Source organism: Cephus cinctus, unplaced genomic scaffold, assembly GCF_000341935.2.
Source record: "Cephus cinctus unplaced genomic scaffold, Ccin1 Ccin1_scaffold1320, whole genome shotgun sequence".
NCBI lineage: Eukaryota > Metazoa > Arthropoda > Insecta > Hymenoptera > Cephidae > Cephus > Cephus cinctus.
Window position 1 is genome coordinate 2,461 of NW_014333743.1, and position 64,717 is coordinate 67,177.

At 37.0% G+C, this 64,717-nt stretch overlaps 5 protein-coding genes across 9 annotated transcripts; 3 read left to right on the top strand and 2 right to left on the bottom strand.

Moving 5' to 3' along the window:
- Positions 1–446: 446 nt before the first annotated feature.
- LOC107272931 (60S ribosomal protein L5) lies at positions 447–4,211 on the top strand. Its single transcript, XM_015750616.2, has 6 exons — positions 447–566; positions 1,259–1,444; positions 1,566–1,700; positions 2,971–3,173; positions 3,423–3,600; positions 3,869–4,211. The coding sequence occupies exons 1-6, from the start codon at positions 564–566 to the stop codon at positions 4,055–4,057; spliced, it is 894 nt and encodes a 297-aa protein (XP_015606102.1). The 5' UTR covers positions 447–563; the 3' UTR covers positions 4,058–4,211.
- Positions 4,212–6,031: 1,820 nt separating this feature from the next.
- LOC107272930 lies at positions 6,032–7,572 on the top strand. The gene is made up of 4 exons (XM_015750615.2): positions 6,032–6,231; positions 6,395–6,762; positions 6,839–6,924; positions 6,997–7,572. Coding segments are annotated over exons 1-4 (762 nt in total). The 5' UTR covers positions 6,032–6,230; the 3' UTR covers positions 7,304–7,572.
- Positions 7,573–7,827: 255 nt separating this feature from the next.
- LOC107272929 (protein will die slowly) lies at positions 7,828–11,572 on the top strand. The gene is made up of 9 exons (XM_025090234.1): positions 7,828–8,046; positions 8,187–8,381; positions 8,490–8,586; positions 8,858–9,021; positions 9,328–9,417; positions 9,505–9,644; positions 9,874–10,105; positions 11,083–11,170; positions 11,256–11,572. Exons 2-9 carry the CDS (start codon positions 8,289–8,291, stop codon positions 11,354–11,356), a joined length of 1,005 nt encoding a protein of 334 aa, XP_024946002.1. The 5' UTR covers positions 7,828–8,046; positions 8,187–8,288; the 3' UTR covers positions 11,357–11,572.
- A 126-nt stretch (positions 11,573–11,698) lies between these two features.
- On the bottom strand, positions 11,699–13,391 carry LOC112495126. The gene is made up of 2 exons (XM_025090235.1): positions 12,441–13,391; positions 11,699–12,343 (listed from the first exon to the last, which is right to left on the bottom strand). The coding sequence occupies exons 1-2, from the start codon at positions 12,656–12,658 to the stop codon at positions 12,238–12,240; spliced, it is 324 nt and encodes a 107-aa protein (XP_024946003.1). The 5' UTR covers positions 12,659–13,391; the 3' UTR covers positions 11,699–12,237.
- A 12,053-nt stretch (positions 13,392–25,444) lies between these two features.
- LOC107272927 (E3 ubiquitin-protein ligase UBR4) lies at positions 25,445–52,145 on the bottom strand. Of its 5 annotated transcripts, none has more exons than XM_025090238.1 (47): positions 52,016–52,145; positions 51,764–51,861; positions 50,646–51,100; positions 49,885–50,409; positions 49,638–49,801; positions 49,300–49,534; positions 48,659–48,776; positions 48,169–48,323; positions 47,839–48,007; positions 47,527–47,750; positions 47,321–47,444; positions 47,019–47,245; positions 46,446–46,655; positions 46,188–46,372; positions 45,958–46,099; positions 45,592–45,869; positions 45,213–45,519; positions 44,971–45,128; positions 41,459–44,903; positions 41,227–41,384; positions 40,832–40,987; positions 40,037–40,238; positions 39,566–39,755; positions 39,086–39,469; positions 37,105–37,514; positions 36,892–37,005; positions 36,292–36,501; positions 35,612–35,788; positions 35,331–35,505; positions 35,084–35,234; positions 34,771–34,999; positions 34,526–34,675; positions 34,061–34,354; positions 33,722–33,948; positions 31,879–33,649; positions 30,620–30,781; positions 29,915–30,539; positions 29,638–29,828; positions 29,382–29,558; positions 28,893–29,309; positions 28,189–28,584; positions 27,943–28,077; positions 27,224–27,565; positions 26,658–27,112; positions 26,256–26,580; positions 26,009–26,168; positions 25,445–25,881 (listed from the first exon to the last, which is right to left on the bottom strand). In XM_025090238.1, the coding sequence occupies exons 1-47, from the start codon at positions 52,135–52,137 to the stop codon at positions 25,817–25,819; spliced, it is 15,789 nt and encodes a 5,262-aa protein (XP_024946006.1). In that variant the 5' UTR covers positions 52,138–52,145; the 3' UTR covers positions 25,445–25,816. The 5 variants fall into 5 exon arrangements, with proteins under 5 accessions (XP_024946006.1, XP_015606099.1, XP_015606097.1 ...); XM_015750613.1 differs by having other exon boundaries at positions 34,526–34,678; XM_015750611.1 differs by having other exon boundaries at positions 48,169–48,344.
- Between the last annotated feature and the right edge of the window lie 12,572 nt (positions 52,146–64,717).

Sequence of the window (64,717 nt, forward strand, 5' to 3'; positions counted from 1 at the left end):
TTCTATGCATTTTTTATAACTTTGAAATTTATTTGAATATACACATTTGTTTGCGCATTACGTCCATACAAATGTTTAAGGTTCGGTTGGATGGAAGACCTTGCTGCCCCGCCTGTTTGTCAAGAACGGTTTTTGAGGGGCGGCAACTTTTTCCCCACCACCGAGCAATCCATTAATTTCGCTGACTGCAATATCGGCTGGAACGATGATCATGACCCGCGCGCCTACGCGAAATCTGTAACATCGACAGAGGCGATGATCACGAAATCCTACTCCCGGACTCGCCGCTACGATTTAGTGCCATGCTTTTGGTATCGCCTAAAACCGGAGCGTTGTGCATCTCCCCACTCATCTCTGACTCTAGAAACCTTGCAACAATAGTGTCATCTGCAAACGAAGTACAGAACTACTGAGACTATACCGGATGCCTGCATTACAAGATGTAAACCGGAAGGTTTGTAAATACATGGCGCTTGCGTTTGCGCAATAACTGGTTCTCTTTTCTACTAGGGCCGTTTGTTGAAACGGGTTCCTGTAGCGGCGTTTTCTCATTTTCTTCAAAAATGGTGAGTAAACACATTTAAAAAATATACATATAGCCCTTATCGAAATAGCGCTTTCTATTTTAAAGACTATATAATATTTTGGTACAATTGGAGATGCATTTTTGGGAAATAGATTCGTGAAGCATTATAAGACACGTTATGGCGTTCGCGAGCACATGAATTCTTACAGTGTTCGTTCACCATATGTCTGAAAGTTTTAAACGTAGGATACTTATTTTATGAAGATGTTATTTTAATATTACTCTTGTCTTGCAAATTCTTATATATGACTGCTAAATGTTCGTATATGCAATTACTTAATAGAAGTTTGTTCAGGTTAAAATGATACAACAAAGATTTTACCACGTCGTCCATTACATTTTGTTAAGGATCAAATGTTTATGTGAGGCACTAACTCCAAATCCTTATTTGTTATTCGAATTAGTGAAAAGATGTTATGCCAAATGTTCTCTTGCTTAGAAATGTATCTTTAAAATCTTTATATGTAGACAGTGTGTAGTTAAATATATGTCTGTATTATAATAATGAGTGATTTTACCATGTGATGATATTCTCAGCTCGCTTTGATACAGAACTGAAGAAACTCAAATGTTCCCTAATCATTGTTGTAATCTGATTGGTGAAAGAAATAAAATATTTATATCTATGATGACTTTCATGTCCATGTGGTAATAAAAGATTTCTACTTGCAGGGTTTTGTGAAAGTTGTTAAAAATAAACAATACTTTAAACGGTACCAAGTAAAATTTAAAAGGCGTCGTGAGGGTAAAACTGATTATTATGCACGTAAACGTCTTACCATACAAGATAAGAACAAATATAACACTCCTAAGTACAGACTGATCGTTCGTCTCTCAAATAAAGATATCACCTGCCAGGTAATTAATTGAATATTTTTTATAATAAGTACTATTGTAAAAGAATTTCATTACGTGCAAAAAATGTTGTATTGAATATTGAAAATTTATGTACTTACATAATTATTTTTGTTTTGAGTAGGTGGCATACTCTCGTATTGAGGGAGATAGAATCGTATGTGCAGCATACAGTCATGAACTTCCCAAATATGGGATTAAAGTTGGGCTGACAAATTATGCCTCAGCATATTGCACAGGTCTTCTGCTCGCCAGAAGAGTAAGTACATGATTTAAAACTTTATTACTTATAAAGTACTTTGCCTATTAGATGCAAGTTCATTTAGATTCATTATAATTATGCTTGTGTTCATATTTAGTTGATATTATATTACTCACAAGGAACATAATTTTAGTGTCTCCCTCCGATTTTGAGGAAAGTCAACTATGTTGTAGCGCTTGAAAATCTAAGAGACACGTGTTTCATTTTATTGGAGGAAAAACGGTTTTAGGGGGGCGGGTGAAATCAACCCTCAAACTTCAGCATGTTGAGGGGTGATAATACAGTTTCACTTAGAAGGGGTCGACCAATTTCAATGAAACCAAAACTAAAATGTTTCTCATCACGAGTAATGTAAAGTGCACCTAGACATTCAAAAAAAAATTGTCTTTTGAGGGTGAACCATACCTCGAGTATTCTTTTTTTCACTCTATTTAAAAAACTTATAAATGGAATTTAATGAAACACTTACTATTTGAAAGAGGAAGTAAAATTATAGTTTACAAGTTTTTGCTCTTTTGCAGGAAAACACGTTTAAGGGGGTAAACTACTCCCTGCATTCCGATACATAAATTCCCATATAGGACCACTTCTCGCGAATTAGAAGAATAAAACGTATGATTTTCATTAAAGATTATAATTATATATCTGTGAATTGGCATAGATTTAGTGATTTTTATATTTGAATGACGTAAGTAGTTAAGCGAAAAGAAAAAAGATACTAGAAGTAACCAAATACTTTAGCTAACTTAGATATCCAAATATATTACAGTATTGGAATAGACCGCGTAGCTCACCGGGTAACGATTGAGCCTAGAAATCGTGGGGTCATTGGTTCGAGTCTCACTTCTCGCAATTTTTTTTCCCCTTTAAATACTTCATTCACATATAAAAATCACTAAACCTATGCCAATTCACAGATATATAATTATAATCTTCAATGAAAATCGCACGCACTAAAACCGTTTTTCCGCCGATAAAAAAAAACACGTGTCACTTAAATTTTCAAGTGCTACAACATAGTTATTTCATTAAAATCGGAGGCGGACATTAAAGTGATGTTCCTTGTCAGTGTGCAATGAATTCATTGTATGGATGTTAATGCTTCACTATATGATGATCCACTCAGCTCGCTTTGATACACACATGAAGAAAAAAAAATTGTTCCCTAATGTATCAAACAATCTGATCAGTGAAGTTAAAATAAAATCGGATAATTACTAAAAGCATACATAAGTACAATTCTAATATCTGTATCTTATATCAATAGCTCCTGAAGAAATTGGGCCTGGACACATTATATACTGGCACTACTGAAGTGACTGGTGATGAATATAATGTAGAAGAACTCGATGATGGCCCAGGAGCATTCAGGTGTTACCTGGACACTGGTCTGATGCGCACAACTACTGGCGCTCGTGTATTTGGAGCCATGAAGGGTGCCGTCGATGGTGGCTTGAACATCCCTCATAGGTATTCATTATAATTCATTTTATTGCAATCTAATTTGATTTCTATAAATTAATTCATGATGAATTTTTGACACATGCGCGTCATCTGAGCCATCGTGAAGTCGAATCTTTGTTTCGCGTTTTGCTGAAGCAAAAGGAAACTGAACACAGGCATTATATGATTATAAAGTGTCTCTGAAACTCTTTCAAGATTCAATATTTCGTTGTCTCACAAAGATCCGTTCTTAATGGTACATTTTCTTCTAAACAGTACTAAAAGGTTCCCTGGCTATGACAATGAGTCTAAGTCTTTTAATGCCGATGTTCATCGGCAGCATATTTTCGCCCAGCATGTTGCCAACTATATGCGAACTTTGGAGGAAGAGGACGATGACGTTTTCAAACGTCAGTTTTCTCAGTACATCAAAAATGGAATCACCGCCGCCGCAGTGAGTATCCACTATATATTGGTTCTTGAAACATGAAATAAAATATTCAGAATATATTCGTCCAACTTATAATTGCTGGCAGAATTTAAGCTGTCTGGTAGCGTCGCAGTTGGACCACAACAATACATGGGTCGATATAAATATGAAACATATTCTATTGAATGTTTTCTTAGCTGATCTTTGTTACATTTACTTTCCCAAAATTATGGTACTTTTTAAGAGGTGTTTAAAAATCGTTTATTTACCTCTTTCATTTTGTGTCAAATAGATTGAAAGCATCTACAAGAAGGCCCATGAGGCAATTCGAGCCAACCCTGAACACCAGAAGGTAACCAGAACGAAGGAACCAATAAAGAAACGTTGGAACCGTGCAAAGTTGTCGCTCTCTGAGCGCAAGAATCGTGTTGCTCAGAAGAAGGCGTCCTTCCTGAAGAAGCTCGAGGAAGCTGAAGCATAATTCCTCATTTTGTCCATCTATCGTCTTTCGGCCCATTGCAACTCGGCTGCCAGTGAAGCAAGTGCACATTGCTCTTTACGTTACATCATTGGATTCTGTATATGCAGCGCATGGGAAGTCATACGAGAATACAATAAAAATTTATTGGATGAAAGATTAATTAATTTATTAATAAATAACGTCCCTATACCTGAAGTCTGTCTGGACATGCATCAGATATTCAAATGTAATGTCTATAATAAATTATAATACGTAAAACGAAAGTATTAGGGTAAGTAATATGTGTGTATATGTAAAAATGTATTGGTCCATAATTTTTTTTTTTATTATATAATCAAGGTAAGGGATTTTTTCAACCAATTAGAATAATTTTTTAATGAATCTTTAAAATAAGGGAAGTAATAGTTTTAAAATAAAAAAAAATAAGACCATCTAAAAAATAATGATATTTGAATGCCTATTACCCTGCGGTAGGCAAGGCGATGATGGAGAAGTTATAGGGGATGTTCATAATTTACTCCCAACTCTTAAAAAAAATTGCTTCATAACTTACAGCTATTAGTAAAAAAATAGCTCTATTTCATCTTTATAGCTTTATGAGATGGCTAAAAAATTAGAGTCCTGATTGACCAATCAAGAGTGTAGTTTCCTAAATAGTCCGACTAATTGTAAGCTGTGATCATGCCTTTAAGGGTTCATTCAGACCGAAAGCACCGGGAAGCGGGAACCGAGCAGCGGAATCTTAGCTGTGAAAATACATTTTCTGCCTTTTTATGTTAGCTAGTCGTATGAAAGCATTAAGAAATAAGATATTTACCTGAATTACGTATATAGAGTTAAGTATACTACATTGAAAATAGTAATACATAATTTTTCTTAAAACATGACTTCATTACCTACTAAGCAGATTCCAATGCTTGGACTGCGATTTTGCAACGGTTTTACTATGCGTTCAACCCTCTATCCCCACCCCTCACCAATACGGGTCGATCTATGATTTTAAACAACACGCGAGGTGATCAAAAAGTGTACGTAGAGTTAAAGTTCTTATCGTCAGTCTGTCAAAATAATTGAAATAAATGTTTAAGTTTTATTATTAATTCACATCTGTAAATAAAGTGATCATATATTTGATTTCATAAATTTGTACACGCACAACTTTAACGGGCGCAGTAAAATGTGCTACGGCACTTCATTTTAGAACATTGACGTATTAGAAAAGGGTTCCTTAAAGATCTAAAACATTTTGTTTCCTAGAAACTTTCTCCTACATATTCTATGTTATACTAATCATATTTTTATTAGAAAACATTTTTTTAAAGTTATTACTTCATGCTGTGGACGGAATTATATGCATTCATGAACATGGAACATACATGTGTCATATGGCTACCACGGCCAGAGACGGCACTGGATTTTCTTTGCAGTCATTCTATTACTGCTAACATTACTGGTAGAAAATATTTTCGTAATATTGATACCGCAATTTCATTATATCAAACAATTATGCAGCAGTTTGGTGTGTAATTATATCTTATTCTTCTTACTATACAAGAGCAAAAGTATAAATTAAAGCATGACATGCTCTTAGAAGAAATTACTGGTGCAGGCTTCATGAAAGCACGTGTTGCAGGCTACGGATTTCATAGGTTTCGATCTGTCAAAAAACCACACCGAATTCGTGGACCTACTATAGATATAGAAAAGACATAGATGTAGCATAACCCTGCGGTGTGCAAGCCGTCCAGGGAGGGGTGCCGAGTTAGACTGTGCCTACTTGTGATTGGTTACTATTGGAAGCAAGCGCAGTGATGTTAAAGTGCTACGTAAAAACGGTAGTACCAATCATGTTAAGGCACAGTAAGGGAGGGGTCAGCTTGAATTTGATTGGTTATGCAGCGAACTCCCCCCCCTCATTTTGCCTCACGCCCCTCGCAGACAATATCAGTTTATGCTACATCTATGTCTTTTCTATATCTGTGCTCTAACATCGTTGAGTGTATAATGCCCTCTGTACTTATGCCTGCGAATCAAACTCCATGTTCTCATACATTTGAAAAACGTTAAGGAAGGAGTCATTTGAAAAAGGTCATCGTGAAATTAAATTGAGCTTAAGAAAAAGAAGCCATAGGGAAGGAAAGATAATATACGTGAAATAAGTATACTAGTGATAAGTAAGTTGATTAGTATATCATTAGGGAAATCGTTTTCATATACATTACATTTTGCATGTGATTAATTATTGTTTCTTTTAGTAAAGTTGTGTTTGTTATGATATAATATTATTCTATATTTTGTATTACAAAATCTTTTAATATAAATTATTTTAAATACCAGTGACAAGACGTAAGAATAGAAAATATTCTGAAAAGGAGAAACTATGTCTTGTGAACTTTGTCCAAGATAACAAACATATAATAGAAGATACATGCAAATGTGGGACAATGCGGCTACAAAGAAAGAAGAAGTGGATAGAACTTTCCAATACTCTGTTGTCTATGGGGTTTAGCCATTCTTGGAAGGAATTACGACTACTTTATAAAACATTGAAATACAAAGCTAAATATAAAGTCACGACATGGGAGGAACATTATAAAGGAAGTGATAGTAAGAAGTCACAGACTATGCCAGATAAAATAGACTTTGTGATAGCAAAATTATGTTCCGAGGAATCAAAGATGGCCAACAAGTGTTTTCATGAATGTGTTTGTATTACAATAGAATAATATAATGAAGTATATAATATTAGATTTGATTAATTAGATAACTCTTTATTAATAGCAATTGCAAGGATACACCAAAAATCTGACATCAATATCCAAAAAGAAGCAAAAAATTAATAAAAGCACCATTAATCCTATCCACCAGTAAGTTTTTATTTTATCCATATTTTATAACTTAATTTTTTTTGAATTTATAGTCATTTATACATATTTTAGAGAACAACATCAAATGGAAATAGATAGAGATATACTAGATACAACCCAGACAGTCATGGCTGTTTCTTTATCTGAGTCTCGAGCAAATGAAACTACAGAGAAACAATCATGTGCCGAGTCTTTACTTGAGCTCCATAAAAAGCAGTGGACCATTAGATTTGAATTACAATTACAAGAACATGACGCTAGAATGGCATTGCTTAAAGAAGAAGAAAGATACAAGAGAATATTTAACAATTATGCCCTTGAAGAAAAGAAAATGAGAATTGCAATTCTACAGAAACAATTAGACAATCTGGAGAATTAAAATACACAGTTATAAATAAATTGATAAATATTATATTTTTACTTGTATGAACTATGTTGATTATGAAGTATTACAGGTAGAATGCTAAATATTCTTATAACTTAGACTGGTATTTTTGTATAAAAATAGTAATAGTTTATGCAGTCATGCAAACAGTTTTGAAGCTACTTGTATCCACTGAGCATAATATTATATTTTCATGGAAAGTAAATTACTATTGTAGTGTACTGTATTCTTGGACCTTGATATTAAACAATTTTTTATTTTAATTTTTGTGGGCATTAAAGTATTTACAGATTAAGTAAATGTTTTTAGTAATTATATTATTTTTAGTATTTTATAATAGAAATTTGACCATATATTACAAAATAACAATTAACAAAATGCATTAAATCTGTAGATTTTTTCCTAAACAATTTAACTACGCAATAGATTTCTTTGTTTCGTTCTTAGGAAAATCATTTTTTAGACACTTTCTACAGATTCTACACATATATGTACAAGTGAAAAGATAATCTGGTGAATAATGGGAAGGAAGTTAGAAACAGTGGAATGGCGGTTTAGGATTTCATTCTGGCACGCTTGGCGAATGTTTCCGGCGTGGTACTGCCAGACGTTTCATGCGTCCTGCCAAAATTATTGTGAATTAACAAACAAGAAATTAATTTGAAGTCGGCACTGAATTAATTGATGTAATTTTTAAAAGGGCGCGAAACAACAATTTCGATATCTCGTGTGACGAGGTAGCTAGAAACAATAAAAGATCCGCGCGTAGTGTCACTCATGTTTTTAACCGATTGACAGCTATTTCATTAAATTGATTTGCGTGATTTGTTATGTGATAGTGTTTGTGCTCGTATAATTAATTCGCATTCTTTTTAAGTTGGGTGGTAAACTGCATTGTGTGAATATACTTATCATAACATAACATAACCTTATATCAATTTATTTGTGGTATTGTGTTGACGGTGCTATATAAGTGAAAATGGTACCTTTGGGACCATCACCGGGGCATCAGACCTCTGTTAATAATTCTATGAGCACTCCCACTAGTGGCACTAAGGGCAGTTCAGCTGTGGTATGTTAGAAAATGTTATTTTGCTCTTAGTTTAATATTTACAAGACCCAAACGAATTTCTTGAAGTCTCTATGTTGGATTTATAATAATTACCTTAATTAATTTCAGAAACCTAATTATACCTTGAAGTATACACTTGCTGGTCATACAAAAGCTGTCTCTTCTGTTAAGTTCAGTCCAAATGGAGAGTGGTTAGCAAGTTCATGTGAGTATTCATTAAATTTTAGCTATTTTTATATTGTTTGTTGTATTATTTAAATACATTTAGCATAAATGCTTGGACTAATATAGTTGTTTTATATCATATTTGTGCTCTGTTACACTAATATATTTTTCTCCTTATATAAATTTAATAACTAAAGAAAGTTATGAATATAGTTAATATAGAATTATTATTATAACAGACACGTCAACTGATCTTATTCAAATAACTTAATACCAAAGTTTACATATATAATTTTTTTTTTTCTTTACAGCGGCTGATAAACTTATAAAAATATGGGGTGCGTATGATGGTAAATTTGAAAAAACAATATCTGGTCACAAGTTGGGAATATCTGATGTTGCTTGGTCAAGTGACAGCCGGTTGTTGGTTTCTGCATCCGATGATAAAACACTTAAAATTTGGGAACTAAGCTCAGTAAGTATTTATAAAAATAGAAAATGATATTCTGTGTTGAACAGCTTTATTCAGACACTATTGAAAGAGTGAAGTATTAGAAAGCTAGTGTATAATACAATCTTGAATCCTTATGCAGGTGTCGGTACTTTGATCAAAGCTCTGTGTATAATCTTTGGTATCTGTATAAAGAACCAGCTTTAATGAGCTCAAAAATTCAATTGTTAATAATAGACATTGCTCTGTTGGTGTAATAATATATGTCCATTAAAAGTTTATTCACATTTGTGATTTTGTGAACATAAATAACTATACGTTTCTTTTTAGGGCAAATGTTTAAAGACTTTAAAGGGACACAGTAATTATGTATTTTGCTGTAATTTTAATCCTCAATCTAATCTCATTGTCTCTGGATCGGTAAGCTGATTTACAAACAACAAAATATCTTTTACAATTTGGAAATATGTAGAAATAATACCTAATTAATTATTATTTAAATATCAGTTCGACGAAAGTGTCAGAATTTGGGATGTGAGAACAGGAAAGTGTTTGAAAACATTACCAGCACATTCAGATCCTGTGAGTGCCGTTCACTTTAACAGGGATGGTTCTCTAATAGTATCCAGTAGCTATGATGGTTTATGGTAGGTTATTTACTATTTAATTAACATTAGGAATCAAGTATTTTCAGTAACTACTGTGACATCACATTTTTCCAAAAACACTTTAGCCTTTTTTAGATGCTTTGTTTTTATTGTCATGCAGATTTATGTTTCGTGAATACATGTAACCCCCCTGCTAGTTTATTTTAAAAAAAGAACGAACGTAGTTTTATAATAGAGTTGATCTAAATATATGTATTCTTATTTCTAGTCGAATTTGGGACACAGCTTCTGGGCAATGTTTAAAAACGTTAATAGATGATGATAATCCACCAGTGTCGTTTGTTAAATTTTCTCCCAACGGCAAATACATATTGGCAGCTACACTGGACAACACATTGAAACTTTGGGATTACAGTAAAGGGAAATGTCTTAAAACGTACACAGGACACCGCAATGAGAAGTATTGTATATTTGCCAACTTCTCTGTAACTGGAGGAAAGGTAATAAATAATTGCAATAAAAATTGAACGGTTAATGCATTTAAAAAGTTTAAATAGTTCTGATGTTTCAGACTTCACAGTTTAGATTTTTTATGTTGCTCATGATAAATTCTACAATTATAGACCACTAAAATTTGTCCAAATGCAATATTTTTTGGTGCATATAGTATATCTGGTAGGGCATTTAAGGTAGCTCATAAGGTATGGCACATCCAGCGTCGCTGTGCTTTGTCCAATCAAATTTTCAGAGAAACAAATTATTATTGTTAAGTTATAGTCCTTAGAATAAAATAGTAAAATACAGGATATTCCTTTAGCGCATGATGAAATAGTACATTATGCCACCAGGGAGGAAACTGCGTGATTTTCGCCGAGTGCGAGGATTGGTGCTCGAGCACGAGGTGAAAATCCGCGCTCATTCCGTGTAGCATATATTACTTTTTACCCGACTATTTTTAAAATAATCATATTTTTATGCCTGCACTGACACAACGCTACAATATATGTATAGGTGTAGGTTTACATTTTATTTCTTTTGTTTAGAGTTTTTTTCTTCCCGCAATAATCACTTTTTTGCCCACAAAATCACTTTTTTCCCCTCTGGTCAAAATTGATTACTTTCCGCCCGTGTTGCAGGGATGGAATATGGTCATTTTATCGTAGTCGGGTAAACAATATTTTTTGTCTTTCAATCCCCCACTCCCCCCCACACAAAAGTGAACATTCTGGATAATTTAGAGAGCTGTAATTTGGTTGGAAACGACACGTCGAATACTTAGTTATTACTGTGCTGTTTTATCAGAAAACTTTATGGTATACACTTTTCGATTTGATGTCATTCGATTTTCTAATAATTCGTTTCATCCTCCGTCTTTACCAATGAGTGGTTGCAACTCTTTTTATGACAATAATCGATCCTTGTTTTTTAATATTAATTTTCTTGTAATAAATAGAGAATTATTTTTTTCTTGCAACAGTGGATCGTCTCGGGATCAGAAGATAATATGGTTTACATTTGGAATCTCCAGACAAAGGAAATTGTACAGAAATTACAAGGTCACACAGGTTAGTTAAAAATATTTAATTGTAGTGCCAACTCTTTTTATATTTAAAAATCATTTCAGCTGATATTTGCCTTTTTATGTTGCAGACGTAGTGCTGTGCACGACATGTCACCCGACTGACAACATTATAGCCTCTGCGGCTTTAGAAAACGACAGAACAATAAAATTATGGAAAAGCGATACGTAAATTAGGTATACAAAAACAAGACGAACTATCGTTTTTGTGCAAGCCTCTTCCTTACTCTGTACAAAATAAAATCATATACAACATAAATCAACAACAACAACAATATAACAAATCATATACGAATATATTTTACACTTCTCGAGTTCCATGAGAAGTATAGTAACATTACATAACTAAATAAATCAATGAAGAACTACGTCAATTTTTAAAATTTAACATACTGGTTTATTTTCGTAAAAAGCAGCAAAGGCATATGCTTTATTATCCAACAATAATGAAGGTCGCATTTCAATATATCTGTGCAGTTTTAAAATTTTTGATTGGTAAGATTTTGTAAAGAACGAAGCGCATGCATTCTATTATGCATACATTCGATGATATTGTACATTTCATATGTATCGGGGAGAAACAAGGGGATTCGGGTTCGGACTGTTGCGCGATGTAAATCGCTGTCTAGCTTCCTGTATACGATTCAGTAAAAGCGGGGTCTCGCCTGTTCTTTCTTAATCCATTACATCCTGGCTCTTAGGCCATTTTATTCAATATATACAGATTTGATGCCTCACAGTTACTGCGTAAAGATCTAGCCGGTGGAAGTATTTAATTATTTATCTACAAATAAAGATCCTTTTTGTCTCTATCTAAACTGTGAAGTGGAAGAACTACTATTGGAGTGGAGTTCCAAGTCATTTTTGAAGCTGGAGTTTGGAGCCGACTATTGTGACCTTACATTGCCCTTCTCGGAGGATCTTGAGTTATCTCACAATTTCTAAGATTTCATTGGGAGGTCAATTGCAGCTAAGTAATGTCGTCTCCTGTCTCTTTTTCATGCCCTCATATCGGTGTGGTCTACTGTATTAAACAGGTGGAACCGTCTTGACCTACCTGGACTGAGACGGATATGTCTTTTCCCTAACTTCTTTATTGTCTCTTGATTCTTCAGCGAGAGCCTGCCGACTGCCTCCCTGAGATGACAGATAATGATACCTTAAAGAGAAAAAAGAGAGTTAGGGATTCTCCGTCTTCGACGCCGGATGAGTCGTCTTATCTTTCTCTAGAAATGGTCTAGATAAATTAATTGTACCCTTTGACTCTTTCTTGAGTGCAAACAACTTCGTGGACTCCATTCAGTCTTCTGGTAACGAATGGTTGGCTTACGTTCTTGATTTTAGAACTACAAAAGTGGATGTGATCAGAAACGTGGACCCTGAGCTTTCCCTTGACTGTATCCGAGAGGGTATCGTTCCTTTGTCTCAGGACTCGAACTCTGAGGAGGTCATTAGACTGGAAAGAATTTTTCATACCACTATAGATACATCTGGGTCCAAGGTTTCAAGGGTTTCTTCATCGGCTATTAAGTTGGTGTTTGCTGGCGACATCTTGCCGGACAGCATTAACATTTGACTAGTAGAATACCCCATTAAAACTTACATTCGTTCTGTTATCTGGTGTTTCTCCTGTTAACGGTTCGGTCACGTCTCTTCTAATTGCAGGAGTTCTCTAAGATGCGCCAACTGCGGCGAGGGGCATGCTGATAACGTTTGGATTAGCGTTACAATACTGCGTTAACTGCTCTGCCTATGATTATCGCGCCGATTCCTTTAGATGTCCGTGCTTAGCTCTACAAAAACAAGTCACGTGTAATGGCTGAAGAAAGTATTTCATATAAGGGGGCAGGATTTAAATGTGGAGTTTCTTCAAGACCAATCCTGGATAGTATCCATAGCCTTACCGTTGTGGACGAGGCCAGGAAAGTAATTCGATCTCTTTTTTCGATTAAGCTGGCCACTTTCAGACCACACAACTTTCTAAAAACCCTGTAGTCAACCGGAATCCTACTACCGTCACCCCTCTGCCTATGAGCTCAATTGTGAACCTTAAAGAGCTAGTTAACCGAGAAGTTATTAAAAAAGTAGACTCCATAATTAACCATATTGAAAAGGGTATGATTGGTCTGTTGAATGATGGATCAATCTGTGAAGCTTCTACATATAAGAAACATATGTTCAGAAGCCTTATACCCGTATTCATACTCCGTCCGTATCTCAAGGATGAAGGACGCCTTGATGAAGGCTTCCTTCAATCTTCAAGGCGTCCTTGTTTCATAGTTACACTCAGCTCTCCCTTCCAGAAGGACGGTATATTTTAGGGACATGTAATTGCCTATAGTGGCAGGACTGGCCGCCACCTCAGTCCCTCTTTGTCTATTCGAGCGACATTTTTTCAAAAAGTTTGAAATAGGGATCGCGTAGTCTATACTATAAGTCAAGCCAAGATACACCTTAAATTTTCTTTCCAGGTGTTGACTTTACGCAGCCTAGGTAAAATTAAGAAAAAACAATAATGCGTATTTCTTTTACGTATCGACCCTCATTGGGATCATCTTCAGAAAGGTTTTATTACTAGGTAAACATGTATGAACTGTTGAACAATTATTGATTAGATTGTGTAAAAAATAGTAGGTAAAACCAACAAGAGTTGTGTGTTACATGTAAAGGCAGGATTAGAAAAAAGTTAAAAAGAGCCATAGCTGATCTATTAACTATGGCTTTAGGTTTGACCTACTATTTTTTACATAATCTAACCAATCATTGTTCAACAGTTCATACATGTTTATCTAGTAATAAAACATTTCTAAAGATGACCCCAATGAGGGTCGAGACGTAAAAGAAATACGCACTGTCTTTTTTTAATAATTTTACCTGGACTGCGTAAGGTCAACACCTGGAAAGAAAATTTGAGGTGTATCTTGGCTTGGCTTATAGTATAGACTACGCGATCCCTATTCCAAACTTTTTGAAAAAATGCCGCTCGAATAGACAAAGAGGGATTGAGGTGGCGGCCAGTCCTGCCACTATAGGCAACTACATGTCCTTAAAATATACCGTCCTTCTGGAAGGGAGAGCTGAGGTGTGACTATGAAACAAGGACGCCTTGAAGATTGAAAGAAGCCTTCATCAAGGCGTCCTTCATCCTTGAGATAAGGACGGACTATGAATACGGGTATATGCGGGACTACCCCCACCACGTTCGTTGCAAGACCTGTATGTAAGACCGTGGCAGGAGCACTCTGCGCCCTCCTCATCGGGCTCCTCCAGGACGTCACTCATTGACTGCCGGACTACCGTGTCACCTTCACCGGCTTCCTTCCTGCCAACTTAAGCTAGCATGGTAGATGATTCGTCCACCCTGTCGGCCAATCTCCTTGCGATGACGACGATACTTCGCGATGTTAAGGAACTTCCCGTCATCAAGAATATGGTCGCCGAGCTGTCTGACACCACACAAAACATCTCTGCGTCCATCAGTCAGTTGTCGCATGACCTTTCGGTCGTTAATTCAAGATGCACTGCGCTTGAGGAGTCAAATCTTGCTCTTTCTGCCCGTTGCCTATCTCTTGAGGAGAGCAACTCTTCGTTTGCAATCCGTCTCGATGGGATTGACAATCGCTTCACTGTGGCTGCTCTGGCTTTCTCTTCCGTTGAGAATAATGCTGACCTTCATGCACGGGTGGAGCAACTCTCCCAGCGGCAGCTTAGCACTGAGGCTATCGTCCCTGGCCTCCCGGCTTGCCCTGATTGGACTATTGTCCAGAACATCTCTAAGCTTACTACCACTCTTGGGGTGGTTTCCGACCCTGTGGAGGTTGTGGATTCCTTTCGCCTTCCAGCTAAAGCTGGGGGTGCTCCTCCGTTGGTCCTTCGATTTGCTACTACCTCCATACGGAACACCTAGATCGACCAAAAAAGGAGGAAACCGGTGTTGCTGGCCTCGGAAGTTGATCCTGGTTTGCCTGCATCGCGTATCTACATCAACGAAAGGCTCTCTCCGACCAACATCAAACTCCTTGCTGTCTCGAGTCTTTGCTAAGCCACGCCGTGATCTCCGGGTCTGGGATCGCCACAGAACCATCTATATTCGTAAAGACGGCTCCTCTGTCTCCATCAAGATTGAACGTCCTGACGACTTCGCTAAGATTCCGGCATGACATCCATCAACTCAACGTCCCTCCCCTTTGTCTAGCGCGGCCTCGGGGTTCGTGTGTGCCACGTCAATGCTCAGTCTATCATTGCTCATATTCGCGAGTTTCGGCTATATTTCAGGTCTAACTTTTATCATATTATAACCGTTTCTGAGTCTTGGATTAAACCCCATGTATCCTATACTCTCGTGGGCCTTGAAGGGTATGCTCTGTATCGTCGGGACCGCGTTGGTCGAGGAGGCGGTGGTGTGGCGATCTACGTTCACTCGTCTATGAATGCTCGGATCATTGCTCAGTCGGAGGATATATATTGTTCGGAACCAGAATGTCTGTTTCTCGATGTCGGCGTTGCTGGCCTTCCGCGAATGCTCCTGGTTATAGTTTATCAACCACCGCACATTGGATTTCACTCCTCCTTGGAGACCTCTTTCGGTTGCTTAGCCTCTTCATATCAAAATGTTATTATCACCGATGACTTCAACGCTGATCTACTTGCGTCTTTATTCGACAGCTCTTATTTGTATTCGTTTATTGCCAGCAATGACCTGCATCTTGTCCAGCACTCTGCTACGCATCATTTTCGCGACTCACACACTTGGTTGGATCTGTACGTTGTCGATCACTCTGGCAAGGTTACTGCGTTTGGCCAGGCGTCCGTCCTGTTCTTATCGGCACATGATCTGATCTGGATCTCCTATAGGCTCAAGATCCCTTCGCCTCCTAGGCGCACGGTGACTTATAGACACTTCGGCGTCACCTCTGAAAGCGACCTTATCGCGCGGCTTGAGCTTCATGATTGGTCATCTTTTGGGTCTGAGTTCTCGGTTGATGGCAAATAGGTCTGTCTCAACCAAGCTCTCAAGGACACCTTTGATAATACCGCACCCTTGCGCACGTTTGCCCCACGTCGTGATCCTGCTCCGTGGCTATCTGCTGACATTAAAACTGTTATCAAGGAACGCAACAGGCTACACCGAACCTGTGTTCGCTCGGAATCGCGCTCTGACTTCAATGGCTACCGCGCGCTTAGAAATAATGCTCAGACTCTCATCAAACGCACGAAAAACGTTTACTGGCGCTCGGTTATCAGTAACGACCAGGGGTTGCGTACGGTTTGAGCCGAACTCCGCAGTTTAGGGATCGCCAAACCCACTTACGTCTCTCCTGGCTTGAGTAGTGATCTTGACTAGGTTAACTCGCATTTTTGTCAGGCCTTTCATTCGCACAATTACGGCTCTTCGCCTTATGAAATCCTAGATGACCACACCCCGTTCAGTGATGATAGGTTCTATTTGAAGCACATTGAACCTCGCCACCTCATGGACGCTGTCACTGTCGGTGCTCCGCGTGCAATGGGCCCTGACGGCTTTTTGTGGGATCACATCCTTCGTGGTCTATGCTTCTTGTTCCCACTCCTACTTGATTTATACAACCAATCCCTCTTAAACTCATCCTTCCCTTCAGAGTGGAAAAAATTCTTCATACGACCCATTCCTAAGGGCTCAGCTTGCCCTTCCTCCTTGTCTGACATCCGACCAATTTCGCTTCTCTGTGCTCTTTCCAAAACTCTTGACCTATTTCAGTCGGCGTACCGGTCTGGTCACAGCATTCAGACAGCCCTGATCCGAGTCATTGATGATGTTCGGGCGGCAGCGGATGCAAGAATGATTTCTATCGCGTTTTTTTTTTCGGTTTCTCCAGAGCATTCGATTCCATATGTCATGACAAATTACTGCTAGCTATGCACTCCGCCGGCTTTTCTGTCTCAGCGCGCAGGTGGTTTGCGTCCTACCTCCGCGGCCGGGCCCAGGCTACCCTCGACCTGGATGGACGGACGTCATCCTTCTCACCGGTTACGTCCGGTGTTCCGCAGGGATTCATATTAGGACCCACGTTGTTCGCGTTGTATATCTGGGAGCTACCTAGTGTTATTAAAAATTGTAAACACATGCTCTATGCCGACGACCTGCAGATCTACGCGAACTGTAAGCCTGATGACCTCTCCAGCACACTCGCATGCGTGCAGCGTGATATTGATGCTCTCTCTAGCTGGGCCTACTCAAACTGCCTCACCTTGAATCCTGCGAAGACCTGCTGTATGATCCTTGGTTGCTTCAGATACATTAATCTCGTTAACTTCGACTCCCTGCCGGGACTACGTGTTAACAATATGCTTATTCCTTTTGTTTCCTCGGCTGTATACCTTGGGGTGACTGTCGATAGTGTTCTCTCCTGGAACGAGCATGCCCTTAGTGTGTGTAAACGTATCAGCAGGACTCTATACACCCCAAAAGTTAATCGCGCTGCGCTTTCCGTCGATCTGAGGAAACTATTGATCTCCGCGCTCATTCTCCCACTCATTGATTACTGCTGATTCGGTTTTAAAGAAAATTTAGGTTACAATGAATTCCTGCGTTCGATTTACATTTGACGTCAGGCTCGACCAGCACATTTCGCCGTTTTATCTGCAATTTGGATGGCTCAAGTTTAAACAGCGCCGATTTTTCTATCTCGATGTTCTAGCGTTTAAGATACTTGGGATCGGCACTCCTTCGTCTCTTACGCCATCTGCTGTTTCCGTTTCCAGCGCCGGTCACCGCACCGTGAGGAGGGAGGGTGATCTGGTTGTTCCTGCGACTTGGATAAATATGAAAGTTCTATTTCATCGCATTCCTAATGAAAAATGGCGGGGAAGCTTCGGGTGCGCTTGCAAAATCTCGAGATCTCCATCACGGGATCATCTCCGAGAACCATAATTTTGTAAGAATCTGCAGTATCATTAAAGATGATATCATGCAGAAACTGGACCAGATTGGCCGGCGCGTTCGGAAGTTATGGCCATTTAAGTGTTTTCACTTCGAGGGGGTGTAACTCCCCCTAGAGTGATCCTACAGGGGTTCAATGGGGATGTTTTTTTAATGCCGAAGGATGCTCTCTCTCGTGCGCTGATTAAAAATATAAATTTCCTTCCGGAGCTACTAGATCTCGAAGTTTTCAAAAAGTTCCAAAATGCACTTTTTCACTCCAACCCCTGTCATTCGGCCATTTTGTATCCAATTGGGATAAAACCTTTACCATTCGAACGGAAAGGAAATTTCCTAAAAAATATGTCTTTGGTTTTTCGAAATCTGTCATACTTTCACAGAAATGTAAAAAAATTCAAGTGTTGCACTTCAGTTGGATGTTACTGTATCTTCGTTGACGTGTTGTATTCTTTTTTAAAAAATTCTGCCCGTACACTTTTTTTTTAATGGTAGGATTCCAGAATTTATTTTTTCTTTCGTTGTACTCGTGCAGTAGACAATTTGTGGATTTTGCAGTCCATGAAAAACTTTCGATGAGAGTATGAATATGAGTGATTAATAATCCCGGGGTCTACACTTGATGTTGAAATAACATTGAAAATACTGGTCCTATTAAAAAATGTTTCTGACAAAAGTTAATTGGTTTTTTTATATAGCATAACAATCTGCACTAAAAAATATGGGTTTCCATTTAAAAATGCCAAGTTAACTTTCGATAGACCTTGAAAACCGCCTCGAATAAAAAATAACGACACAGCACTTTCTTTCCCCCTCGAAACCAAACGAAATTTGTTTGCACATTTTTTTTTCGTAAAATGCTTCTGTTCCGAGATATTCGTTTGTGCCAAGTCAAACGACTCACCCTGTATAGTAGGCCGGGTTTTCAACGCATAAAATATTTAAAGTAAAATATTTGTCGTTATACGCTGAAACAATTCATTTTACAAAAAAAAAAGGTTGGTACATAAACTATAGGAAATTTTCTCTAGTTTAATTTATTACATTACTATTTTCATCGTAAAATGAGTCGGAAAGGAGATATGGTCAAAAAACTGTTTTTGGGCGCCATTTTTCCAATACGAGGTGGCAAAGTGAAAATTCGAAAAGAGCATGTTGAAATCTGTAAAAATACAAATTTTCAAAACTCCCGGAAAACTTTTCAGGTAACCCTCTTTTTGAGCCCCGAATGACTGGACTAAACGTGCTATAACATGTTTCGCTTTTCAAACGTACTTTTCAAATGCTATAAAAAATGGCGTCTGCTTTTGGAACATGTTGTACGGCAGCGGAATAAGATAGCGTTCAGCAGAACATCAGTCTGCAGCTAGAAGCTGCTATCATTTCCTCTGAACGCAATTGAACAAATCTGATGCTATCGACAGTATTACTAAAAGCCTTGAGCAGAAGAGAAAGCGACTCCTAAAGCGCTTAACAGCGCTGGGTGAACACTTTTACATTGCTGTGATCTGCTGAACGCAATTATTATCTCCAGGGATTAATTCTCGACCGCTTTCAATACAGAGGATCTTCCAAAACTTATTCTGTATCAATCTACACTTACAACTAGTTACGACTGACAACTGGTTCAATCAATAAATCGCCACCTACAATGCTACTCATAAACTCCATGCAAGATTTATGCTTATTCACACTACGAGTTGCTCAACTGCTGGATTGGCTATTCAAGAAAGCCTCTGACGCCTTGAGAACAGCATAATCTCTCCTAACTGATTTTAGGTCTAGTTACTGGCATATCTCCTCATTGGAGGACTCAGCCATAATGAAAGGAAGAAAAGAAGGATGGAAGGAAGGAAGGGAAAAGCAACATAATTTAATTCAATTACTGGTCGAAAGTGAATAAATTTTGATATGAAATTTTGAGGCATTTCAAACCTTTGTTACTCTGCGCCGTATCATATTGTATGCTAAATAATTATGACTGTCATAGACAGAATTATGACATAGAGCATTAAAATTTCTCATAAAGGTGCTGCAAATGCTGGAAAAACGATACCCGCGAATAAGCATGGACAGACTGGTGACGCTTAGCTTATCAAAGGATAATAACTTGTAATACATATAACTGGTTCAGTTGTATCAAAAGCATTTTGGAGAAACATCATAGTCAACGGATAATAGAAAACATGAATCCAAACCAAATATCTGAAGAGATACCACAGCTGATGCACGCAATCACACAGAAACAGTTTCAAACTGATGCAGTAAGAGCCCTAACATCGACATGTAGTACAGTCTACAAAGAAATCAAAGAGCTGAATGCATTGGAATGTGAAAGTTACCTTTTTTCGGAGGAGTCAGTCGGATATATGTATAAGGGTGCTAGCACAATGCAGGTTGGCAGGTAACAGCTTTTTTTAGACTCAAAATCAAAACCCTTATATATAAATTTGAGGTAGATTCCCCATGCCAGTTATGTGGCTTAAATGAAAATGAAACCCTAAAACATGTTCTTGTGAGCTACCTACAGTATGAACCATATAGACAGAGATACCTCAATGAAGAACCGTTCCCGATGCAACTAAAAGGTACACGAAATGAGGTGTTACGGAAATTTTTCTGTTATATGTTTTCATGTTGTAAGTTACGTGCCTTCGCCCTATGGGATTAAATTAGATGGGTTTATGAATAAGCGTGAAACTATTGTACTAAATTGACTCCTCGTAATACTGAGTACCAAAATACATAGGATAACAAAGCGAACCAAAGTTAGAAATAAGGTATTAGAATAAGTTAGTTAAGATACAATTAAGAAAGAGTTACAATTGTAATAGGTTTTTACCCGTATACAATAAATCATACATACATACATAATTATGACTGTCTAAACATACGTTGAATCAATTTAACCTGATCTTATTCTGGCGCATTCTGTTTCTCCAGGTTGACCGTTTGTAATCTGATGCTTATCCAACGTTCTTTTATCTTGAGTCTTAAGGGAAACAATACTTTAGGTGTTTTCTTTTCTTTTTGTTCTTGATTTATCCAGCAAATTTAGCACCGTTCACACGCGTTCGGTTTCCATATGCTGGTTGTTTTCAAGTACGTAAAAGATAAAATGAAGACATGTTACACATGAATTCAAAAAATCTTATGAAAATTGCAGCATCAAAATGTTCTAGATTTATTTACTTTGGCATTTCATTTATTTCAAAATTTACTTTGAATCAACAAATTTAAATTATTTACTGCGGTATTTTTATCAAGAGACAAGAGTATATGAGAAAATTTATTGATACATTCACTCTAGGAATCAAGGGTTCTGAATTGATTGAATTATTATGTTTTTAATAGCGTTCATGTGGAGCGCGCGTGCATGGGTGTACGTATGTACACTGCGGGACATTAATGCCGTCCTTGGGTGGAACTAGTAGGAAGCGTGAGTGGGGCGGCCGGCAGTGGCGACTGGTGGCGAGTAGAGTCCCTCTAGTAAGAGTCCGGCCAACACCAGGAAGGGACGCCATATTAAGGCCAGGTTACTTCAAAAAACGTGATTTTTTTCAATAAATTTTATTTATACTAGAAAACATGTTGAGTAATAAATTTTTTTTACATATGAAAGCAGATATATTAAACTACTTGAAAATTTTTTTTTTTTTTTCAAAATGGCGGCTTCAAAAATGGCTGCTGAAACTCGTCCGATTAGTAGATGGATTACATCATTTCTTGGAAACGAATTATCTGAAAGCTAAAAACAAAACGGTTTCATGTTCTGTATCGAATTGGCTATGGCCTCAAGCAGAACCAGAAATATTCATTGTTATTTAAAAAAGTTATAAACGATTGAAAGTGAAAAAAAAGGTAAAAAAATTCAAAAGTCCGCCATTTTGTTTTTTTTTTTATTGAAAATGTTTCATTCTGCTTGAGGCCATAATCAATTCGATACAGAACATGAAACCGTTTTGTTTTTAGCTTTCAGATAATTCGTTTCCAAGAAATGATGTAATCCATCTACTAATCGGACGAGTTTCAGCAGCCATTTTTGAAGCCGCCATTTTGAAAAAAAAAAAAAAATTTTCAAGTAGTTTAATATATCTGCTTTCATATGTAAAAAAAATTTATTACTCAACATGTTTTCTAGTATAAATAAAATTTATTGAAAAAAATCACGCGCTGATGCTCTTAGGTATGATTAGGACCTTAGGAATGCAGTCAACTAAGCAGCACGGGCACTGGGTAACGTGCTGAGTCTGCAATTCTATTGACTGTTGGCTATGTTATTCTGTTTTGGAAATGATAACCGATATTATACGTAACATAAGTGACGAAAAATTTTAATTGATGTAATGTGGATACCTATGTACCTTCATAAATCATAAACGTTGAATAGAAATTAATCGTTTACATTGTTCTACTTTTTAAAAAGGATTCATGTTCATCCGTGGCTTTTTCACGCTGCTACACATATACATTTATGAAATAAAGGTTACGAAATTTTATTTAAAAAACGCAACATGTACACTGCGGGACATTAATGCCGTCCTTGAGTGGAGCTAGTAGGAGCATGAGTGTAGAGTCCCTCTAGTAAGAGTCCGGCCAACGGTGGGGCTTGTTAGTGATTGGCTCCGCCATATTATGGGCTCTTTCCGGAATAGAACGGTGTGTGTGAATACGTATACGGGAGAGATTCACATTGTGTAGTGTGGGTAGTGTTAAGCCCTGTACGGCGGGTTGCCTGTACTTGGCGCGAGACTCGACCGCGTCTCGCGCAATGTCATGATGGCGCCAAACAAGCCCTTAAGGCCAGGTTACTCCAAAAACCGTGATTTTTTTCAATAAATTTTATTTATACTAGAAAACATGTTGAGTAATAAATTTTGTTTACATATGAAAGCACATATATTAAACTACTTGAAAAAAAAAATTTTTTTTTTTTCAAAATGGCGGCTTCAAAAATGGCTGCTGAAGCTCGTCCGATTAGTAGATGGATGACATCATTTCTTGGAAACGAATTATCTGAAAGCTAAAAACAAAACGGTTTCATGTTCTGTATCGAATTGGCTATGGCCTCAAGCAGAACCAGAAATATTCATTGTTATTTAAAAAAGTTATAAACGATTGAAAGTGAAAAAAAAGGTAAAAAAATTCAAAAGTCCGCCATTTTGTTTTTTTTTTTTGTAAATGTTTCATTCTGTTTGAGGCCATAGCCAATTCGATACAGAACATGAAACCGTTTTGTTTTTTGCTTTCAGATAATTCGTTTCCAAGAAATGATGTCATCCATCTACTAATCGGACGAGTTTCAGCAGCCATTTTTGAAGCCGCCATTTTGAAAAAAAAAAAAAAATTTTCAAGTAGTTTAATATATCTGCTTTCATATGTAAACAAAATTTATTACTCAACATGTTTTCTAGTATAAATAAAATTTATTGAAAAAAATCACGGTTTTTGGAGTAACCTGGCCTTAAGGGCTTGTTTGGCGCCATCATGACATTGCGCGAGACGCGGTCGAGTCTCGCGCCAAGTACAGGCAACCCGCCGTACAGGGCTTAACACTACCCACACTACACAATGTGAATCTCTCCCGTATACGTATTCACACACACCGTTCTATTCCGGAAAGAGCCCATAATATGGCGGAGCCAATCACTAACAAGCCCCACCGTTGGCCGGACTCTTACTAGAGGGACTCTACACTCATGCTCCTACTAGCTCCACTCAAGGACGGCATTAATGTCCCGCAGTGTACATGTTGCGTTTTTTAAATAAAATTTCGTAACCTTTATTTCATAAATGTATATGTGTAGCAGCGTGAAAAAGCCACGGATGAACATGAATCCTTTTTAAAAAGTAGAACAATGTAAACGATTAATTTCTATTCAACGTTTATGATTTATGAAGGTACATAGGTATCCACATTACATCAATTAAAATTTTTCGTCACTTATGTTACGTATAATATCGGTTATCATTTCCAAAACAGAATAACATAGCCAACAGTCAATAGAATTGCAGACTCAGCACGTTACCCAGTGCCCGTGCTGCTTAGTTGACTGCATTCCTAAGGTCCTAATCATACCTAAGAGCATCAGCGAAAAATGACTATGTTATATCCCAACGCAGATATTAGCGAATTTTTAAATTCCATTTAGAGCATCGAACTTTTCGATGTTCGTCGCAACAAACGCTATGCAGGCGATGCGCTATTGCGAAAATACTTGCAAGGCGCGAGGCAGGATGACGCGTTAGCAATTTACTACCGCGTGCATCGACCCGCCGATCGTCGACCGATTTCGCATTACTTCCAAAATTCATTAGTCTCTTCGAAACGCTACGCCCGACAAGAGCTCTTCTACTAAAGCTCTCATCGAAACCATCGGTTTTACCTCGACTCCTTGCAAAGTGAGTGTTGGGCCTCTGGCCCTGCGTTGCTAAGCCTTTCCACACGAGGGAACGGGAATACACCGTGGTGTGCGAATTGTAATTCTTTGTGAGTAGAAGACGAATACCGGCGCGAGCGGAAGGACTCATATTCCAATCTCAACTAATAAACTGTAAGTTATTATATGAATACTCAACTTGTAATTCCTATTACGTTTTATATTTGTTAACAATAAATACGAGCTGTCGAGAGTAGCCCGTTGTAATCCTTTCTATTTCCAAAAATCCAATTAATGACCGAATAACAGTTGCGCCAAGTGCTTTAATGGTATCCGAAAGAATTAAATTAAATCTAGCCCTCACAGCCTCCCTGTATCGGGTTTGACAACTATATAAGCAGTTAAAGTCATGGTACTGATGCTCAGAAAATCGTTTAGCTTCACGCGCAAAAGATCGGACTGCACATTGTCACTCGTGGCTCTAACCGTTAGAGTATTAGATGCGGTGTAATATTCGCAATTTGGCCTAGGTACGGATTTGTTATTACATACCCTAGAGGGCTCTAACCGTGTATCGGGTTTGACAACTATATAAGCAGTTAAAGTCATGGTACTGATGCTCAGAAAATCGTTTAGCTTCACGCGCAAAAGATCGGACTGCACATTGTCACTCGTGGCTCTAACCGTTAGAGTATTAGATGCGGTGTAATATTCGCAATTTGGCCTAGGTACGGATTTGTTATTACATACCCTAGAGAACAAGCTGGATCGGTTACCAGGCAAAATTGAGCTGCATAGAACTAGTCTTTTCCAAATCGTTCCTTTTCTTTTGGTTACTTATAAATTTTTGTTATCAAATTTTAAGGCCTCGCTAGCCACTACGGCCTACGTAACAATTACATCCGGGTTAATTCATATTTTTTGAATCACTAATTGGGTCATGTTTTCTTTTAATAAGATGAAATTTAACATTTTGCAAATATTTTATTATATCGAATTTTGTTAAAGCACAAACTTTTTTATCAGTAGGATAGTATCTACGCAAAGTGAGAATGCGTTAGAGTTACAATATACGTAAATTCACCACGGTAAGTTATAAAATACATAATGACGTGTTTCCAAGGGTTTATAGACGATAGTATGCTTTTTTGTTTTACCGAAAACTGAGCTTCATGAGATCTGCAGCTAGTGTCCATTTTTTGATGAGAAAACAACAGAAGATTCATTCAAAAAAAAACATTACACATTAAAATAGTTTTCGGTTTCTGAAATATTAGACGGCCAAAAGCGATCAAAACCGGGGAAGGGGGGGAGGGGCATATGAGCTACTATTTAATTATGCTAGATCTTGAAGAAGATCTGCTATGTACGTTGATGGATTCGAAATGTCTCCAAGTACACCTGAAAAAAGAGTAATTCAATTACGTACAAAGAATTTATGTTTTCCCTCAAACGTATTTTTGATTTGAGAAGAAAATGGAAAGTGTAAGTATTAAAAAATTAAATAGCGATTTGCCACTTCACTTACCGACAACATCACAAAATTCTTCGAACGATTCGCAGGGTAGTAATTCATCTCTATACGTTGCCAGAACTCTTTCCGATGCCTTTAACATGGCTTCATCGTCGTGTCTAATGTATTCAGCCAGAACTGATGGCCATTGGTCATCTGAGAGTACTTTGACTTTCTATAAGACGCAAGTGAAGTTCAAATTAAAATTAGATCACTTTTAAAATTCCAATCAAAGTTTTAATAATCACTGAAGGAAACATACGTTGAAGAAATTTGAGTAGATGCAGTCAACAAGACCGAAGAACACTAGAGCACTCTTATACACAGAATAATCCTTGACAGTTACATCAGTGAGAGTTTTGGTAGATGCTGAAGGAGACACGAATCTCTGATGTGCAAGCACGATGAGTCTCCGTAGATGAACCAAGGAGTATTGTTCCCACCGAGCTGGTGCCAGCAAGAGCACCGATAAGGTACACTGATACAATGGCCCCTCAGCTTCGTAGCAGCTTTCAAGCCATGCCGAACTGGGTGTGGACTCCAGATATGTTACTAAAGCTTTGTTCTCTCTAGCAGCTGATCTGGTACTGTTGAAGAACCATTAAACGTATAAACTACTTCTATTTAGCTAAAAAATATTTGCAACGACAACTGAAATACTTACGTATTAATGACGTAGAGCGCCATGTGTATCAAGTACGGGACCATGTGCATGTTCGATTGAGGTCCTCCACCACCAGTGTCATCGTGGAAGCTTTTCTCCTGAGCAAAGCGTAGTAGCAGTAATTTCAGATCATGGATTGTTGAGGTATAGGATATATCTCTATGGCCGGTGCATTCTTGGAGATATGTATTATGTCGTGCTAGACAACTTGCGAAGGCTGATTCAGGAACATGGGGTCCCCACAGTGGTAACAGTCCGTTGCACTTTGTATTTGCATTCTGCAACGCGGCACTTTCCCATTCATCCCTTACACGTGCCAAACGAACTGCGGACATGTGACAATCCACGTGGACTACATTGAAATGTGTCACTGTGGTGTATCCAACTGTATTCCTTTGTTTTGTTTCGAATTCTTCGACATGACAGCGTTTTGTGAACGTGTATATACCAAGGACCTGTATATGTGCAATTAAGGTATTCAAAATATTACAAGGATATATCACTAAATATTTTAAATTGTAGAATAACTTTGGTGCTTATTAAATACACTCCTATAATAGGCGTACCTGATTAGGCTGAAATTTATATCCCTCGCGACAAATAACACAGACAAGACCCGTCTCATCGCCAAGGTCTTCCATTTGCTGCAAGATCGTGCCGCTTGCAGTGACTTGACCTTTGTCATTGGTTCTCATGCCAAGTGCGCCCAACTGCCTTTCGCGCATTGCCATTGCCAGCCGCTTCTTTTCGCTTCGAGTATGCTCACGAGCCTCTTCGATTAATTCGGCTACTTTTTTATTCGTACAGAGTGCTTCTAGTAGGTTCTCAGCCAGAGAACCGACGTGTTCGTCTGATGACACTTGCTCCAGTCTATGGATTATATTTATTGTCACCTGAGAGACTGCCAGCTAGAAATATGTGTAAAGAGAGTTTTATTAAATACTGTGACAGTAATTTGTCTAACAAATTGTAAATGTTTATTGAATAACGTAATTAACCCTTTGAGTTCGACGGATGACATATCTCATCCAAACTTAGGTGTTTCCAAAATGCGACAGACGAGATACATTGGTCGGCCACATTGGATCCTCCATTTTTTTATTTTGAAATTCTAATGTCAAAATCGAAATCAGCGTTCTCGAAAACCATTAGCGAGCAATGCCTCGTAGAAGTTTGTTTCAAATTTTCGTCTTGTATTTTAAGCCATTTAAGCCATGAAACGTGGTATTTGTTCCGCGCTTAAAGAGTTAATAGTTATTGATTTAGTTAATCAATAATTTATTACCTGCGTTGGTTCGTGATCAGTGGCTAAACCTGTTAGGAAACGCAAAATATATTTCAGGGCTGGTTTGGAAATGAATTCTTTTAGTTCGTCGCTGTCTGTGCGTAATAATGTTGGTTTCACACATGGGGCATGTACCTGCAATTAATTTTGAGCATAGTTTAGCTTATTAAGTAATTATCATTTTAGGTTTTGAGTAAAAATTTTCATGTATAGAAAAAGTGAACTTGGGTTTTCTTTCATACTCACTATTATATATTCAAATGCATCTTTGACTATCCCCATGTTGATAATGTGATCCTTTAGTGTATTGCCTATTGCGTTCTTTTCAATTCCTTGAGTAAGGATACAGAAGAGTTCCAGCCTCTGCTCATCCTCGGTTGTGTGTTCAAAGTCAAACTTGTAGAAATTTAATACAGGTTTGAAGTAGTCACATAACAGTGCCATTTTCTCCTGATTACCATAAGTCAGGGCAGCCAAAACTCTTGCTAAGTGCACTAACACTGCGTTACTCTGTCTCACAGCAGATGATTGCGTACAAGAGAGTAAGGATTTCAGATGTTCTGCTCCTCCGAGAGTCCTTGAGAACTCTACGAAGGTTGCCAATGGCTGGGACGTAGCATTGGCTAAGATCGTTTCCATAATCTACAAAATTGAATACAATGATATGGTTTAATTTTTCTAATTGAGTAATTATTTAACCAAGATAAACAAAAATATGTGAATATATTCTGAATGTCTGAATTCTTTATATGAAAAAAAAAGAAAAAATCATTTACTAAACATAAATTAACATGGATCGTGAAACCTATATTTACATTGCGATAAGCAGTACAAAGTTTAGCTTCACTAACGTCAATGTTCCAGTGTTTGAAAATCACGATACAGTAAATATGTTATGAATACTCTTTAAGAGATGAGGTTATATTTTTTTTTTTCCAAAATATACTTACATCAAGTAATTGTTCGGTAACCTTCGCCTGAGCGCTGTCAGATTCTGTGGCAAGACAACGTTGAAGAACGTCCAGCAGGACAGTAATAGCTCCAAGTTCTGGTCTGGTAAGAACTTCTTGGTTTCTCTTGACTTTGACCGAAAGTCGAAACAGTTTTAAAAGCACTTGAAGCAGTGGTTTCGCTCTACTGACGTCTTGAATTGCTGCCAATCTATCAAGCATTACTTGAAGGCCACCGCAGTCCGCTAGGACGTTAGCCATCTTGTATACTTCTTCATTATTTACTTCCTGTTCACTACTAGCATTTAAAGTTTCCACGAACTCCTCTGTAGCATCACCGAGAAGCCCTCTCATGCGGTAGATTACACGCATAGCATCACATTCGACACCCTCTAGTACCCAAATTTTCTTATAAACCTAAAAGAACACAAAATTTCATTAGTCAGAGTTAAGAGCCTATTCAACTCTCAACTTTATGAGATTACGTACCTCCTTTACTGGAAGGTCAAGACTAATGATCTTGTTGTTTACTAGGAGTTCCATACCATTATCATCCTCTAATAATGCTACTAATTCGCAGTCCTGGCAGATCTTGTTTTTGACGTCCCTCATCAAGGGACCCAAACCTGGCTCTAGGCTACTGTAGGGATTGCCCAACATGCGACCCTGAAGATACGAAGAATCTTATAAACTTCTTAAAATGGAAAGGCATTTTGAACATTCTTTATATATGGGAGAAGCTTACCTGAAGGAAGTCTTCCTGTTGTGGATCCTTCTCCAGAGTTAGAAAGAACTCACCTACGTCATTTTCTTCAGGATAAATTATGGAGCATAATCTCTCAAATATGAATACAGGAGTGCGGACATCCTGAGTGCTATATTTCTTAACGGTATCCACACACACAGACATGAATGCTTTTGTTTCTTCCTCAGTACCTAAATATTATAAAGACATTATATGGATTTGAACTTGCGTTATCATCTGCTAATATAAAAAAAAAAGGAAAAAAAGAAAAGTTTACCAGTGGTCATTTCTTCGAGGAGTTCTAAAAGTTTTTCCTGGGTATCATCAATTAGTCTGGTGCGCTGTACAACGAGTCTTCGTAGTGAAAGATACCCATTTAGAACAGCACCTACAAGTCTTCCTTTATATTGCTGTTTTATGTTATCCTGCTCCAGGAATGTGGCAAGGAGTTCAGTGAGCATCTTCAACGAGTATCCTTGAGCCAAATCACTGGTAAGTGTGGTTTCTTCAAGGCGATGCAGTTCCTCGATTTCGCGCGTGAGCAGGTCTGCCAGCAAGGTCATTACTCCACGCACGGCTAGGAATTGCTTCCAGGGTGATTGTCGGATTAAACTTTGATACAGAGATAGGAACTCAGCACTGCTTTCTCCGGCTGTGCGCATTTCCTCCAGGTAGCACGTTAATAATACAAGAACCTCCTTCTTGCGTTCTGTACCTTGACACAGGCTTTCTACCATATTGCAAGCTACCTGACGTGCCAATCTGGAGCTGGGGTTAAAAAGGACTTCCTTTAACCAAGCTCCATCAGCTAGTTTCAAAGGTTGTATTCCTCGGAGTCTCAGGCACCTGTAGTGCCATCTGTGCCCATATTTCTCCATCAAATATAATATGCGAGCTTCGTCCTAATGGCAATTTAATAGAATATTTTTTATTAAATTTCTCACATTTTTATTTCAGAAAAAGTTAAGTAAACATTTAGTACCTTTTTTAAACGTTTACACGGCTGTTGCTCCGGTTTTTTAGCTGGCATTCGTTGAAGCCATTCTGAGTACGAATGCTTCGGATCTCCGCTGAGCCATTTTCCTACATCAATACTCACACCTTCTGGTGGTTGTACGGTCGCCAGTGATTCGATAGTTTTATCCTGTGAAATATGAAGGTCAAATAATTCCAACAAAAATTAAGTATACAGTAATGCGCAATTGAAGTGGAACACTTTAATTTTTGTGTATCTCTACGAAACTATGACCGATTTAAAAAAACTAAAGATATGTTTTTTAGGAAATTTTCTTCCCGTTCGAATGGTAAAGGTTTTATCCCGATCGGATACAAAATGGCCGAATGGCAAGGGTTGGAGTGAAAAAGTGCATTTTTGAACTTTTTGAAAATTTCGAGATCTAATAGTTCCGGAAGGAAATTTATATTTCTAATCAGGGAACGAGAGAGAGCATCCTTCGGCAATAAAAAAACACCCCCATTGAACCCCTGTAGGATCACTCTAGGGGGAGTTACACCCCCTTGAAGTGAAAACACTTAAATGGCCATAACTTCCGAACACGCCGGCCAATCTGGTCCAGTTTCTGCATGATATCATCTTTAATGATACTGCAGATTCTCACAAAATTACTCTCTCTCGTTCCCTGATTAGAAATATAAATTTCCTTCCGGAATTATTAGATCTCGAAATTTTCAAAAAGTTCAAAAATGCACTTTTTCACTCCAACCCCTGCCATTCGGCCATTTTGTATCCGATCGGGATAAAACCTTTACCATTCGAACGGGAAGAAAATTTCCTAAAAAACATATCTTTAGTTTTTTTTAAATCGGTCATAGTTTCGTAGAGATACACAAAAATTAAAGTGTTCCACTTCAATTGCGCATTACTGTATATGTAAAAGCCGCGAGATCCGTCCCACTTTACGCGGTAATATTTTTAAGGCCGATAACGTAAGCAAGTGCATTAAATTTAAAATCAAAGTCATGATTCGATCATATCCTTGGTCGTATGATGATACGAAGTTACTCGAGTAGCAGATTCTAATTAATTTGAATATCGGATGTTTCTTATATTGAATTTCAAAATAGCTTAAATTTGTAGAATATTTGTACCTTACATCAATGAAAATACTAAAAGGCAACAATTATTTGCATTCGCATTTTCTTATGGAACTCCATAATCAAAGTCCACTGTAAACAATATGCATAGGCGATGTATACTTTGTAATTTTATAAAACACGCACCTTGTTTTTCTTAGATATGGGTTGATCAGGTTTAATGAGCCCTTGTAGTATCTTTAAACATGGAAGTATGATACTCTCCATAACAACGGGACTCTTCGAATCTTTGCATGCCATTAAGAAAAGCTGCATGACACATCGTAATTTTTGTTCCCAGCAGGCATCTTCTTTTTGGACAAGTGCAGCAAGCAAGGCCATCTCATGCCTAACGGCCAGGGCTAAGTCAGATGCAGCTACTCGACCTTTTAAAGTCATGGTAACTCTACCAGTGAGTAGAGAACACAGTTCTTTCGTCGACTGCATATTGTCCCTAGTAACAAGGCACAGAAGCTGTCGTACTTCCTCCTGAACTTGGACGGTACCTTTTCGGAGATTATGTTCAGCAAGTTCCTGTATCAGACCCTGTTTGCATAAAACTTCCCTAGCTGCGTTGTTAGTAGCCAATGCTCGAAGTAATGTAAGACAGTGCTCAGTAGCCGCTGATGCGCAACCATAGCATCGTCCAGGGGGTGGTGCTATTGTCTCCTCTATGACATGAGATTCACTGGTTGAAGCATCAGAGAATGATTGCGGTGTAGTACTCTGCCCTCGCTGGTTTCTGTCATAAGCGACGAGTTCTCGTCGGCAAGCGAGAACGCGTTGAATAATCTTGCTTAGCTCTTCAAAGGAAGTTTTACACTCTCCGCAATATCTTTGGGCAAGCAATTGGATAGCTCTGTTAACCTGGGTGCTTCCCGACACCTGAACACCATCTTCAAGACCACGATCAAGACGATGCTCCGAAATCTTCACAAGTAGCATTTCTAACATGGGCTTATTTGAAATTAAAGTTTTGTAAACTCTGTCAGCCTTTTCTAGGAGGGTGTTAATCGTTGCTACAGTCTTTTTCCGATCATCATCGCTCTCTATAGGATCGACCGCACAGCAAGGTCGTCCAGTTAAGGTGTAATCAAACTTGGCATATTTGCAGAAGCCGCATGCATGGCACAAGAACGGATCCTTCTCATCGTAATTGATGGCACGACACTTATGACATTGGAAGACGTTCTCGCCGCAGTTAGAACACACTCCAGGATTGGCCGGAACACTTGCGGAGCACCTTGGGCACTGCAGTGTTTCTGAGGAAGCTTGTATGTTCTCGTAGAAGTCAGCGTATTCAATCATGAGATTACAGGCTACAATTGGTAGTGGGAATTCCATTTTCACTTCTGTTTGACCCTGGGCTAGGGTAACCTTCTTCGCCTTGTGCCACATAGCGGGCTTGTTTTTGAGCTCGACTACAGCTTGAACTGATCTGTTATTGTAGAAAACATTTATAGTGCGCACCATTTTAGTTCTCTTGAGATCGCCCACGCGCAGGGTTATTCTGCTAATTGTGTGGCTACCAACTAACTTCACAATTTGAGTTGTTGTTGTAAACTTTGAATCCACTTTTATCGACGAGAGTTTGATTGTCGCCATGGGAACTTCAGGGTTATTACAAACCAGACAAGGTTCACTCTCCAAATAATAACCGTCGAGTTCAACAAACTGAGCCAAGTTTGCATAGAGATTTGCATTCGGATGTCTGGAAAGTAGCTGATTTTGTGCGTGTAGCACTGCGACAGCTTGCTCCATGTACGAATGCATTTTCTTTCCAGTGTGGGGAGTTTTCAGAGAGAAATACCCAAGTAAATCAACGAATTGCGCAGCCTTGCGTCCATAAACCGGAAGTAAAGGCCAAAGACGCCATAGAAGATCGAGAAGAACTTCTTGGTCAACCGGTCCGCAGTTTCTGCAAGCGCATTTATTAAATATTATTGGTTTGAATCTTACATTTGTAAGTAAATAAAAAAATTGTACATACTTGTAAATAGCCAGAATCAATGAATGCGCTTGCCAACGTACGTTAGTATTATTTGTCTCCAACAAAAAGGTCTGTATAAATTTCGTTAACAATGCAAGTGGCACTTGCTTCAAAATTTGATCCACTAAATTGACGCATTGAGCTTCTTCAAATTTGGCTTCAGTATCAGAATCTTCAGATTTTTCTCTGTCACGACGTTCTTTTGTATTTGCTGCCGTTTTCGATTCCTAGATTAGTAAAAATTAAAGAAATGAAAAAAGTTTTCCCGACATGTTTTTATAACCAGCCTCTTGTATAGCGCAATGAATGCAAGTAGTTCATGAAAACTAGTAACATTACCTTGACTTTTGTGTCTTTGGGTTTGTTAGTAGAGCATATAGCACATTGCAATAGTTGAAGAACGGTGGGACTGACACCTTCATCGAGAAGAGTTGAAATACTGAAGAGATACGAAAGCACTGTATTGTGTTTCAAGCAGAAACGCTGCCAATTTCCGGTGCGACTCGTAGCTACTTCCACACAACTCTTTAGGTGCTCTATCAGTTCTACAAGGGAATCATAGGGAAGATTGATAGAATGTGGACGTCCCTGAAGAGGATCGTAACCTCCTGTGTTGCAACATTGTTGTACGGACTACAATAAAAAAAATATATATATGAAAAACAAACAATGGTTATAAAATCTTGAAACAGTTGAAATAATGAACCGTTGACAGAGGCTCATTTTGAAAATCATGTAAATCATTTGACACATAATTTTAACTGATTTTACTAATATATTATTAGGATAAAAAAGTTAATTTACCTTCACATGTGACACTAATGCGTGCAGATCCCTCAATTGCCGATACTTATCCTTGTTCCCGCAAATGAATAATAACAACTTGCGCACTTGTCTCCTCACGAAGGGTGTTTGGTAGGACATCATATATTCGCAGAGAATGAAGTACCAAGCCTGCTTGATGACGAAGAGATCAAAAGTTGCTCCATTAGATTTAAAAATATGTCAAAATTCAAAGCAGTTTATGTATAAAATAAATTTGATGGTACCTGCTCAAAGGCTGGCTGTGCAGAGCTACTCTCTGCGTATTTGTGAACTTGATATGGTAATCGTAGAGCCATTTCAGTTAATAATTGTGGATACGGTTCAAATACATCACTAGCATGTCCTTTGACATATTGTTTCACGAAAAATGGCGACATATCCGGTGGAGCAGTTGTTAAATGCTTTTTGAGTAATTGACCACCTATCACAGTACTGGAATCTTCGGTAGACGTTCTAAAAATTCGTAAATGTAAAGTAGAATAATAAAAAATGTATTGTTTTTCCGTTGACATAAATTCATATTTTAGTTATACTCACGATTTCCAATATTCCAGCAAGGATTTTAACAACGTTAAACAATAGTCTGTGATACCAGCCTTGCTGAGGATTGCAGCGGTAGTCTGCGAGACGAAGTTTGGATTTTCCGTTTGCGTTTTTGTGTTGCATTTTGAACGAGACATCAAGACACCTTGAAAAATGCAATAAAACAAAATTTATATTATGCATTGGAAATCATTCATATTTGACTAACGTCGTTACAATGTAAGTCTTCAACTGTACTTACTAAGTAACCGCATAATGACTAGATGTACTTCTCGTTTATTACTACGCTCACAAATGTCATTTGTGTCTGATTTCTCCATTTCAAGTTCTTTTACAAGCACCTGAAGCAGGCCTTTCACGCAGGCTTTATCCCTTTCTTCTTGACCATCCAAGTCAGAGGTCAGCATCAGAACAACCTTAAAAATAGTCAAAATGTTTATTAATTGGCAAATCAGGCGGTGTTCAAATCCTACATATTAGGTGGTACTCTGATTACTTTACACTCGTGAAGTGGTAACTTACTTGCATAAATGGAATCGCTAGTACGCCAGATACATTTGTTAGGTTAGGTATAAACTGAACTAGTTTATCAAGAAGAAGTAGGCGCACGGAATGAAGATTGCTGGTACTTTCGACGGCAGCATCACTTTCCTGTTCGGTAGCATGTTCTTGTTCTGCGCATTCTTCCTGTTCAGTAGTCTACAATAAAAAGTATGGATCATAGATTACACATCATATAATATTAACACTGAGTTTACGGGATACGTTATTTTGACGCACAAGAAAAATTACGTATACCGTTTACATTTCTCTCCTACCACTTATGCTGATTTTAATAAATGTAATATGTTGTATATTCTAGGATAATAGTGTATAACTATGTTGTTTTTGAATAAAATAAGTTTTTTAAATAAAATGTACAGTTTTGTTCACATATGGATACGATGCGTGAACCTACAGATAGATATATAAGAAATGTTCATAAACCTAGTGTTAAAAATTGATGTATATTAAATAAAAAGCATAAAATTCAGTATACTATCTTCAAGTTACTTAACATTGTATACAATCTATTTATTGTAATTAACAGCCCGAATGATTCAAATGGCCATTAGAGGATATGGACAGTAAAATGAAAAGGGTGGCTTATCGTAAGAATGTTCAGGTCATACGTTTAAGATGTCAAGGTTACAAAAACTTACAGTGAAAGTTGTGGGAACATCGAGTGAACTAGTTTCGGATCGTGACGGCTGACCAATGCCAATGCCAATTGGTGGAATGTTATCAGTGGTATTATCACCGTACGCGGAACTTCTACCGGAAACGTTGTGTTCTCCGGTTATGCTGTCGACAGCGCTGCCTCCACTTTCGCTTCCGCCGCTCTCGCTGCCTTTGCTACCACCGCTACCACCCTGACACACAAACGCGCATGTGAGACCCATTTTATTAACTATTATACAACTGTTTGATGGTAATGGTAACATCATTAATTTTTTAGTGTTATATAGAGAAATTTAATTATTAAGGACTAAATTAAGTTAAGCAATAAATTACCTTTACCTTGAAATAATAAATTGGCAACAACTTGAAATAAACATTATTGAATATATTACATATGCACGTCATTAATTTCAAAATGTAAATATACCTCATTATTTAGTAATGTTATTTGTTATCAAAGATGCTTTTAATATAAAAAATTGCCGATACAGCAATAATTTTTAATGTACAATGAAGTTACAACCAAATTCTTTAATTTCCTGTATACTGAATACAATAAAAAGAGATATTAAACAACTTACTTGATCGGCTGGTGAAGTTCTCAGTGTACTACCATCAGTAGCAGCGGTGGATCCTTCATCATCTGATCCACCTGCAGAAGCTGTAGTGTCCGAGTAATGTCCGCCTTCCTGATTCTAAAAACAAGGAGCGGAATTAAAAAATGAAGATCAAGCAAATTATAGGCACACTGATATACCAAATAAAAAAAGTTCAAATAATATTAAAATGAATACCTGCACAGCTGCTTGGGCCTGAGCCAGACCTTGTGCCGCCAAAGCCTGTAAATTCTGCAGAGCAGGACCACTAAGATTTTCCAGGCCTTGCAGTCCTCGTAAGTTAGCAAGTCCTTGTTGTAGTGCACCACCTTCGTGATCCTGCAAGCTCAGGGCGATGGCTAATTCCACCATTGTTTCATCGTCTGCATCTGGTGGTATGTCCAGGAGTTGTGGAAACCCTCCAGGACCAAGAAGTGCTTGTAAAGAATTGCGTGCTCGTGCACCTGTAGCAGCTTGGTTACTATCAGCGCCAAGCAGACTCATTGGCTCTACATTTTCTACATCAAATTGCTGTTCGACTTCCCCTGATTCCTGTGACGGCTGCGAAGTCACTGCTCCTGATTTTTCTTCAGGTTCTGTAGCAACCCCTGCAAAAACAATACAAGAAATGATTAATTGATACACTATACATACAGGGTGTTCGTTGTGAAACGCACTGTAGTAACATCGTTGCATTCTTTGTCAAATTCTAATGAATACGTATATTTTCATTTTTTATTTCATATATCAAAATTTTGAGATAATTAAGGTTAAAGTTGCAGTAATGCGACCAATCAGAGCGCGTTTAAACGGAGCGTAGATGACGTCGCGAGTCAGCCCGCAAGACCTGCTTACACTAGGCCAATAACACTAAGAGTATCGTCGTAGTGTCCCTGTTTATCTGCATGTAATTGAGTGAGATACAATCGCTCGCTGTAACGTCAGTGAATTTCAGAAGATACCCTTTATTCCTTATAATGTCTATTCCTTTAATGTGACAAGATAGTTGTAGCAACGTATTACGTTTTGAGTGGTCCTGAAAAGGACCGATTTTGATCTACGCATGACCGAGCTTGGATCTGGACATGCTAATCTGCAACAATTACATACATTTTCTATGATAATGATTATCCTGAAACAGTAAATGTTGTAGAGTACATAACATTTTTATCAGGATGTCACCGATTAGGGTACCTAATTGCATGTTCTTGCGCTGTTTGTGTTTGGTTGCCATTACATTGGGCTAACACCCAATACATGTCGCAATATTCTCTCACAGAATAATTACTCGTAATGCGAACTGACTGTGTCCACAATGTGAAGTGAAATAAGTTGTAATTTGTAAACAAGTCATTCGACCGCAGTAGACTTATTACTGTTTACAAATTACAATCTATTTCGCTTCATATTGCGGAGACAGTTAGTTCGATTTATGTTGTTTCGACTACAAGATCGCATTACGAGTGATTATTCTGTGAGAGAATATTGCGACATGTATTGGGTGTTAGCCCAATGTAATGGCAACCAAACACAAACAGCGCAAGAATATGCAATTAGGTACCCTAATCGGCGACATCCTGATAAAAATGTTATGTACTCTAAAATATTTACTGTTTCAGAATAATCATTATCATAGAAAATGTATGTAATTGTTGCAGATTAGCATATCCAGATCCAAGCTCGGTCATGCGTAGATCAAAATCGGTCCTTTTCAGGACCACTCAAAACGTAATACGTTGCTACAACTATCTTGTCACATTAAAGGAATAGACATTATAAGGAATAAAGGGTACCTTCTAAAATTCACTGACGTTACAGCGAGCGATTGTATCTCACTCAATTACATGCAGATAAACAGGGACACTACGACGACACTCTTAGTGTTATTAGCCTAGTGTAAGCAGGTCTTGCGGGCTGACTCGCGACGTCATCTACGCTCCGTTTAAACGCGCTCTGATTGGTCGCATTACTGCAACTTCAACCTTAATTATCTCAAAATTTTGATATATGAAATAAAAAATGAAAATATACGTATTCATTAGAATTTGACAAAGAATGCAACGATGTTACTACAGTGCGTTTCATAACGAACACCCTGTATATTCGTATCGAACAACATATTATCTTAATAGCTCATATTTCTTATGTGGTTGCTATAATGCATTTTGACTTTCCTAACCTGGTGTGCTGCAGTGTGGCGGGCTAGGTATATATACTCTTCTTCTTTTATAGCGGGGTCTTAATACCCTGATGATAGCTTGCTTAGCGCTGAAGCTCACAGTAGTATCCGAACAGAGTAACAGTTGTAAGTACAATTTGGCAGCTAGAGGTGTGTTACCCTCGATGTCACAAGTAGTGAAAGCATGAATGATTTCGACGATGGCATGAATGATTGCCTCAGTATGGGTTAATCCTGGAACTACAACAGGTGCCAGAGCCATGTTCTTCGGATATGCTAAGTGTAGAGACCAAAGAACGTCCATCAACTGCACCACAAGGTGCTGATTTGTATCCACGGTTGCACGAATATGCCAGTCCAACCGATCTTTCTCCAGTATTGGAACTGAATTTAGAAGACATGTGTGAAATTAGATCAATATCAATCAGGAATTATTTAACTGATAAGGTTATGCTTTAAATTTGTTTTATCTTTACGTACTGCTGGATTCGTCAACAGGCTTAATAGTGTGTTGATCGGTGAATTTTGCAAGATTATGTGCACGAGCACTAGCAATGCTTCTGACAATGAGGACAAGGCGGTAAAAGTTCTCCGCGTCGATGTCTCGAGGATTGCTGATATCTCTCATGGACTTCAAGGAATCAAGTACGTGCGACAGGAGAGCTTGATCCTAATGGAATATTTAAATTTTTAAATGAATGTCATGCAATTTTTTCGTTATACCATATTTTAAACTATCTACAACAATAAACCTGTTCGTTTTTCCAATGTTTTGGAATTTTTGTTTTACGTTTTGATAACAATAGTGAATTGTGTATGAAAATAAGTGTGCGAAAGATTGTCTAATTTGGGAATAAGATGTCCATCAAGTAACTGAAATTCTCCAGCATATAGCACCAAATTCCAAAACAGAAAACCGTGTACTTTGTACAGTTAAATAGAATGTTTTACCTTGTACAAGTGGTAAGATGCTTTGGTACTGTGCAGTGCTGCTAAAAGTGCAGTAGTATGCATCTGAACAGGCGGTGGTGTTGGCAACGTCAAGAGGCTGGATGCCACTTCGATAGCAGTCGACCTTAATGTAGATTTGCTGTCATCATTTAAGGTCAATGTAAAGGACGACTCAAGGACTTCAAGAATGCTGGAGATCATCCTGGAATAAAATATATCGGGACGTTTGAAAATACCACAGGAGTTGAATGCAAACAAAATTTGAAAGGAGTCTAAGACTAATTTACAAATCGTTCCTTCTAATTTGATATGAAGTGTTGACAATAATCAACTGGTATCTTTTATCTGGTATCTCGATATAGGTATAGATTTAATGCATTCTGCAATACATTCGATTTTTTAATTCTTACCTTTCGATGTTCACCGAATCATCCTTTTTTGGTCTGATGCATTATAATAATATAAAAAAAAATTAATTTGCGATATTAATCGCGCTACATAATTTCATAAACAAAAAAGCTATCTTTTCGTGGAATCGAAAAACATTTTTACCGTCTTTCAAATTTTGTGTTAAATAAAACAATAAAATTGAAAGTATCTGATTGCTCATTTAGATCAATGTAATTAGCACTGTTGAAATTTTTGTTTTGAATATAAAATATTCAATTATTATTTCAACAATATTGAATTGGTAATAAATTCTCACCTTTAGGAAAGTTAAGACTAGGAATACGACAGATATACAATAAGTAATGCCACAATTGTAATAAAATATATGCAAAATATATTACGCACTTGTCCAAAGAGCTCAGAGGAGCAGGTGATGGTATAATATTTTCTGCCTCATTATTAGTAGCTGTACCAGTAGCCACTGGTGCTGGAGTCGACTGCCCGGCAGAGATCTCCTCAGCCTCTTCTGGCCAACCAAAGGCATCCTTAGTTTTGCCATATCTTAAAAATGTATAAACTTTTATATTATGATGGGATTTATTATAAATTTAATAAGATTTTCGTTTTTATAAATTTTAAATTGCAACGCCGCTTCCATTTGCTTCGGAGACAGAAATACCCGATCTTACATGCCCTTATTTTTTATACATTTGTATATAATGTATGAGGAAGAAAAATTGGCATTACGGAAACTCATAATAAGATGCCCATTATAATGCTCAAATAAATGGAAAACTTACACTTTTATCGAATCGACCATGATTACATCTTCGGGATCTGGTGATGATCCAAAGTTTATAATCAACTTTTTGTCAGCCTGTAAACTTTCTTCTCTAGTTAAAGGTATATCGAACCATCGGCTACGTGTCAGATTTGTCCTTATGCTCCTTTCGAATACCTAGTACAGAAAGTATGTGGTTATATGTTCTAACACAAAATGAAGCTATGTAATGTAATCTAATCTAATGTTACCTTTATATATAACGGAGCTCGCTGAATATCTTGATTACCAAGAAGCACTCTGATTCCTGTCATCACCATGGTCGCATCATTATTGACGATCTCCACGCTGAATCCTAAAGCCTTTGTTGAGACTACATACATTCCTGTGGTGTTTAGCCTGTGCTTTATCTGTGCAACGTTATAGATTTGTAACAAGTCATTGCCTCCGAACTCGATATCATTCATGGCTTGACAGCTTTCGAAGAAGTCAATTGGGAAGGAGACTGATCCTGATGGTTTTCCTGTTTTTGTGGTCTTCTTTTTTCGAGTTGATTTCATCGTAGACATTGTGCCGATTGGCTGTACACTAGATGACATCCAAAATCCGGTTTGCTCCATTGCAGCCATGTAAATTCTCAAACTTCCATCTTCACAGAGGAGAATCAAAGTGGTTCGATGTTCAGCATTCGAACTGGGGTGTCGAATAGCGACCATATCCATAATTTTGGCTTTTGCTGGTACTACCTTAATTTCTTGAATCATTACAGTATCAGGTTTGATCATCAGGATTACTGGGTTATTACTTGTCTGAAGGACCGAGCAAACAATTCCAGGATGATTCGCGACCTCACTCCATTGACAGAGTGGTTGAGGTTGATTATTGTTGGACTTATTTCCGTTCGTTTTGTTTGCAAGGTTAATCATGAAAACTACAGTGATGTCAGAGTCCATATATGTAGGTGGTGCTATGAAACTTTTACCACACGCGTAGCTAAAGAAGAGTAACTCAAGCGCATGGGAGTAATAAATTGAGACTCCTCCACCTCCTACTTGACCGTTTACCTCCTTGATCTCAGGGTGGTAAACTTCCAGGGTATTAGTCACGTAAAACGGACCGTGCTTAGCTGAACTATCCTCGTCCATGGCCTGACTATAAATATACCCAGCTGAAGACATTAAAAGTAGGTGGAACAAACCATCTTCGTCGTGTATGAAGGTGCAGTCCCTGATCTTTCCAGTAGGAACCAAAAAGTAATATTGAGGACTTAAGGCGTCTTTACCCAAATCGTATATCTTGACGAAGTCTGCTGTGATTAAGGCTAATTGAGTTTGGGAGCCAGGAAGCCAGGTAGCCTTGATTATAAAATTTCCAGTCTCCAATTGAGGGTGTAAAACAAGATGATCTGAGACTGTTCCCGAACTATTGAATGTGAGGACATGGCAGTCTTTTAAACCACAAACTGCTAGAAAATCTTCGTTCCATTGATTTCCGGTAACAGAAAGTACAGTAAACGGTATCGGCGCTGACGCCAGTCTCGTTAAGGTCAGTTTTCGTTTCGATGAATCGGCTTGCTTCAGTAACGCACTTAATTGCAGTACTGTAATTTTTCCCTTCTCATGCGATACAGCAAGGTGTTGTCTCTTACCATGAGGAGAGGATAAGCAACACATGGCCACACGTCGTATCATATGTGCTGAGAGAAGTTGCCTTATAGTTTGACCTTGATCTCCAGAGTAGTTCATTCTTACATTCTCAAAAGCACCTTCTTGCGAGCCCAAGGTAGGTAACATAAGTTGATCAGTGTGTTCAAATTTCTTATCTAAGGAATGCAGCTGTCGAAGAGCCAACTGAGCCCTTGCATGGCACCCAACTGGTGAGTTTCTTTGACACGACGCATCTACTGCTGGTATAAGAGATTTGGTCAATTCTACAAGAGAGGATACTAGTCCACTGCTCCATAATCGTGACATAACCCAATTCTTAGAACCTTCAAGTTGCTTAGCCAAAGCAGCCTGTTTCTGCTTGTCTCTATCTAACCTTTCATGTTTGTCGTTAAAGTGAACAGGGCTGGAAGGTCTTCTTCGTAGGCTACTAGTAAGTAGCATGTTATTATCGGCGATATTGCTGGCATTATTATATGGAGCGCTTGTGCTGACCTGGTGCTCAGAACTTTGTGGACTATGATTAATCATCGCTTGACAAGAACCATCTTCCTTGGCACCACAGTCGCAGAAAAAATTTCCATATTTCGCATAGGTTACATCATGACCCCGGTGACATACTCTAGCACACGCTGTACACACTCCAACACCATCCACCATGTTGCAGGTATGACAGTGGTACCAATGCTGGTTCATGAATTCCTTTTTCGTAATGGTAAAGGTGCAGAGTGTACTAAAGAAGTTGTCCTCGTCGGAGTCCTCTGGAGCACTGTCCTCGTCGTAATGTGCGATTTCGTCAACCCAATCGCTGTCGTTGACATCATTTATGGGTGTAGCGCCTTCCCAAGGTGGGCTAGTAGCACGGTCTTGAACTTCATTACGTTGAGGACACACAGCACCCACTATGTCCGCAATGTAGTTTAGCACACAACATCCTGCCTCGATGTAGGGTGAAGGTCTGTCCATACCCTGGGGATCCTTGTTCATGAGCTGCTGTTTACACAATTCAACCCACTCAGTAGCGGCTTTGAAGAGTTGAACGTGACCTTTGTCTGTCCCCGCATCGGCCAAAGTAGACATAACTTGCATCAACTCAGGAAATCCAACACCTTCTACCACAGGGGAGAGTATGTGGTAACCTATTGGGATGAGGGCCTGAAGAATCGTTACGGAGACGTCCTCGCTAACATTGCTGTTTTCTTTGACAATATAATTTGTCAAAGCTTGAAGTAGTTGATTGTTCTCGTGCATAGAGTGTTGATCTTCATTAGGGCTTGCGGTTGGATTACTATTACCGGAAGCGTCTAGGAAGAGGGCTCGCCATTGACTTTGCTCATTGTTTGGGGGATTGCTTCCAGTTTCATCTGGTTTTTGTGTTTCTTCACCATTTGCAGTTACTGCTACTAATGCTGTAGCTGTTACTATAGTCGGTGTTTGAATATTGGTCGAGGACGCAGTCGGGGAGAGACTTGTAGCACCGAGAATGACATGTCTGAGCCAAGACTGCAATTTCTCACTGTCTACGTTGGCCAAGCTAGATACCGAACTACACAGACGATCTAAGGATTCATCGGTGTTCTTTTCGGCAGCTTTAAAGAGCTTATTAAAGAAATGTAGTACATTGGTACTGAACTGATGAGACGATTGAGGAGATGTTATTGACATCAGTACCGAAACTAAAGTGCGATTGGTATTGGGAGCAAAGAACTGATCCAGGGCTTTACAACCCACTGGTTTCTCCAGAAGTTGTTCCCAATACTTTATGCACTGCTTTAAGATCTTCTCGTCGATAGATACATTAATGGTATCTTCATCGTTGATGGCATATTCCATGATCAGATTGTAGGTATGATTAAGAACGAAGAGATGCTCGCGTAGTTGTCTAGCTTCACTTTCGGCATCGCCTAAGAGTTTACCTAATGTTTTGAAAGCCATCTCCTGAAGGTACTCAGTTCTGGCATCCATGGTTAATGATACCAAGATATCTATGGCTTGAGTGCGGATATCCGATTGTTCTGGAGCAGTAGCATGCCTAAAATGAAGAACGAAGTGTTATTACGAAAGTTTCTTCTTTTAATTAGTAACCTCAATCTACTTACGTAACATATTCCATGATGAAAGCCACCAGAGAATAAAGTAAATTTTTCAAGGATGGATTGATGGAGAATGTTCCATACTCTGATAAAGAGCTGACATGATGATTTACTGTAGCGAGGATGTAGCTCTCGGCAGGTATTATATCGTTCGCATAGGTATTCTACAACAAAACCATTTATGAATAGCCCAATATATCATTTCCGGTATTATGCTATCGTGCTGACGAAAAGATTTTATCGCGTACCCAAGGAACATGTGAAACATTAATAGTTTTCCACTTCTCAAGAACGGATCTAATACTACTTGGTAACAGCGTAACCAGGGATGATTCCATTGCCCAGTTGGCATCAGCCATAGAAATAATACCATCCAGTACCAAGTAGTCGCGAATCGTATACTTTCCTACAGATTCAGAGGATTCCTGTATCTGATATAAGACACTGGATCGACATGAAAATAGGATTGATTCCGTCAAGGTCAAGATATGTGGCAAAATATCCATAATCATCTTATTTGTGCCAGAAGAGATGGACTCTGGTGTTTGTGGACTCCTAGAAGTGTACCAACAAAATGCAACGTCGTTCTTGCAGATGATTGTTGATGCTTATAAGATTTTTACATACTTGGATGCTTCAATATTATCAGTAGGACTCTTCGATATGCTTTCGTCCATTAGAACTTGAAGTTTTCCAATGACAGCCGCTAAAATAGTTAGAGAGCTGAGCTTCGGTAATGCGGATTTTGGCATTATTTTATCTTCAATGTTTATTTCCGGTTTAAGGAAGTTGATGCAGTTCTTGGCCAAAGTTACGTCGTACTTCAGGGAATTCACTGTTGACGATACTGTCTTCAGTAGGTTTTCTGCGTATTGAGTGTACATGCCTTGTTTCACCAAACAATCCTGCAACAGATATGCATTTCAATAGCATTTATTCTTCTAGATGTGCAATATAAGTAATTCTGAGTTTTTCTTTTAATGTTAAATGTACCTTCATCCATCCAGTGAATGTTTTGTAGGCAGCCCTGGGACCCCAAATCAAAGAATGAAGTAACATTGGACCAGCTGGAATTTCCTCGCCTAAAGCCAGCTTGTCCATATATGGTGTTGATGGTGGCAACATCAACAACAATCTATACACAAATTAAGAAAGTAACAATTAATGATAATGAACAATAGAAAGACATTGAAAGAAATTTGTCAGAGAAAAGTGACATATACCTCCAACAAATGGAAAAGCAATACTGCATAGCGCACAGACCAGTAGGGGTCATCTTGTCTTTGCTATCCGGAGATGACTTCTGATGTGAACTCATCTGATTGACAACGTTTAGGATATCGATAAGAGCATCCACGAGGAGAGGATATTTCAGTTTATCTGGAGTACCCAAGATGAAGTTGCATGCCTTAAAGAAGGTGCAGAAAACGAGTTAATGTGGGTTAAATATTGAAATCAACTTGCTTTACAAGGATACATACGAGTCCATCCAACTTCGGTGTGTCTTGATTGTTAAAGTCGGAAGGAGTTAAGTTGTAGAACCTAGGCTTCATTGAGAATTCATCCTGAACACTGAACTTACGATAGTTATCCTCAATTTCTTTCCAAGGCGTGTAAATTCTAGAAGCTTGATCATCTCCTTCTTTAGTATCCGTGACTAAACTAGTCGCGGACAATAAATTCCATCGAACCTTCAATAAAAGTTTAAGACATTGTGTAGTCAATCTAAGTTACATCGAAATATTTATATATATAGTGTATATCTGTACGAGTTTTTTACTACCACTCAGTTGTCACTTTCAGTCTGGTGGCCCTGTTATCTCGTGTCAGCTTAATGACTGCTTGACATTACTTTAGCATTTTCGGATTTAATGATGTACAAAATGTATAATAATGACTAATTAAAAAACGAATGCATAATTTGATTAAAAAATGTATATAATAAAGTTTTAATATTGATACAGCATGTAAGAGCCGTAGTTAAGTACCGACCAAATGCATATTTTTAATTCAACAAAATTGAATTAAAAACAATTCCTTATTTCATTAAATACCTGTACGAGTAACGTAGGTGGTGCGTCGTAAAGATGCTTCATCATGTATTCGAGTAAAAGCAGAAGTCTCGATAGATGAAGTAGCTGCGAATCCTTCATTGGCGTTTTAACAGCCTCGCTACATCGCACTGCACCACTGCTAGTGACCAGTAAGACTGACTTTTTCTGCATTAAATTGAGCGAATGAAATAAAATCAAAACCAATTGTGCGTGTTCCACGTTTAAATCTGAAAGAAATTGAAAACGACTCATTGATATAAGACAAAATGAAGTTTGATATCACATTTCAACTGTTTTCAAACCTTCATTCTCAGTCTCAAAACTTGTTGGTGGATTGCACACATTTTCCACCATCGTTGTAACAAGTCGATGCCAAATGCATAAACACGCAGCTTCTTTTTCTGATTGGGGCTTCAGTAGTAAAATCTGTTATAAAAATATAGAACAAACTACATTACTTAAATGTTCAACACTTAAAAAGAATAGTGAAATGTTAAATGCAATATACCTGAGCAAGTACTCCAAGTGTTCTTGGATAGACTTGTAGTGGCCATGAGGTACTTGTATTTTCTGTAGACCATGGGCTGACTCCCAAATGATGTAATAAAGTGTTTTGAAGTGTCTCGCTTAGGATATTACGAGCCAATAGATTATGCGTATACCGATTCAGTGCTTGTGAGAATTCAGAATACATCTTGCCCAAGGTTGCACCATAATATACAGAGATAGTACCTACAATATTTCAACATATTATGTTACCAAGTGTACAAGAAGCTGGGATTAGAAGAAAATTAACTAGAGCAGTTTTCTGCTCACTAACCTGTTTCTGTGCCAGCAGCTTCGTAGTCCAGATCCCTTATAATAGCCGCTAGAATGACCATTTGCTGTTCTACCAGCCCATTTACTACGTATTCACGTACGTATATACTTCTGCTACCTATCAGGTGTTGATTCATAAACTGAAAGATCTGAGTGGCCAACGATATATACTGTAACAAATATATACATATACAGAACATCATTATCGTATTTAGAAAAAGTCAACATTATAATAAAACAAATGACATGAAATAACATGAGATGAATATGAATCATAGTAACAGTGTAAAAAATAAAAAAAGATATAAAAAGAGTAATTCTTTTAACATACACCATCAGGTTCTCTGTTGTCAGGAACTATGGTTGTTGTGGTACGTTCGGCACTGGCCTCGTTGCTACTTTCCTTTGTAGTATTTGTAGGCGAACCGTCCGATGGTGCCAGAGTCTCTTCAAACCACAGACCAAGGATGGGCTCGCTGTCCTCCTCTACCGACAGAACAGTTTGTTCTTCGTGGTGAACATACACAAGAGAGTTAGTATAATAGACAGAAACGAGTTGAGGATGCACACAATGTTAAGGACAAATTACAAAAAATAACACTACACTAAATGAATAACATATATAAAAAAAGAAACCTACAAGTTATTTGATAGTTAGTGGACAGAGTGAGAGGTTTATGTTCCAATATCTTGAAGAAGGGAAGCTGATTTTCTTAAGTGTAGCTATAAACATTTATATCTAAAACACGAAAATTCTATGGAAAAGAAGCAACAAATAGTTTGATGAATTTACATTAATTTCTTTTTCACAAGTTCGTTACCTTCGTCTGTAGTGCTTTCTGAGCAACTCAGAAGATCTTCGTAGTATGTCGTAGAATCAGACTGACTTAAAGTATCACCTTCCAAAGGATGCTTTTGAACTCTCATCAGAGCACATGCCTACAAAACGGAAACGAGTTATGTAGAAATGCACGCGGCGTAATAGGCGAGTTATTAATATGTTTTATTACAGTATATACAGCTAAAAAAAATGCAAGATTGCTTATCATTATATTTGGTCTGAACCATTTTAAAAATAATTGTATTTAAGAGGCAATCTACATATTGAGACTGACTGTAAAACAAAGACTCTTGTATCGTAACCATTAAATGGTATACTGACATTATGACCCATAGAAAACTATTTGCATAAGAGTTCAATATACTATAAGGTAATCGAGTGCATTATTTTCAATAATGTGAACTGTAAGTTACTTTCAAAAGTGTGTTTTCAATTTAAAATAGATACAATGAATGTAATCTCAAAGGTGTCTCTCTGAATAGTTTACGTTTTAAAACAATTATAGCTTTCAATTAATTTATTACGAAATATAAAACTTTAAAAATATATTGCAATGTTATTATATATTATACTTATCTGAATAATATTGACAATAAAAATGTATAAATTTATAAGACGAACCTTTCGATAACTGATAGTCGCTAGATAGAAAAGTAGATGATTTAATGGCACGGCCTGAAGAAAAGTAGCTGCTCTCTGCAGTGCAGTAGCAGTTGCCAACATGTCTAAAGGTGCAGGTTCAGGAGTAGTTGATTGTTCCGTTCCAGCTTCTACTGACACATCCTCCAATAATGCACTCATCAAAGTTAGGGCGTGTGAAGCCAAAGCCACTGATAGCACTCCAAAACCTTGTTGTCTGTATAATAAATAAGAATTTCATACAAATATGCAAATCCTAACTATTATTTACGTAAAACTAAAATAATATACAATTGCCACATTAAAAAAAAAGTACTTACACTTTCATCAAATTAATGCGACCAGTCCCATCACGCGCTTTACTTGGTGATTTTCCTTTATCTTCTTTACCTTTATCAGCTGCACTGAAACTGCTTACTGAAAGCTGTGCTTGTAGTCCAGCCACCAGTAGCCAAACACCAATCAACAAATGATTTTGTAATTGCTATTACAGAAAAAAAATTCGTTAATAGAAATTATAAATAGTTATAGAATGTAAAACAAAATAAGCAGCAAAGAAATTCTTACATGACCACCAGCACGTGTACTGTACTTTATAACATTAGATACAAGCCCAAATATTTCAAGACTCTTTTCTACTACAGTAATTGCTAAGGTGTCGTATTCCTCTTCAGCATTCTTCCCACTCTGGACATTCTGAGTATTGGACGATGTGTTTGTACTGCACTTTGGTGAGACAGCATTTGTGATTCCTACAATGCTTGATGCAGTTGCATTGGCAATCGAACAGTAAAGACATGACATTGTAAGCAATGATAATTTTTCGAGCTTGGCAGGTGTCAATGGCTCAAGGACTGGCAAGGATACTACACTGTGTACGATATTTATATCGTTCACAATCGAGTGTAGACTGTGTCGTATAACATGGGCGTCTGAATGATTTGCAGGAAGACTAAACGTCTTTTTGTTTAAGTACGCTTGATACTTGCGCGTGTATCTCGACAGGTGTGGTAAATTAGAACACATGTCAAGTAAAGTATCCCCAGCACCCATGCTTTGTAAAGTGCTTATATTATTGGCCAGAAACATCATCTGAAAAATAATAGCATACTCTTAATACTATAACTATGTATGAGAATGCCTTCTATTCAAATCCTTGACTTAATATTACATATAGTTAAATCACAAGCAAATACTGTTTCTAATTGAAACTTATAGAAAGATGCTCTCTTGAAGACCTACATTATGCATAGCTAAATTATATTAATTCTTTTGAGTGTACAATAATTAAATGTAGGATCTAAATAGATAATTAATGTTAAACTAACTTTAGTGTCACTGCCCACATCATTTCCTGATGTATCAGGTGCTAGTTTATTGCCTCCATCACTTGTGTTGTCATTAGGATTCGACATGATTGGTGTAAAGTCTTGTAGTGGTGTTGTTAACTGCTCCAAAATGCTGCTAGACAAATCATTGCGAACACGTTTAGATTCTTTTACAGCTTGTGGGGAAGGTTCTTTGTTGCTTCCATTTGGTGAAGTTATTATGTTTGATGGCAGTTTTGTATTTTTCAGAATTGCTAGCAATACTACTTCTTCGGTTTTTGCCAACAGGGATTGTCCGGTGCATAATGCACGGACTGGAAGGAGTAATTGCTTCGTAGTCAAGATCGTTGAAGAACCATCTCCAGGTTGTGTTTGGTGCTGTGGCAATTTGCCCACCAGGTAAGTAAGCAGAATTCTGCATGCTTGGCAGACAGTTGAAATTTGACTCTTCGATACTGATAACCAAATCAATAAAAGAGTATTAATAGTTGCGCAGGATCATTAGTTATTAATCACTATTTTTATTTTCATGGATATTATTTTATAAGCTACTAGCAAATTCAGATAGGCATTCATGAATTATCAATAACTATATACTATCATATAAAAAATTATATTTATAGATAACTTTAAAATCAATTGAACAGAAATACAATATTATACAAAGGTGATACTTTATACTTGAGAAAAGCTTTTACAGTAATACTATGCCATGTCATGCAATAAAGATTTAAATTCAGGCTGCTCGAAAAGATTATATAGACCACATTCTTAATTTATCTTAAACTAGTTTCAAATATTCGTATTATATTGCGACATTGCCCTAATAATGTATGAAATATTATAAGTAAAACGATTTAAATCTATATTCTAAAAATATTCTAGAAAACACCAGAATAAACTATGTATTCCACATCATGATTTCCCATCAAGAAATAAAAACGTTATTGATTTTAAAAACTCGTGTTAAAATGAACCTATAAAGAACCTATCAACATCAAAAGCAACTCCACGCCCAATAATTTGTGGCGTACAATTAAAAATATATCAAATATATGAATGTGCGCAGAGCTCTTGTAGTTCAGCAATCATAAGTGCCAGGTCATTAGGAAACTTACGCGTACTAGCAGAGCTACTGATGTAATCAGCAGCAAGTGCTGCAAATGATGTATAAAATGCTTCGTATTCTTCCTCGTGTGACGAAAATTCAGATTCACTATAAAAAAAGTAAAAAGAAGGAATCAATAAACGTAAGTTCTCGACTCTTAATGACAAGCATCCATTTCTGTGCGTCAGCACGGACTCAACGGCGATAAGAATACAATTTTTCTAATAATTTCCGCTATGTTTTACCTTGAAATTTAACATACCTTTTTATTATAGCTTTAACAAGATCGAGAATCTCATTTTTGTTAAAAGAGCCATAAGATGCAGACAAAATCGGCTTTATTATTGATGCCCAATCGACAGCACCTCCACTCTTCGCCGCCATTTTGGAAACTGTTATAAAGGAATTGGGATATTTCGAGAATGAGCCTTTCGTTTGGCGCCCTCTGGGCAACATTTTCTAAAACTTTTGTATACGGTACATAACGTATATTTTTATGTATGTACAGTAGGTAACGTAAACCATAATGATTACCACTATGTAATATTCCAGATCGTCATGGAAGACAAAATAAAAATACTGAAAAATTCAATTCGTATAGATATTTGTGCAGATGTTTTGACAAAAAAATGCACTCTTTCATAAAACTGTGCTGATTATTTTGCTAATCGAAGATTTATAAAAGAAACTTTCTTCTAAAATCATGACAATATTGCAGAAGATCTTATCACCGTTTGAATAATAACATAGTCACTAGGAATTAAACAGGTGTTCAATTTTATTAGTACTTACTAGGTTCGTTAACAGTTCGTTCATATCGGATCCATTTCGTTACTATGTTCAGCATCATTTGAAAACAATTCATAATTATCGACTGCCCATTGCATCGTTCCAAGGGTTTAAACTAAGAAAAATTTACTCTACAAAATAAACGTTAAAAGCAAATAGGTGTCTATTCAAAACTGGTTTCGAGGACTAAAATGCTGTTCAGATAAGAAACGTGCTGTTATCACCGATGGTGATTCATTGACGATTTTAGACCATATGATTATGACACATTTTACACTTTAATTATTATACTCTGCTTTTTTTCCTATTTCAAATGATTTAGTAATACCAATGATCATTTAAATATAAGTTTATTAACCAACACTGTAGATATTAAATGAATATGTCGTCATATGTATTTTGTATGTCATATCTTTTATTCAATAGCACATAAAAGGAAAAAAGCATCATACTGTCAGGTTGCTCTTATTTCGTTTATATGAATAACAACGTTTAAACTATATAATTCTTGCATTTTATAAAACTTATACATAGATATTTGAAATGAAATGACGAATTTCTTTCTTTTAGCGTTCTCTCTTTTCATGTAGCGTGAATGATTGGATTCTGAAAGAAAAATATGATGATACTTTTTAAATATATAATTGAACGATTATGATAAGATAGTATAAGTAATAAATAAAATGGACGAAAGGGAACGAATGATAGGTAATCATAAACGATAATAACAACAATTTATTCGATCGCCATGATGTTGGAATACATGTATAACATCTGATTGCCTTAATATAAACTAAAATGGGATCCCCATAATTGTTTCACATTTCTATCAAAGGCCACGTGTAGTGGTTTATGAATATCGAGAGGCCATGTTTTTCACAGTTAGACAAAAAACCTTGCATTTTCGCAGAATAAGTCAACCTTTCTCATTTATATATATTTAATCTTCTTTTAGCCGGTTAAATCTTTGTTACGCCCAACCCTTCGACTACCGGTGTACGTTCAAAACTTCCTGACTTCATATAATATTCGCCTAATCATTTAACATTGATAAAGCATTCCAACATTTCACCATAAATCTATGAGAAATATACATATTACAAATGATCAGGTGTTTTTCATGTACTCGGCCTACGAGATCAGCACAATTTTTGGAGAATTCGTCTTTTTAAATAAAATACGTAAAAGAAGTACTCCGAATTTAATGACAGGATGAAAATAAATATTGTCAATACATCATTAGACTAATAATTCACAAAAAACAATTCGTACTTTCTCTCTTTCGGAAACCAATAAACACTTCCTTTTTCTTTTTAACAATGGCCAAAATTGAACATCTAGCTGTACTATGATAGACAGGCAATTTTCATAGTGCAAATGCAATGGCCACTTTTAACGTGTGTGTATCGTATTTTATTAATGGGAGACAAAATTCGCTAGTAAATTAGCATCATTGAAAGTTTATGCGAATGCAAGGCGTTTGCAAAATTCCATATTACGTATGCGTCATGGAAGTTAACATTTTTTTCGATATTTTCAAACGTATTTTGAAAAATTATTTCACACACTATTATACCGATATAATATGAATTATCCATTAGTCAATAGCTCTAGATCTAATCATAAGCAATCGATGGTTTATCAGTGATGCCAATTTAAAAGTATTGTTGTAACCTGAACTTTTATCGGATTTATTATTCATTGTGGCACGCTAGCAGATAATCACAGCCCGTTACAGAAATTTTGCAACCCCCCATCCTTACGCCACGTCTTGTCACCCCGTAATAAATGTTTTGGCTAATTCATTACACTAATTCATTATTTCACATCTTACAGAAACACGCGTTGCCTTATATTTATATTTAATATTATATTTTATATATTATATTTAGTCCTTTGCACTCCAAGAATTGTTTTCTACGGGCAACATGTCGTCACGGCGGCGCCAATAGAGTGCAAAGGGTTAAATTACTTAACTAATTAACATCTCCTTTTCATATTGGTACCTATAATTAGTCTTACGTACGTATGATTACAGTGATTGTGCAGGCTCAATAAATGACTACTACTTAAACATGTAGCGCGATTAGCATTTAACGGCGACATATTTATAATTATAAATAATTTTTTAATTTAAAAAGCCATTCAAAACATCGTATTAACAAATGTCAGAGCTTCCATAGAAGCAGACTAATTAAGTGCGAAATGCAAATAATTCAGTCACGAGGACTTTTTTAATTTAATAAAAAAATAATAATTAGTCGCTTTTAAGATTTCTCTTATACTCACCTATACATAAAAAAAAGATTCATTTACGCAGATATACTTACAATAGATAAGTATTAGTATTTATAGTATCTACGGATACTCGAAAATATAGCCTTGAAGTACATAGCAAATATTTAGATATGTGTCATATGCGCCTACATTCGTCTATCAGTACGTCAAAATCTATTTTTTAAAAATCGTCTACGATTAACAGTGTATGTATAGGTATAAGTAGTACCAATCAATTAGGAAATAGTAGGTTAGCTCTAATTGCATAATTATTTTTTAAGGCTGTTAACATAATCATTTATCGGCATCCTTTGGTGCTCGAGCTGCATTAATCATTACAAGCTTCATCCTTCTTCATCCTTCATATGAATAAATGCGTTTTATACCCGGGTATATACCCAGGTAACAATGTGAAGGTGTACAACAGGTTGACAACCGGTCAAAATCGAGTGTTTGCGCCTCTTGTCGCCTCCTATTTCACAAACGGGACTTGTGGTACGCCTGTTGTTGTACTTGTATGCCTCCGAAATTTTACCCGGGTAGGTATTAACGAACACCTAGCGACTTCTTAAACGAAGTAAAAGCCGTTTAATGTTTAAATAATAACAATAATTATTTTAGAAAAAAACAAGTCTATAGTTGAGTAGTATAAAAAGTGCGTGAATTATAGGCACTGCGCGGACAGTTTTAAAAACGACCGTTAATAATCGCCTCCAGTGGCCTGAAGTTAGATCTAATCAAAATGTATATTATGGCCGCCTAATAAATTCCCATGTAATTGCTTGCATGTCACTGGACCGTAACCTGTACAGATAAACTAATTCGTATACCAAATGGATATAAACAAAGTAACAAATATTGTGTATCAGAGAGATTAAACCACGTTTCTATAGGGTGATAAAAGTCAAATATATCTGCTGCAGATCCATGAGGGTCGATGTGATAATATGTCTGACTCTAGAGGAAAAAGAATGTATGGTCATTTTATTTTGTCGCAGGTACGCCAACCGACTAGTTTGATGTAAATAATAGGTTTGTTCTGGTTACCTACACTTTTTGCACTTTTCCAAAAGTGCAAATTCTTATTGGATGACATTTTTAAGTAACCAATGAGATCTTGCCATTTTTGAAAGGTGCAGAATGTGTGAGTAACGAGAACAAACCTTATGTAACGAAAGAAAATCTAAAAGGCAGGATACGAATTTATTTTAATAACATTTATCATCGCAAAATGTAAAGTATATCCGGAGCGGGATAACGATTTGTTTTTATTAAAAAAACTTGTATTCAGGAATAAATCGGTTTAATGATCTCATGTGGAAAATTCTTGTTCCAATGTTAATTATTTCGAGTTCGCATATTGTTTCCAAGCGATACTTTCTAGAAGAAACAGACCTAACCTATACGCACGATAAAATCGGGCGACTGTAAAATGACCTGTGGAAATCAATTTGTATGGGACATTGAGCAGCTTAACGATCCGCGCAAAAGAATAAGGTAAAGACGTAAAAGAGAAAATAAAAAGTAATATAAATAAGCGCAAATTCATTGACAAATAATAGCTCAAAGAAAAGAAGTGAAAATAATAAAAGTAAGGAATAATGGATTTTCGCGTGCCATTGATAACTTATTAAAGAATGTTTATTAAACAGTATTAAACCAAACTAAATTATTTGATTAAATAAATTAATTTTTTATCATTTAGAAGTAAATTCATACTTTTAAAATTGGTAGAAAATTGATGTCTTAGAAATAATTGATTCAACAACAATTATATTAAAAACTAAACGACAAATATTCATTCATCGATCCGATCGTTCGTAAAATATGAACAAATGTACGTTATATTATAGTAGTAGATAGAACGTTAAAAAGGTCTAGAAGCCACAGGTTGTTTCAAACTACACTGAAACCTCGTTTAAGTTGACTCTTCAGAAACATAAACATCTCGATTATGTTGACTCAGGATCTCTCACCACTGCGCGGTTCCCCTCTTACAATTATTGTGATTGGCTGATGCGCATCACTATACTATTGCATTCTCCCTCCCTCATTACTCGGAGCAGCTGCTTGAGAATTAGGAGGGGGTGCTGAAGTCAACATAAACGAAAGGTATCGCGTAAACTTAAACGCGAGTAACCTTTTCTGAGAGTCAACTTAAACGAGGTTTCAGTATATATGTATATACAGGTTCCTAGCAAGTTAAATCAATAAGAATCTCTACATAGCGTAGGAGGAAGAAGGATGTCCGTCATTGTAGAGAGAAATTGGAAGAAAAAACCGAATATCTAATATCCGATCGAAGTCTTTGAATATAAATTTTCAATGCAGATGGCGCACGTATTGTTTACGCAATTTCAATCTCTTAAATGCTTAAATCATACCTTATCGTACCGTCTGCTTTATTGGATATCCAATACCGAGTCTCGTACTTTGAAATCTGTTTGCAATTTCCATCACGGTTTTGTTGCCAGATAGAAGTTTCTAATGACGGTGGACAGCTTCTAATTTCAGAGGATGTCTCACGTATACATATAGATTGGATTAGAAGCGATATCAAAGCTTTTTGACTCATTAAATGTGGTTAAATTAAACATTACGTTCTGTGAATCATTCATTCTGGAATAATTTCAATCATAGAAATTAATATGAATATATAATAATAATATGCCGCTTATATGTTCCGTGTTACGTTTTTTTCTAATAGATACACATAAAACAATATAATATCTGCGATAAAAAAATGGAATTGTTATGTTATATAATTCATGGAATATCTAAAATGAGAAGTGCAATACATTTCAATGTTTGAAAATTGAAAAACTGAGGAAAAAAAACACATAAAATATAAAAAGCAAACTGTGACGTCTTCGTCTGATTTATGTAATATTTCAGCTATTAGATAACCATAAATGTCTAAATCCCAAATGCTACTTAAATCCCTTAATAAATTTGATCCTATTTTTTTCACCAAATTTGTTGCACAGAAAGTCACGAATATTCGGATCATGTGGACCGTCGCCCACGATATATCTTGAATAACGTCTCATTCTTATTTAATGTGTGTATGAACGGTTATTCAGGACTATTACACCACCTGTTATAGTATGTGGTTCTACCATGGAAAATAATAAAAATAAAATAAATAAAACCATCTTTATATGATGCAATACATGTGAATAACCGCGTATATGTATATGTATATAGGTTCACATATTATGTCTACAACCATATTATAGTCTCAGGAGAGAATTCCGTTCGAGTCATTTACCCGTAAATTGCATATTCGCTATTTCGCATTAGATTAACGAATATTTATTATTGTTAATAGCTGTCAATAACGAAATTTGTGAACTTTAACTTCTCATAATAGCAATTAAAAATTTGTAAAAAGAAAAAATTAACTAAAGCCACCGTTTATAGAACTTTGAATAACAAATGGAAGCATACAAATACAAAAGAAAAAGAAAACCAAAAGACAGAGTTTGAATGTCATTTATAAAGCATCGCAGAGATAATATATGGATAAAAATACAAGAAAATGCAAAAACCGATGGGTTATTAAAAAAAAAAAAGAAAATTCAAACAGTATCATTAGGCATTGCAATAAATCAATATATTGCTGCCTTTCATTAGCTGGGATTGTGTTACGTAAACGCAAGCTTTTATAGACACGCGATTTATACGACTAAGTTATAATTACCCTGCCAGAACATTTACACGATTAATGCAATATAATTGCAATGCGACACATTAAAGATAAATTTACAAAAAAAAAAAATGATAATCCGTTTTTGTGAGCTCCTGCAATAACAAGATTAAAAAAGTTATAAGTAAACTGCGTTTAGAAAGCTTCTAAATGCATAAGAATCACAATTCCAAAATCCCCTATTACATGTTTTTTAACTTCGTAAAAAATATCGAAGCTGCTGTATAATTTTTGAAAAAAATTATTATAAATTCAATATAGAGATGGGAGATTTGAATGTATTATGAGTAGAATGTATGCCGATCCAAAAATAAAATGTCTTATCTGGTCCAAAAGATTCATAATTGAAAATCAAAAGAAAGTCTCTCAACAGCACGTATTACTCGTGAACCCACTAAAGATAGATACTGAATTCTATTCGATGATAATTTATGATTCAATTAATGTTATAGAATACAATATGTTAAAGAACTATTGAAAAGATAAACGATATTGATATACAGTAACGTCCAATTGAAGTGCAACACTTGAATTTTCTTACATATCTGTGAAAGTATGACAGATTTCGAAAAACCCAAGACATACTTTTTAGGAAATTTCCTTCTCGTTCGAATGGTAAAGGTTTTATCCCGATCGGATACAAAATGGCCGAATGGCAGGGGTTGGAGTGAAAAAGTGCACTTTGGAACTTTTTAAAAACTTCGAGATCTAGTAGTTCCAGAAGGAAATTTATATTTCTAATCTGCACACGAGAGAGAGCATCCTTCGGCATTAAAAAAACACCTCCATTGAACCCCTGTAGGATCACTCTAGGGGGAGTTACACCCCCTTGAAGTGAAAACACTTAAATGGCCATAACTTCCGAACGCGCCGGCCAATCTGGTCCAGTTTCTGCATGATATCATCTTTAATGATACTGCAGATTCTCACAAAATTATTGTTCTCGGAGATGATCCCGTGACGACGATCTCGAAATTTCGCATGCGCACCCGCAGCTTCCCCGTCATTTTTTATTAAGAAAGCGATGAAATAGAAGTTTCATTTTTATCCACGTTGTAGCTGAAATTTCAACGATTAAAACGCGCTTTCAAACATCCAAATGCGTGTACGCTAAGGGGTTACATTATCCGTTTGAAAAAACGGCTAAATGTTGCGAGTTCCGCTCGAGGCGCTCGGGGGGCATTTGCTTGGCGCGCGTGGTAGGGTAGTAGTCCCCCGAGCGCCTCGAGTGAAAATCGCAAAATTTAGGCGTTTTTTCAAACGGATAATTGAACCCCTTAGCGTACTCGCATTTGGATGTTTGAAAGCGCGTTTTAATCGTTGAAGTCTCAGCTACAACGTGGATAAAAATGAAACTTCTATTTCATCGCTTTCCCAATGAAAAATTGCGGGGAAGCTGCGGGTGCGCTTGCGAAATCTCGAGATCTCCGTCACGGGATCATCTCCGAGGACAATAATTTTGTGAGAACCTGCAGTATCATTAAAGATGATATCATGCAGAAACTGGACCAGATTGGCCGGCGCGTTCGGAAGTTATGGCCATTTAAGTGTTTTCACTTCAAGGGGGTGTAACTCCCCCTAGAGTGATCCTACAGGGGTTCAATGGAGGTGTTTTTTTAATGCCGAAGGATGCTCTCTCTCGTGTGCAGATTAGAAATATAAATTTCCTTCTGGAACTACTAGATCTCGAAGTTTTTAAAAAGTTCCAAAGTGCACTTTTTCACTCCAACCCCTGCCATTCGGCCATCTTGTATCCGATCGGGATACAACCTTTACCATTCGAACGGGAAGGAAATTTCCTAAAAAATATATCTTTGGTTTTTTTAAATCGGTCATAGTTTCGTAGAGATACACAAAAATTCAAGTGTTCCACTATAAAAAATATGTCTTTGGTTTTTCGAAATATGTCATACTTTCACAGATATGTAAGAAAATTCAAGTGTTGCACTTCAATTGGACGTTACTGTATATGGACCAATCGAAGGGCTTATCTCATTGATAACCTTGCCTAGACTGTAGAAAAATCTTTTCAAAGCACGTAATTGCTCTCAATGTTTTCTCATATTTTTATTCTTTTTTCATCTTCATACTGCTTCATCCCTGCACTCATAAAAACACATATTCGACTTCTCTCTCTCTCTCTCTCTCTCCCCCCCCCTTCATCCTTACATGCTTTTTAATTACTAAATTACTTAATCTAAAAATCTACATATTTGTATCACACTTGTCTTTCGTTTACTTGTGGAAAGTGACCCGCAAAAATTTGCAGATATCATTATCCCTTAATCCACTGTGTCCTCCCTTTCTCTGTTAACGATTAAAAAATGAAATTCGACGAGACTTTCCCGCTGCAATCTATCGCGACAACACGAACTACCGAAAGCAAAGCTCTTCGCTCACAATTTTTGATTCCCATTCGTCTTTTATTTTGATAAACGAAAGTAAGGATCGCATGAGCGCGCAAGTTATGCTATACAGAGTGTATCACCAGAAATGCACGTTTGAGATTTGCGGTGAAACGGTGCACAATTTGGACAATCTGATGTCACAACCATTGAATGTTTTTTGATTGCGCATCGAATGGGCATATTATTATTGTTCGCTCAACTTCCGGTCGCAAATAAAAAAAATTATCTTCGCCATTTCAAAAGATATTGAAACAAGTTAAATGCAAAAGTTGTAGAGCAAGAAAAAATAATAAAGATGAAAAAAAAATTCGGACGGATTGCAGACATAATAAGAGAGATATTTGCGTCCGAATTTTTCTCATTTTTTGACAAATTTCTGATATTGGAGGAACGCCTTAGCTTCGTGCAGCAGCTTCACGTCGAACTCACGATACATATACACGTAGGTCATGTTCATTTCTATACGTAACTATATAATTTAAGTAGGTGCGTTCGCGTGCTTTAAATAAAGTCTAAAACAAAAACTCAACTTTTTACGGTAAAGTTTTAAAATACTCATAATTCGTAATGCATTTTTAAAAATTTTCCCTTCTAATTTATTTTCATACAAAAATTTGTATTTAAATTCTTGCGCGTTTTTACGTAGATACGAAATTCAGGGGAAATGATCAACGATTTATTGTTAGATCGAATTACGTAGATGTTCAGTTATTTTTCTCCATTTTTCTTATACAAGTAATAATGGGATGAGGATGCAAGAAATTCATAATACCTGATGTGTCTGTTTTCTTCTTCAAAAGGATGAAAATAATAATGGAAGATAAATAAAGTTGCGTTTTGTTAGCAATCGGTAACGCGATCGTCGGATACAATATTATACATACATATGTACTTATATGAACCATTTATTTTGAAAGTGGCCCAAGTCCATTTGTCAATTGTTTTCTGATGACTGTAATAACGTGTACAACTTGAAGTTAGCTGTCATAAACAACATTATATCTCAATTTAAATATAAATGGACTTAGGTCACTTTCAAAATAAACGGTTGAATCATGATACAATATATATAGTATACGTATTTAGCTTAAAAAAATAACAATACAAAATTCCTCGCTCCCTATTCAGCTTCATAACATTATTTATATAATATCTATGTTGTATATTAAATATAATATATACATGTAATATCCTTGCATACACATGAGGCGTTCCACGCCAAATCGGACAGTTTCCCTCAATTTTTTGAGATTTTTTGTACCCTTCAAACAAATCTTTCAGGTAAATTTTGAGACTTTTTTATGACCCGTTCGAAACCGCGCTTTTTTCGGTTTTTTGCCCATAACTTTTTGAATAATGAACCAAATTGGATCTTATTTTTTAAAATTTTCGTTTTTTTATGTACTTTTCAAAAAAAAAATACGAAAAGTTTTTTCAAAATATTTTTTTGTATGTTTTTTTTATATGTTTAAGTTTTAAACTTGAAATATTTTTTGTTGAAAGTGAGTGCATATTCCGATTTTCTTGAAATTTTTTTATGACAACTACTATCCATTTAACAACTTTTAAGCCCGGTCTGATTGTGAGATCTTTATAATTACAATATTTTTCGATTTTTATAAATTTGAAAAATTTTGTTTTCTCTATTAACCATTATGAATACCAATCTTTGTCACTGTGTTTTCTTTTATTAGTTATTTTGAGTTAATTTTTCACTTTCTCATTATTAACAGGCGTTTAAAATTAATAATTAGTCGTTAAACCTGTTTATAAACAATAGTAATGTTACGTCCGGATGAGAACCATCAGTCACACGTCACGCTTTTAACTTGTATTTCGTCTGGTGCGACGCATTATACTATTGTCATTATATGTCCTCATAATAAACGATAATCTAAATATTAATTTTCGAAGAATAATTCTAATCCGTCACTCATCTAATGAAAACACGTCGACAGTTAGCCTTCGCACCTCCGTGACAACTAAGTTATATGCGTTTTATAGAAATTATATAATAGTATAAACAAAATAGTGGTCACGCGCTATGTGTGTGACCCGAAAAGCTATGGTATAAGGAAGAGGTTACAAAATACGAACGTAAGGTCAAGAAATAGAGGGTAAATCCCACCTAGTGATCAAGGCCTAACCGTTAGTCACAGGTCAATTAAAAGTTATTACGTCTTCACGAAATCATCTAACAAAAGGAAGATCAGTTCGATCCAGAATCAGTTTCGGATCAGCAGTCATATAGTCCAGTCAGGAGTTGGAAGTCAAAAAGGTTCAGTCAGATGACAAAGTAAATCGTTCTCTCTAAATTTAACTCAAGAAAAGATCTAAGTTCAAATTTTATAAATCTTTTTAAGTCTCTTGTCGCCGATTCCGAATTCAAATTCAACAGTTAACCATCGTATTGACAATCTATTTTAATAACATAAGTTATCTTATTGTACCTTTAAATTAAATTATTGTGTTGAAATTGTAATTACCCTTTGCAACTTTATTGCAAAATTTTCTATTAACACTCTTCCTTCAATCCTTAAACCAACCCCTATCCCTGTTCAACCATGAAATTTCTGCATCCATGGTCAAGTGCAGCACTTCGTAAGTAAAAGTTCAGTTTTATCAACTCTCTTAAAGGTTTCCTATTATGGATTTAAATTTCTATCCGTAGTCGATAATAATTCGATTTGTACGAACAGTCTCATGACCGTCAACGACATAGGGTACAAGTAACTTGCCGATCCTGGGTAAATTTCCGAAAGGTTAGACCCTAAACAGGCCATTGTGACCATCCTCTAACTATCACTACACCGGCCGTGTGTAATCGTTAATTGGATGTCACAGTAACAAAAGTTTTTATTTATTTGCTTATTTTTTTTAACCCTCAGGGTACGGACTGGGTTAGCGTAACTCGAGCGAATTTTGAAAGTAGCGCTATTAAAAAGGAAGTCGGTGGTGGGGGTCCGGACCGGGGGGGGGGACTTTTAGGTATACACTATTCGAGGCCCAAGCGGCAGAGTCAGTCTCCGCTTTGTGTTCGAGCTAGACACATATAAAAATCGAGGTCGGGTGTAGTACAGCCAGTCCGTACTGAACGTGACAAAATCCGAATTTTGGAAAAATAAAAAGTTTTGTTTTTGACTATTTATTGCTGGAAAATATTAAGGTAAGTAAGATTACATACTCTTTACTTTAATTTTGTCGATTCTAACCTCAAAATAATGCGTTCTAGTAGATCAAGAGACTCGGTCGAGTCTCGCGCCAAGTACAGGCAACCGGCTAAGGTGTCGGATGCGGAAGTCCAGGGTCGGATGCGGAAGTCCAGGGTGTCCAAGTGTTCCGCTCCGTAGTTTCTTGTATTTAGGTGTCGGGCGTGGAAGTCCAGGGTGTCCAGGTGTTCCGCTACGTAGTTTCTTGTATCTAGGTGTCGGGCGTGGAAGTCCAGGGTGTCCAAGTGTTCCGCTCCGTAGTTTCTTGTATATAGGTGTCGGGCGGGGAAGTCCAGGGTGTCCAGGTGTTCTGCTCCGTAGTTTCTTGTATCTAGGTGTCGGGCGTGGAAGTCCAGGGTGTCCAGGTGTTCCGCTCCGTACTTTCTTGTATCTAAGAGTTGGGCGTGGAAGTCCAAGGTGTCCAAGGTGTCCAGGTATTCTGCTCTGCAGTTTTTTCCATCTAGGTGTTAAATGTGAAAGTTCAGAGTGTTCAGGTGTTCCTCTCCGTAGTTTCTTGTATCTAGATATCGGATATCCAGGGTGTTCAGGTGTTACGCTTCGTAGTTTCTTGT

What these genes read in the sequence shown, in the direction of transcription:
- LOC107272931 (XM_015750616.2), top strand. An exon ending in ATAAAGATATCACCTGCCAG is followed by an intron (nt 1,445 to 1,565) that starts GTAATTAATTGA and finishes TGTTTTGAGTAG; the next exon opens with GTGGCATACTCTCGTATTGA. An exon ending in GGCTTGAACATCCCTCATAG is followed by an intron (nt 3,174 to 3,422) that starts GTATTCATTATA and finishes TCTTCTAAACAG; the next exon opens with TACTAAAAGGTTCCCTGGCT.
- LOC107272930 (XM_015750615.2), top strand. An exon ending in ACAAGTGTTTTCATGAATGT is followed by an intron (nt 6,763 to 6,838) that starts GTTTGTATTACA and finishes CTTTATTAATAG; the next exon opens with CAATTGCAAGGATACACCAA. An exon ending in ACCATTAATCCTATCCACCA is followed by an intron (nt 6,925 to 6,996) that starts GTAAGTTTTTAT and finishes TACATATTTTAG; the next exon opens with AGAACAACATCAAATGGAAA.
- LOC107272929 (XM_025090234.1), top strand. Translation starts at nt 8,289, where the DNA reads ATGGTACCTTTGGGACCATCACCGGGGCATCAGACCTCTGTTAATAAT. An exon ending in AGTAGCTATGATGGTTTATG is followed by an intron (nt 9,645 to 9,873) that starts GTAGGTTATTTA and finishes TCTTATTTCTAG; the next exon opens with TCGAATTTGGGACACAGCTT. An exon ending in TCTCTGTAACTGGAGGAAAG is followed by an intron (nt 10,106 to 11,082) that starts GTAATAAATAAT and finishes TTCTTGCAACAG; the next exon opens with TGGATCGTCTCGGGATCAGA.
- LOC112495126 (XM_025090235.1), bottom strand. Translation starts at nt 12,658, where the DNA reads ATGAAAAATTCTTTCCAGTCTAATGACCTCCTCAGAGTTCGAGTCCTG. An exon ending in ACTCAAGAAAGAGTCAAAGG is followed by an intron (nt 12,344 to 12,440) that starts GTACAATTAATT and finishes TTTCTCTTTAAG; the next exon opens with GTATCATTATCTGTCATCTC.
- LOC107272927 (XM_015750612.2), bottom strand. Translation starts at nt 52,137, where the DNA reads ATGGCGGCGAAGAGTGGAGGTGCTGTCGATTGGGCATCAATAATAAAG. An exon ending in CATTCACTGGATGGATGAAG is followed by an intron (nt 45,870 to 45,957) that starts GTACATTTAACA and finishes TATCTGTTGCAG; the next exon opens with GATTGTTTGGTGAAACAAGG. An exon ending in ATGCATTTGAATATATAATA is followed by an intron (nt 28,078 to 28,188) that starts GTGAGTATGAAA and finishes AATTAATTGCAG; the next exon opens with GTACATGCCCCATGTGTGAA.